Here is a 72,089-nt window from a genome sequence, read left to right as displayed (position 1 = left end):
ATGATGTCCCATGGAAATCATACTTCTTTCACCTCCTCCAATTATTCTCCCTAACCCACAAGTTCCTGAAAAGTTTAAGGTCACTCAAGCCCTATTGGCAAGCAAAGGTCTATGTGTGATCACATCTTGGAGATGTAGTCACATATTGACAAGCCGGGAGAGTTGGGTGTCAAAGTCTAGAGGAAGCTGATTATCAATCACTTTCTAAGTCACATAGTGAGTTCCTTTGGGACTCCTATGAAACAGACTATGACAAGACCCTTAATGATCTTATCTATTTGCTAAGATCAACCTCCTAAAACTTTATGGACATTGACAACGATGACATTGGATATCCAGTAAAGCTCTCTCTTCCCAATGGAAAGGGATCGGCCATAGTCAACTCGGTTGACCAAATGGTAAAGAGAAAGGCTAAGTCTGAGATAGTCCCATTATCAAGGGTCCATCGCCAAAGAAAGGGGCATTGGTTGTGAAGCTGCCAAATTTACCTAAGGATGTTAAAGTCAATAAGTTTTATTCTACTTCAGGTAAAGTCCACTATCTAACTCTGCTAAGTTTCTATTCTGAGATTCTTGATACATGATGTGACTGGGTCACATGTTTATGTTTTAAGAATCAAAGGAAAGGTGAAGAAACTTATAGAAAGAATATGTTGAATCTGATGGCATAGATGGATTTCTATCGCATAGTTTGAAGATCGGATTCTTGAGCTACTTCTTAAGAGTTATGATATATTGCTTAGGAATAAATAACAACAAAGTTTTCATGTTCTTTTGCATTGTAAGGATAGTTTTTCCGCAAAGTTTTAAAATAAAAGGTAAATCTTTTGATTTTATTTATTTTAAAATATCCTTACAATGGCATTTGTGAAAAACTGTGTTGCTTATAAGATTCCATTAAGAGCAAGAATGGAAATATGAATTTGATTCTTTCATTTGTGGTAGTGTCTAAATTTACCAAATAAGGAAAGATTCTCATCACCTAAGTTTCAGTTGGATAGAAACTTGGAATCTTGCAAGTTGTATAGCATGATGAATAAGAACTTTCAAGCATTGGAAAAATTAAGACTAAGTACTTGTTCACATGGATGTGTGAGTCAAGTAAAGGATCGAGTACACATTCTTGTGCACTGATGAAGCCCACCACAAATAATCGTTAAGACTATTCGTCATTATTTACTAAAATTCAGTAAAGATGGTTATACTTACAAGCTTAAGTGTAATTCTGAGACATTGGAAAAGGTTTCAATGTATGGCAGAGCGAATAAGAAGAATCAACTTAGGCAGAAAGATAAAAGTTTCTCAAATCTGAAAAGATGGGAGAGTACTTTAGTATCATGTTATATAATCATCTTAATGATTAAGAGACCTTATCACAATTCATCCTCTAAGTGCATTCTGGTAGCTAAGAAGAGGAGCTATGAATTGTTGAAGTGGTTAAATCAAGAAGATGATTTATACTTCGTTCCAAAAACAATTCTTAGAGTTATACTCTAAGATTGTAACTTGAGTGACATGTCTTAAAGAAGGTTTAAAACACTTGTCAAATGTAAGAGTAAAAGTTTTCTACTCTTGTACATTTGAAATTGGTAAGTTGTGATGTTTTAGATAAAACAAAGACCAACTAAGGCCAATTGTGTGAAGTGTTTGTCCTGATTAGAATCCACACTATCTCTTGAATATCTGACAAGAAAGTCGTATGTGTCAAGAGGACAGTGGGAGTCTTAAAGGTCTTGAAAGTCTCAAGAACTAATCAAGAATAAAACCTGAAGTTCTTCACTAGCACACGACTTGAGGTTTATAACCTATCGTGTCGACTTGTCTGTGCCTATTCAAGTTGGCTTTGCATAGGAGTTCCGAGAGTTCTCAATTGGTTGCACAGCTACTTGGAAGCAATGGCAGGCCCTTGAGCTGCCAAATGGCAAGAATTTAAGATTGCACAAGTTTAATCCATATAAGTTTGAATTTGTCATTATCCTTGTCTTGTGACTATGGTTTTGACAATTCACATGGATAGGAACTCATACACCATAAAATCTAAGTGTCATAAGGTTTCTCTCCGATTCATGAAAATGATGGTGAGGAAACACTTTCACTAAGTAGATTTTAGCTAGATAGCAATTGTGATATTTGCATTCTCAAAGTCGTTAGTGGAGCGTGTGTGGTTAACCGGCACACTAACATGGACTTGTGAGAAGCGGTAAAGGTCTAAACAATCGAGGCTATGATTACGGCATCCCTTTTCATAGTTCTTAAAATTGTTTAGACACACCTGTGAGCTATCTAAGATAAGATGTATGATATTGATAAAGTTTTATCAAAGCAATCTAGTATCAGAAATCTGAACTTTGGTAAGAAAGTCAATAAAGTATTGATTTCTAGAAGTCCAGCTGATTTCTGATTACATGTCAAAGCTAGTGGGAGCATAAGTGTTATGCTAATAATCATCGTGTTAGTGGGAGCATGATAATTATGATAAAGGTTGCAAGTTAGCAATGTTAATTATAGAAAACAAAAGTTTCAATTCGTGAGGCTGCAGGGGTTGAAAAAGTTGTTTTGCTATAATTAAGGGAGAGAAAATTATACTTCATTTCGATTCTAAAAGCTTAGATTGAGATTTTAATCGTATTTAGTCAAGGATATATATATATATATGAATTTCATGTTGGAATGGCTCAACATAAGGAAATTCTATATATGGGTCCATTATTTGCGTTCTAAAATTCGATTATGATTACGGCATCCCTTTTCATAATCTGAATTATGAGAACTTGGCAAATAGAAATGGAAATGTTATAGCAAAAGACTGGTTTAGTCTTTATGTGAGACATCATGACTCGTGTCCCATATGCTTCGGATATAGGATCGATTTCATGTGTTATATTCATCCTTTCTAAAATTTTCCAAATGCCTGGGGCATTAAGAAGGGAAAAGGTCTAGAACTGGATATGACTAAAAGGATTAAGCAATTGTCGAGGACAATCTAAGGTTTACCAAAGATTGGTTGCTCAAGGACAGTTGGAAGTATAGTGTTAATTATGGAAGGACCATATTGACATAATCTGTAAGGAGGCAACTCTTGTTCAGAAGTGATAGTCAAAATGGAATATGGAAATGTTTCAAAGTTGGAAATTATTCAATATGTGTAAGATTAGGAAACTTAACGCAAGAAGGATGTTTCTAAGGAGTTGATCTCCTTGGAATGCTTTGTAATGTTTGTTGTCAAGTCCTTGTGACTCTGTGCATAATCATTACAGGAGGATCAATGCATATAAGTTTAGAATCTAACAGATTTCAGTAAATGGCATGAATTTGGAATTCTTGCATTTGCAGTAAGGATTTGGGACTGTGAAAGAGGATCATTGGAGTTATGTTCAATTGATCTAATTCACAAAGTGAAGATCATAGACAAACATAGTATGCATACTTGGTGTATGGCATGACTAGTGTTTAGAAAACATAGTGTACATGCTTGGAGCATGGGACAACTATTGTTTTAAATTCAAGAATAAAGTTGATAGCTGAAACAGTATACAATGAATAATGTGTAATCATATGGTGATAAATAAAAGGTGTTTTATTTATGTTCATAGGTTTTGATACCATATTAGATTCTATTATATGATTCAACAAGTAGTAGAACAAGCCATATGAGTAGTAGTCATAAATCAGAAATCGGGAAACAAGCCATAAATCGGAAATCGCATTCAGTAACTCGGTGTTATAAAACGTGCCTTTGTGTATGATTCAACAAGTAGTAGAACAAGCCATATGAGTCGAAGTTTATCCATTCCTTTTACCTTCGGGATAAAAGCGATATCTGTGGGCCCCTCGATGATTTGATGATGACAAATGGAAGTGCTCGGCCGAGCCAGGACTGATTTGATTTGTTAAATTAGTCAGTCGTCATAAATCGGAAATCGGGAAACAACAAATGGATAGAGAGAATGATTATAATCCATGTCTCAGTCCATATGATATCTAGAATGGAGGAATATATGATCCCTTATCTAATGGACAAGTCATTGACAAAGGTCAGAGTTCATCTACAAGGTCAGAGTTCGACAGCGGCTTTTGAGAGCTACGATTGCCAGTTGGTTTCTGAAGTCATACGCAATAATAGTTTTAGACTTATCCAAGTGGGAGACTGTTGGATTAGTGTCTAAGTCCATAACTATAATTGGTATGTACTTGACCCGACTCGGCATGGTCCATTTGGGTTGCATGGCATCGGAACATTTGGATAGACCGTTTATGAGGAAAAGACATTTTGTGACATATTAATATATTATAAGTTCTAATATATTAATATGAAATCATGTTATTTAATTAGTATTAATCAAGAATTAATTTGGACTTAATTTAGTGATCAAAAAGAGACTAATTAAATATATGGGGAATGATTGTGTAAATCATTCATTCTTATATATGTGGGCTTATGATCCAAGATTCCTTTATGTTGGGTTTAACCCATGTGGTGATGCATGGATACTCCATGGAGGTTAAAACCCATGGAGCATAAGGAATGGGTAAAGTCATGAGTTACATGGTGTAACCCTAATAGCCACACTATATAAGAACCCCTTTAGTTCAAGAAATTGGCACTAGTGATACATATTTTGAGGGCTAGCCGATTTGAACATGTATGTCTTCTTCTCATGGTTATTCCAAGAGTTCATGATGTTGTGTGAACCATTTGAGGTGTCACACTTGGGGCACTAGGCTCTCAAGCTTCATGGAGTCAAGCAACAACAACAAGGTATGTATTCTATCTATTTTATTATCCTAGTATCAATGTTTTGGTATGCTAGTTAGGATAATACCTTGGATAATCATATTTGCATGTATAATAGAGAAAACATAGATCCAAGGTATTTAGGGTTGCATGTACACTTAGGAGTGTTAGAATGCTCAAAACCCATCAATAAGGCAGTGGTCTCCTTGGACGATATTCAGGTCGATTAGCGCTTGAACTATGCTAAGAGGACGGTAGCTATTTTGGAGAGAAAGATGAAGATTTTGCGCAACAAGGAGATACCTTTCGTAAAGGTATAATGACAGCATCGGAGAGGCTCCGAGTGGACTTGGGATTCGGAGGCGAAGATGCGAGAGCCTTATCATGAGTTATTTATCACGACAGACTTCAAGGGCGAAGTCTAGACCAAGTGGGGGAGAATTGAAACATCAAGATGTGAGCTACATCTAAATTTAACCCTTTGATTCTATTATGTTGCATTTTGGTCCCAAGTTCAAGATATCTATGCAAAAAGGGCCTTAATGGCATTGTTGTAAGTTTAGGCCTTTGGAATATGCCATGCGTACGTGGTGTAAATTGGGCGAACTAGGGTGCGTCCTAGTACATTGGGTGTACATCAGTATATGTTGCGCATACTTGCCAGATGAGGAAACCCTAGTTTTTTGGGTTTGTCTGGTATTTAAGCACTCTTATGGCCTCATTTCCTTCACCTTATCTGCCTCCACTCTCTCATTTGTGTTTGTAACCCTAATCTCCCCTTGAGGTGTAACATCCCAAGTTAGAATCAAGTGTTCAGGGGGTAAAGTGTAAGTTGGAAAAGAGGGACTCGACGAGTAGGAGCTGCAAGTCGTCGAGTCTAAGCGTGTGTCGGGCACATGTTAAGTGATCGGACTCGCCGAGTCGGAGGCTGGACTCGACGAGTCTGTGCTGGAATGAGAAACCCTAATTCCTAGGGTTTGTACCCTATTTAAAGAATAATATGCCTTCATTTCAGCCTCTATCTTCCCTGAGTGTTCCAGAGAAACCCTAAATCGTGAGAGACTCCATTGTTGAGAAGATTGAAGCTTGGAAGAAGAAATTGGTGAAGAGAAGTTGGAGGAATTTGAGGATAGCATCAAGAGAGCTTGTGGATCTGAAGTCTACGTCAGTTTAGACTCATCTCTAAGGTAAGAGGACATTACCTTAAGCTACTCCCTTGTTATTTCATGAATGATGGTTGATTTGGGATCCATTAGCTTGTTGGGAGCTATCTCGAGTTTGAGGCTTAGATCTGAAGTTGCTACTTCAGATCTAGACTTGTAATGGCCATTAAGTTCATAAAGTTCCTGTCTAAGAGTCATTGGTGAAGCCCTTTGTCTTTAACCCTAGCCCTAGAAGTGTTTTGGGCTTATATCTCCATGCTTTCACGTAAAGTTTGCAACTTTATGTGAGGGTTAGGCTGTAGAGGAGTGGATCTATGGATTGGAGACCCTGCATGGCTTGAAAAGCCTCTGTTTGGAATGAGAACTGAAGAGACTCGGCGAGTCACATGGGTGCACTCGACGAGTTGTCTGAATATGTGCATGGACTCGACGAGTTGGAAGAACAACTCGGCGAGTCTGTTGAAGATTACCTGGGACTCGGCGAGTCTATGCTTGGACTCGGTTAGTCTGGTCGTGGAACCCTAGCCTTTTCTGGTTGAGCTGTGAATCGGTGAGTCGAGGGATGACTCGGTGAGTTGAGCAAGAAGGGACTCAGAGCTTGTTGGACTCGACGAGTCTTGGGGCGACTCGGCGAGTTGAGTCGTGGCATGGGAGTTTCTGAGCATAGGAACTCAACGAGTCGACGGGTCGACTCGGCGAGTTGGGTCAACCAGGAAGGTTGACTTTGACTGAGGACTTTGACTTAGACCAAGGGTTGACCAGTTTGACTTCCAAGGGTATTTTGGTAATTATTGGTGTTTATTGGTTTTGGTTATTTGGTAGTGATCAGTGGTGGAGTTCGTGCTGGTGGTCGGAGCAGCGTGGTCTTATTTCTTCAAGTCGGCAGTTGCAGGTGAGTTATCCTCACTATATCGACAGGGTCTACGACACCAAGGCCGACCCTTTATCGGATGGAAATGGGTAGTTGTTGTTATGTTATTGCTTTGCTATGTCTGCATCCTGGTAGTTAGGATGGTATGTGTTAGAGACCTGGTTAAGGTCGGTACCCGGGATATAGGGTAATGTTATGCTGGTGACTGGTTAGGTCGGAATCCTGGTTAGGATATTGATATGCTATGTGATCTGTTAGACTGTTTGTCTGGTTGAGGATTGTTATATGATTATATGTTTATGTGCACATGGTTGTTGGACTGGGGTTGGGTTGAGGCGGGTGCTGCTTTGTGCTGTAGGCCAACATACCCAGGGCGGACCGGATATTCCGAAGGCCCAGCGAGCGGTCCGGATAGGCTGAAGGCCCCAAGAGGGCGGACCAGACGTGCTGAGGCTCGGAGAGTGGACCACGCCGACCGAAGGCCCGATGTGGGCGGACCAGTCATACTGTAGACTCAGAGAGTGGACCAGGTGGATTGAAGGCCCGGTGCGGGCGGACCAATCACACTGTAGACTCGATGTACATGGCTAGACTCGGAGGGTGGACCAGGTGGGCTGAAGGCCCGGTGCGGGCGGACCAGTCACACAGTAGACCCGATGTGCGTGGCTGTTCTATTTGTGATATGTTATGAGTATGTTTATGTGTGGTTGGTATTTTGGGGGTAACTCACGAAGCTTTCGGGCTTACAGTTGTAGTGTTATGTTTCAGGTACTTCAGGAGATCGTGGCAAGGCGAAGGCGTGATCGTACCACTCCTCATGTTTTATGATATGGTTCTGGGGATACTCTGATGTTTAAATACTTTTGAAAACGAGATGTATGAACTTAATGGTTTTGAAATGAATTAAAATGTTTTAATTTGGCTTAAATTTTTATGGACGTTACAAGTTGGTATCAGAGCCTTGGTTTGAGTGAATTGGAGGAACATTCGTGTGAATCCAGTCTCAAATCAAGGAGGGATTTTCAAAATGGTTTTCAAAAGGTTTTTAAAATAAGTAAAGGAGGATGCAGAGGGTACAATCAGCCAGAGCCAGTAAGTAGACCCCAAAATACCATACAAGTTATTTGATTATGTGATATGTTAGAATAGCATGCTAGTGCTAGGCTAGGGAATTTCAAGAATTGCATGATAGAATTGCCTGATTATGTGATGCCCACTAGCCTAGGGTTTCCTTATATGAGATATTCAGCTTTCCTCTAGGAGTGAGGATTGAGTGGTGTGTATATGGTTAGAGTGTTGTGGTGATACTTGAGACAAATATGGGTAGGTGTGGAAGGTAGTATGTGCCCGTACTACTGAAAGCACAGGACCCATACGCGTATCAAGGAAGTCACAACTCTCTAGGGTATCGGTTATGAGATAGTTCCTCGGGTGGATATGTGATGTGTCTAAGGGTCTCGTTGGTGTATTGCAGTATGGCGATTACGAGGCGTGTCGTGACTGGATCCGGATCGGGATCAGGACAGGGTGAGCAGGAGGCCCCAGTGGCACCTGAGATTATCGGCCAGGAGGGGCCAATGTTGACAGAGGATCGGGTCAGGGAGATCATCCGCGAGGAGGTGGTCGAGATTGTCCGGGGTCAGATCCCGGAGTTGTTTGGGACTATTAAGTCCGCTATGAGAGAGTACTTCGATGATCGTTCTGCAGCTCTTACTGAGACGGGTGCTGCGGCAGCTACAGCGGCTGTAGCAGCGGCAGGGGGAGGATCCGGTCGAGGTTTTCAGTATCGGGACTTCGATAATACGAAGCCCCCTACTTTCGATGGAGTTCAGGATCCGATCATTGCTATGAGATGGTTGTCAGACGTGGAGGGTTGTTTCTTCACGTGTTCATGCCCTGCGGATCAGAGGGTGAGGTGTGCTCTGAACCTTTTGAGGCTCGGGGCGAAGGATTGGTGGAGGTTGACTACGGGATCTTATTCTGATGCGCAGCGGGCTGCGGTTACTTGGGATCAGTTCCGGGAGATGTTCAGTACTCGTTATGTTCCGCAGGTTGAGAGAGAGAGGTTGGCTCAGGAGTTTCTGGAGCTGAAGCAGGATTTAGAGTCGGTGACGTAGATCACCAGGATGTTTACTGAGAGGGCGATGTTTTGCCCGGAGTTCGCGTCGGAGCAGGCTCAGATGTCCCGGTATCTGAGTATGCTCAAGAGGGATATTAGACAGTTTGTGTCTATGCAGAGGTGTGATACCTTGTTGGAGTTGCAGGAGGCCGCCAGGCGGCGTGAGTTGGAGATAGAGTTGCAGTTGCGAGAGCAGAGGCAGGCCCTGGTGCAGTCCCAGCCGGCGTCAAAATGATTCAAAACCGTTGACTCCAGGATTGGGGGTCAGAGCAGCCACACTTGTGAGAAGTGTGGGAAGGGTCATACCGGAGTTTGTAGGTCCGGTGGTGCGTGGCGTAAGTACGGGAGAGAGGGGCATTATGCGAGGGATTGCCGACAGTCAGCCTCGGTTCAGGGTATGAGGATTTGCTATCATTGCCATCAGGTTGGACACTTGAGGGCCAACTGTCCACAGCTTGTTGCAAGACCGGTGCAGGCTCCAGCACCGGCCACTTTGAGGATTAATGGCGGAGACCAGGGTGGAGCGGAGCCTCCGAGGGCTCAAGGACGTGCATTCCAGCTTACAGCAGAGGAGGTCAGGGCAGAGCCAGATGCAGCTGCGGGTATGTTTCCATCTTGTTGTCTTGTTATTTGTGTGGCATTGTAAATCTGTCTGCATTGTTCCGCATGTTCGCAGTATGATTGAGGATCTTAGTAGTTAAGAGTTGTACTTGGTTAGCGTCCAGGAGGATTATGATCGGAAGACAAGTTATGTGATCTCGCTGCTAGGAATAGCGACGACGATATGAGGAGGGTTCAGTTGAGATTCGAACTTCCTTGGAGTTCGGGTGTGCGATGACGGAAGGGTTATTCGGTGAAGGTTACTTACTCCCGAGGGAGTTAGTTCATGGATAAGAGGGAATGAATAGAGTAAGGGCGATTGAGCTATGCCGGTTTTGAGCATCGGTGGTTAGTAGTCGATGCACTAAGTGGGGGTGAATTGGAAAATTCTCCGGTGGAACAACATGCATCCAAGGATGGTTAGCTGTTGGATTTCAGCGTTGTGTTAGCCGAGAATGTGGAGATAGACACGTGGGGCAGGGAACAAACAGACCATGGTTTTCAGAGAAGGTGATTGATTGTTGAGAGGCCTGGGATCAGGCCGGGGTAAAAGATTCATAGAACGGATGTGGAGTTCGGAACCCCTAGAGGGATAGAACAGACTACGTGGGAGAGATTCCCGGGAGGAATAGATCAGTGTGATGTGCGACTGCCTTTGAGCGGTCCGGATAGACTGAAGGCCGTTGGGCGTACCAGTCAGGCCGAAGGCTCGGGGAACGGTCCAGACAGGCTGAAGGCCCGGGAGGGCGGTCCAGACAGGCTGAAGGTTCTGAGAGTGGTCCAGATAGGCTGAAGGCCTGGTAAGGCGGTCCAGTCATACTGAAGACTCTGGGTGTGTTAGGAGATCGGTATGTGGAGAATAAGTGAATATGTCGTCGTGCAATAGTAATCGATATGGTCTGGCCCCAAGTATTGATCATGATGATGGAGTAGGCCGAAGGTTCAGGGAACGGTCCAGATAGGCTGAAGGCCCAGGAGGGCGGTCCAGACATGCTGAAGGTTCTGAGAGTGGTCCAGATAGGCTGAAGGCCTGGAAGGGCGGTCCAGTCATGTTGAAGACTCTGTATGTGTTAGTGGATCGGTAGAGTGGAGTTTAGCTTAGTGGAACTTATAGGTGCGGTTATGGTTGTGGAGTAGACTTCCTGGAAAGGAAAGGTATGTAGCTCCGGAAGGAGTGTGGGTCCTCTGAGAGGGAGGCGGCAGAGTAAAAGGATGATCATAAGTGCTTTGGTTACTGGTAGTAAGCACTGGGATTGTATCAGATATACGGGAGCACATACGGGTTGGATGCCCGTTGAGGTTGTGGCAATGTTGGATGATGCGCAGGCATGTTTTCAGTCTCCTCGGAAGAGGAGGAGGAAAGTGGTTCCAGATTGGAGATTGGGACAGAGGAAGGTGAGACAGCAGGTTGACAGACTCGGGAGTAGTCTGGACCGGAGCTGAGGACTGTATAAGAATATTACAGTCAGAGGTCAAGGACCTAGAGATCGTGATAGGGATGTGCGAGTGGGTTGCACTCCGTCGTGTCGAACCGAAGGGTTCGAGGGTGACGCAAGGTCAAGGTCCTTGGTTCCGAGTATGGTTGTAGGCTTGAGTTGTGTATGAGGAGGTAGTTCAATATGGGGTATTCCGTCATGAGGATGACCGGACCCTATGATTGATTGGACCTGGTGTGTTGGTATTCCAGGTCGAGGCTGTTTAGGCCAGGTACGAGTGGTTACGTGATATGGTTGGTTGATGGGTTATGAGAGCTGAAGGATGCGGCATCCTGTCAGAGCGTAAGGGATAGAACCCGAGGGTGGAACATGATTCGTTCCAGGTTGCAGTTACCAGGGTTATTGCCAATTTTTGGGCGGAGGAAGATGGATTAGTGTCTTGGCAGGAGCTTAGTGGGAGTATTATCTAGAATTGTGTGCTGCAGCAGGCTTCGAGGACGAAGCCTAATTTAAGTGGGGGAGAATTGTAACATCCCAAGTTAGAATCAAGTGTTCAGGGGGTAAAGTGTAAGTTGGAAAAGAGGGACTCGGCGAGTAGGAGCTGCAACTCGTCGAGTCTAGGCGTGTGTCGGGCACATGTTAAGTGACCGAACTTGTCGAGTCGGAGGCTGGACTCGACGAGTCCGTGCTGGAATGAGAAACCCTAATTCCTAGGGTTTTCACCCTATTTAAAGAATAATATGCCTTCATTTCAGCCTCTATCTTCCCTGAGTGTTCCAGAGAAACCCTAAATCGTGAGAGACTCCATTGTTGAGAAGATTGAAGCTTGGAAGAAGAAATTGGTGAAGAGAAGTTGGAGGAATTTGAGGATAGCATCAAGAGAGTTTGTGGATCTGAAGTCTACGTCAGTTTAGACTCATCTCTAAGGTAAGAGGACATTACCTTAAGCTACTCCCTTGTTATTTCATGAATGATGGTTGATTTGGGATCCATTAGCTTGTTGGGAGCTATCTCGAGTTTGAGGCTTAGATCTGAAGTTGCTACTTCAGAACTAGACTTGTAATGGCCATTAAGTTCATAAAGTTCCTGTCTAAGAGTCATTGGTGAAGCCCTTTGTCTTTAACCCTATCCCTAGAAGTGTTTTGGGCTTATATCTCCTTGCCTTCACGTAAAGTTTGCAACTTTATGTGAGGGTTAGGCTGTAGAGGAATGGATCTATGGATTAGAGATCCTGCATGGCTTGAAAAGCCTCTGTTTGGAATGAGAACTGAAGAGACTTGGCGAGTCAAATGGGTGCACTTGACGAGTTGTCTGAATATGTGCATGGACTCGACGAGTTGGAAGAACAACTCGGCGAGTCTGTTGAAGATTGCCTGGGACTCGGCGAGTCTATGCTTGGACTCGGCGATTCTGGTCGTGGAACCCTAGCCTTTTCTGGTTGAGCTGTGAATCGGTGAGTCGAGGGATGACTCGGTGAGTTGAGCAAGAAGGGACTCAGAGCTTGTTGGACTCGACGATTCTTGGGGCGACTCGGCGAGTTGAGTCGTGGCATGGGACTTTCTGAGCATAGGAACTCGACGAGTCGACGGGTCGACTCGGTGAGTAGGATCAACCAGGAAGGTTGACTTTGACTGAGGACTTTGACTTGGACCAAGGGTTGACCAGTTTGACTTCGAAGGGTATTTTGGTAATTATTGGTTTTGGTTATTTGGTAATGATCAGTGGTGGAGTTCGTGCTGGTGGTCGGAGCAGCGTGGTCTTATTTCTTCAAGTCGGCAGTTGCAGGTGAGTTATCCTCACTATATCGACAGGGTCTACGGCACCAAGGCCGGCCCTTTATCGGATGGAAATGGGTAGTTGTTGTTATGTTATTGCTTTGCTATGTCTGCATCCTGGTAGTTAGGATGGTATGTGTTAGAGATCTCGTTAAGGTCGGTACCCGGGATATAGGGTAATGTTATGCTGGTGACCGGTTAGGTCGGAATCCTGGTTAGGATATTGATATGCTATGTGATCAGTTAGACTGTTTGTCTGGTTGAGGATTGTTATATGATTATATGTTTATGTGCACATGGTTGTTGGACTGGGGTTGGGTTGAGGCGGGTCCTGCTTTGTGCTGTAGGCCAACATACCTAGGGCGGACCGGATATTCCGAAGGCCCAACGAGCGGTCCGGATAGGCTGAAGGCCCTAAGAGGGCGGACCATACATGCTGAGGCTCAGAGAGTGGACCAGGCCGACTGAGGGCCCGGTGTGGGCGGACCAGTCATACTGTAGACTTAGAGAGTGGACCAGGTGGATTGAAGGCCCGGTGCGGGCGGACCAATCACACTGTAGACTCGATGTACATGGCTAGATTCGGAGGGTGGACCAGGTGGACTGAAGGCCCGGTGCGGGCTGACCAGTCACACAGTAGACCCGATGTGCGTGGATGTTCTATTTGTGATATGTTATGAGTATGTTTATGTGTGGTTGGTATTTTGGGGGTAACTCACTAAGCTTTCGGGCTTACAGTTGTAGTGTTATGTTTCAGGTACTTCAGGAGATCGTGGCAAGGCGAAGGCGTGATCGTACCGCTCCACATGTTTTATGATATGGTTCTGGGGATACTCTGATGTTTAAATACTTTTGAAAACGAGATGTATGAACTTAATGGTTTTGAAATGAATTAAAATGTTTTAATTTGGCTCAAATTTTTATGGACGTTGCATGAGGAGCCATTTCTAAACTTGTGTGTGTGTTTTGTTGCTTTTGAAGAAGAAGGAAGGAAGAGAAGACCACCTTCAAGGAGTGGAGCTTTCTAGATCCAAGATCACACCACCTTTTGGAACCATTTTGAGGTATCAAGTTCTAAACTTGGTGTAGTTTCTTGTAGATCTTGTTTTGGGTTAGTTTTGGGTTCTTTTGTCCCAAATGTGGTTTTTCATGAACAAAGCATGTTCTTGACCCATTAAGTTGTCCTTTCAGACCCTTCGGAGGGTCTTGAGTCATATAAATGGGTTTCAAATGGTTGGTTTTGTTCCATGCATCTTCTAGAATGTTTTAATGGATTAAGAATTTGAGATAAGCACTTCATGGGCATGTAAATTTGTAACATCCATAAAATTCATGCCAATTTAAACTTTTGAAACATTTCAAAAACCATTAAACATTACAAAACTTGTTTTCAAAATAGTATAATATCAGAGTATCCCAGAAACATAGTCATAAAAGTGAGGAGTTGTACGATCACGCCTTTGCCTTCCCGCGATCATCTGATGTACCTAAAACAAAAACTAAAACTGTAAGCCCAAATCTTAGTGAGTTCCCCCAAAATACCGATACACAGAAAATAGCACATATACAAATAACAGCATGTAATTGGTCCATAGTTTTACGGACTGGATTACCCCTGGGTACACAGTGTGAGTCTGGCTTTCCTTTCGGGCCCACAACTCACATCTAGATTGCCACTGAGCCCACAGTACGAGTCTAGTATGCCCTACCCAGCCCACAACTCGTATCTGGAATGCTCCCAAGCCCACAGTACGAGTCTGGCATGCCCTGCCCGACCCTCAGCTCGTATCTAGAATGCTCATGAGTCCTCAGTATGAGTATGGCATGCCCTACCCGGCCCTCATCTCATATCTGGAATACTCTAGGGTTTGTTGGCTACCACACGAAGCAGTACAACCTCAACCCATCCCACATAATATGTTGACATATAACATAACTAATGCACATACATATAATCAGGTAATAACACAGGTAGTCCTACAGATCTACCAACGGGCATAGTAACTAGCATGTGTAACTAACTCATACTCCACATAATACAAATGCTAGGATATCATATCCAATGGGCCGGCATTGGTGCCTTCGACCCCTTAGTGTAGTGAGGATAACTCACCTCACAGCTTTCGAACTGAAGTGATAAGCTCAAATTCTTGAACCACCACCACGAACTCCACCCCCTATATTTACCATAAGACCATTTCCATAAATTTCCAATTTACCAAAATACCTCCAGAAGTCAACTAGTTAACCCTTGGTCAAAGTCTAGGTCAACGGTCAAGGTCAACAGTCCATGTTGACCCGGCTCGTCGAGTGCAGCTCACTGACTCGTCGAGTTCTTCCAGAACTCGAGAAGTCGTGAAACCCCCAGTTGACTCATTGAGTTTCCCTACAACTCGCCGAGTTCATGCATGTCCAAATGTCGGGAAAACCCTAGCTGACTCGTCGAGTCATCTCGTTGACTCGCCTAGTTCATGCAGAACCTTCAAGGTTTATCTTCATCGGACTTGTTGAGTCCCTTCAGTTCTTCTCTATTCAGATTATTTTAAGCCACCCCAAAGCTCCATATTGCAGATCTAAGCTCCTAAGGCATACTTCTTATGTAAAGTTGCAACTTTATGTACATGCAAGGCGATAATGACCCAAATCAAGCTAAAGAAGAGGTTCTAGGTAAGGAAAAAGGCATTGCCTTACTAAAGGCTGAAACTTTATGATTATAAGGGCCAAGATGAGCCTAGATTTGAAGTTTCAACTTCAGATCATGGTTCAACAGCCGAAATGGAACACCAACATGCTAAAAATGGGCCCAAATCTCCATATAGAAAGATCTAGATAAAAAAAGATCAAGGTAACGACTTGTTACCTTCAAGTGATGCTAAACTGGGGTAGACTTCAGATCAACAACCGCTCATTGCGTCAAACTTCTTGATCTTCAAGCTCCTTGCACCAAAACCTTCCTTCTAAGCTTATCAACACAAAATGGAGAGAAAACATGATTTAGGGTTTCTGAGCTCAAAGGGCGGTGAGGGGAGGCCAAGGGAGGCGAATGATCCTTTAAATAGGGTGTAAAACCCCGGAATTAGGGTTTCATCCTCTAGCTCCAACTCGTCGAGTCGTGTCCTCCGACTCGTCGAGTTGATCACTTAAGTTACGTGGCCAAATAAGTTCCTACTCGACGAGTCAGGGCATCCAACTCGTCGAGTCGACCTTTCAAAGTGAGAAAAATAAAGCTGAAAAGTTAATACCTGAGAGTCGGGGAGTTACAATTATCCCCCACTTGAACTAGACTTCATCCTCGAAGTTCACTGCGGTGAACAACTCCGGATAATGCTCCCGCATCTCACCCTCCGGCTCCCATGTCCACTCAGACCCTCTTCGGTGCTCCCATTATACCTTACCAAAGGTACTTCCTTGTTCCGTAGAACCTTCACTTTCCTCTCTAGTACGGCCACTGGTCTCTTTATGTAATTCATGCGCTCGTCGACATGTATGTCCCCCAAGGACACTACTACTGCCTCATCTAATACGCACTTTCACAACTGTGACACATGGAAAGTGTTGTGGATCTGACTAAGCTTCTACGATAGCTCTAGTCTATATGTCACATTTCCAACCCTGTCAATGATCCTGAACGGTCCGATGTATCGGGGACCCAATTTCCCCCTCTTCCTGAAGCGGATCACACCCTTCCAAGGCGAGACCTTCAGGAGTCCCATGTCACCGACCTGAAACTCTAACTCTAATCGGTGCCGGTCGGCGTAGCTCTTCTATCTACTCAGTGCGGTCTGCAATCGCTGTCTAATCTGCTGAATCTTCTCGGTAGTTTGCAAAACTACCTCTATCCGCCTCATCACTCTGTGACCAACCTCTCCCCAATAGACCGGGGTGCGACATCTCCGCCCGTACAACAGCTCAAAAGTTGGGGCGCCAATACTTGAATGATAGCTGTTGTTGTAGGCGAACACTGCAAGGGGTATGTGGGAATCCCAGCTCCCACCGAAGTTGATGACACAAGCCCTCAACATGTCCTCGAGGGTATGTATAGTCCGCTCACTATGGCCGTCGGTCTGCGGATGATAAGTTGTACTAAAGTGCAGCCGCGTGCCCAGCTCCTTGTGGAACTTCAGCCAGAAGCGGGAGGTGAATCTAACATATCGGTCGGAAACAATAGAGTCTAGAACTACGTGGCGAGCAACGATCTTGCGGACATACACGTCGGCCAACTTCTCGACCGATGAGCTCTCCCGTATGGTCAGGAAATGGTCACTCTTGGTCAATCGATCCACGATGACCCATATAGCATCAAATCTCTTCACCGTCGTCGACAACTTGGTAATGAAGTCCATCGTGATCTGTTCCCATTTCCACATGGGAATCTCTAGAGACTACAGCTTGTCATGCTGCCTCTGATGCTCGGTCTTGACCATCCTGCAGGTCAAGAACCTCTCGATGTACCAAATGATTTCTCGCTTCATGCACAGCCACCGGTAGCTCAAACTCAAATCCTGGTACATCTTAGTGGCTCCCGAGTGAATAAAGAAGTGAGACTTATGAGCCTCCTCCATAACCGTCTTCCTGACCTCACCAGACATCGGAACCCATACCCGACCGCATCGGGTCAAAAATCCTCGACTATCCTGCATAAATCGGGTGTTCTCGCCCCTGATCCTCTCCCGTTTCCAGCTCTCTGGTCGCATGCCTTCAGCCTGAGCCTCTCTGATCAAACTCACGAGTGCAGAATCTACCAATATCCTCATACATGTCGCTGGTGTGGAAGACCCAGCTGACTTGCGGCTCAGAGCATCCGCCACCACATTCGCTTTACCTGGGTGGTAAAGGATCTCACGGTCGTAGTCCTTGACTACATCTAGCCACCCTCGCTTATACACTGAATAGTGATAGGTGGGTTGTATTCTTCCTTAGCCTCTATGCTCGAACTTGGTCTGTTGGACGAGTGGTATTTCGGAAAGGTCTGTTGAACATACGGCGACAAGGCTTCGGAGGGAAAAGTACTCTTCGCACGAGTACTTCGGGGTTTAGAATACGAGGGACAAAGCTGAGGTCTAGGTCGGACTGTCGTTACGAATGATGAAAGTTTCGTGAATTTGACGGTCGTGGCGTTGGAAACATATGAACTTAGTATGGTGAGGACCACGCCAACTCATGAAGAATGATAGAAACGGACTCTTTACTGAACAAACTTTGGCCGATTTGAAAGAAACGTCTGTTATACGATGATATACTCCTAGTGTGCTCGACAATGTACTCTTTGTAAACGTTCTAGTGCTTTCTGATTTCCCCTTGATGTTAACACTTCTACGTATCGTACCGCGATGAGCGAGTACATACTGTGAAAGTGCTTTGATAACTAGTGTCGATACTTTATACTACGATCCTCCTTGGTGCCACTACGATCGCCTGGAATATACGAGTTATGAATAACTAAGATGTATTAGACAATCGACTGAGTAACTCTGCCTCAAATCCACAACCAAACAAGGAACAGGAATTAAGGCGGAATCACTCACTCTAATTCTGCAAAATATTAGCTATGCACAACCTTGATGTACATACTAAGCCATCATAGCTTCTCTGAATGGATCTTTTAGTTCTTCTGAATACTGTGACTTGTTCCGATAAGTGAGTTATTTTAATTAATTTTAAGTGTTTTCCCCAAGTTTTAATCTTATATAAATATAAATTAATTTTTAAAGTAATTCTTATTTTATTTTGAAACCGTACCGATGCTCGTTGGCGACTTCGGGGTTGACTCTCCTGCGGTGATCATCAGAATTCGTCCATCCGCTCCTGAGTTCTTTGTTATCGGGCAGTCCCTCCTATAGTGTTCTGTCTCACCACAGCCATAGCAGGCTTGGTTTTCTTCAACTCCGGGGACTTGGGAGATCGGTTGAGTCGGTGCCCTGCAGAAACGGACTGTGTGTCCCTTTCTGTGGCAGTTCAGACACTGCATTTCCCGACATATGCCAATGTGGTGATAGTTGCACTTTCCACACTTCGGGAGGGTTACAACATATCGACTGGCAGGTGCTGGAGTACCAGGTGTTGTGGTGGCGTACATAGTACCCGTTTGTTCTCTTCTTCTTCCTCTTGTTCCCCGACATGTGTTTATAGTCCTCTCCGTTTGATGGATCGGGAACGGGGACTTCCATGCCATGGCATAGTGTTGGCAGGTCGCTAAACCTGTCAGTGTTGGCTATTATGTCTGAGCCGACCATAGTGAGCTCCCATAGTTCTTGTTCCAGCTTTTGAACTTCGCCCCCCGGGCAGTATTCTTCCAGCATTAACTCTTTTAGGTTCTCCCAACCCATTGATTTAGCCACTAATAGGGTCAGTGGCTTAACATGGCTATTCCACCATGTCAGGGCTCTGTCAGAGAAGGTGCAGGCAGCAAACTTCACTTTGCTCTCTTCTGGGCACGAACAGATTGCGAAGACCGAATCTGTTTTCTCGAACCATCGCATCAAAGCGATGACTCCACCATTTACATTAAAGGAATTAGGTTTGCAATTCAGGAAATCCTTGTACGAACACTCCCTTGGGTGTTCGTGAGTAACTTCGAGGTTGGTTAAGTGGGTACCGCTACCAAATCTGAAGGTACCACTTTCGCCGAAATGAGCTAGAGCAGTTGCCACTGCGGAGGATATCGCTGCTTGGAGAGCAGAAGGATCGAACTGTGGCGTTGGAGTTGGAGTTATCAGAGTAGTGCGTCTGCTTGATCTGCGAGGAGGCATATTTGCTAAAAGAATACAAAGACGAGATGGAATAAGTCTATAGCAGTGGATATAAGCCGAAAGCTGAAAGACAAGGTTATCCTAGTTCTGAGTGTATCGGGTCCTGACTTCCACAGGGTTTTGGAAACAATTCATAAAAGAGTCTATACCAAGAAAAAACTTTATGAATTAGAAATGGCTATCCTCGAATGAATATCTGTGACCTGAATAATTGTTACCATTTGTATGAAACAAAATAATCCTAACACATAATGTGATCAGTGTTTCCACTAACTCATTAAGTTAAACAATATTATTATTTATTAGTGAGACGCATAAGACGTTTTGGTTACTTCGGCTGATTCTTCTTTGAAAACTTCTCCTGAACCTGATCTTGTTCCTCTCTGACTCTTCTGTTGTCTACTATGAGGAAGTGGTTACATCTATCTGGGTTTGTCGTGCGAGAATGGAAGTGTCTAAAGAATCTATGAGATTTAAGTGAAACATTATGGGGTGATCCTTACAGGGTCCTCCTATAATTGCACAATATATACAAGTTGTATATAATTTAAGATTAAATAGACCTTCGAATAAGTGATCCTAATCCAAGACCACAACTAAACAAGGAACAGGTAGTGAAGCATAGATCACAAATTCTAAATCTATAAAATCTCAATTATATAAAACCTTGGGAGTATGCATTTCAAGATTATAGACCTATCCGTAAGGGTCTTTTAAGTTATCACATAAGTTATTTATATAGTGCCTAAAATACTCCTATAGTATTTTAATGTAATGTACTTGGTATGTTTTAAACTTGTTATCGTGTTATAGTATCATAAAATACTCCCATAGTATCTTATCATTATGTACTGATCTAGAAATCCCTTGACTAGCGTTAGGTAAGTTTTAAGACTGTTGCAACACCACATCACTCCCAAACACATTTCGGTCACATCTCGAATGAATATAGTTGATCAGGCTATATTGATCCTAGCTATGATTACATAACTGTCCAGGTTTGACCACAGTGTTCAACCTTTAAATACTTATGTTATGTTCTTCTTGTGATACTTGTTCTAGTATGTATATATGTATAAGCACGTATGTATACTTTTATAAGGTATCGTTATATATTTAAAATATATTATTATGCAGGGCACTTCGGCCCCATTGTATTTATAGTTGTATATCTTTTATCGGTTGATATACTTAGTTCACTATAAATAATGCTCTGATACCAATCTGTCACACCCCAAAACCGGAACGGCGGAAACGTTCGGGGGTGGAGGACGTCATGTTTAGTATCACAAGTCATGCATCATAGTAATCAAAGTAATAAACAACCATTTCATTTGAAAGAAAGTGTTTAGAAAGTATGTGGTTCACATAACATAGAATACAAAGTAAATAACAAAAAGACATGAAGCTATTATGCTCCATCTTCTGAATCCCAGTGCGCGTACCTGTCTACTAGTCTCCTGATAATACAAGTTATTTTGAAAGTGTAGATCAACATTTAAGCTGGTGAGTTCATAAGATTTTAGTGATGTAATGTAAGTTGTAAGAAAGTTGTAGTAAGTTGTAAGTTTTTAGAAAAGTTCGCCTGTTCCTCCAGAAAATCCTATATTTCCTGCTTTGATGAAAGATAAGTAAAAATGACTCTACAATCCTTTCTATGAGTACTAAATGGATACAAGTTATATAAAACCTAGAGTAAACAAACAATCGGTTGTATGTATCCACCCTAAGCCCACAACAAAACAAGGAACAGGAAATGAGGCGGAAGGCACACATCCCATTGGTTGTTAGATCTTCATTGTATATAACCCTGGTGTATTTACTTGGTACTCACGAAGTTAACTGTAATAGTTCCTTTATATTTGATGAAAACATTGTTTAAGAAAATCCTTATTTCTTTTAGTAAAAATGCTAACCAAAATGGTTCCTTCTATAATCACTTAGTTTATACTAGCTATATATAATCTAATATCGAATAGATAGTTAATTGTGTGAATCTGCCCTAAGCCCACAACCAAACAAGGAACAACAAATGAGGCGGAAAGCACACATCCAACTACCTATCGGGTATTAATTATATATAACCCTGATGTATAAACTAAGGTATTATAGAATTAACCACCTAAGGTCCTTTAAGTTATCCTGGTTTAATAAATGGATTAAACCGTTTGCTGGTAAGTTTCTAGTTTTGTATACCCAATGTTCTATTTGAAAAGTATGTTTTGTACTAGAAAACGGTGCATTGAATTAGTGTCCTATGCCCTGACCCATACATGGTACCCCTTATGATTACTTGGTGTATACGGAACATATATATAGCTAAGATCGGATAGATAGTAGGTTGGGTGATCTGCTCTAAGCCCACAACCAAACAAGGAATAGGAAATGAAGCGGAAAGCACACATTCTACTACCTGTCGGATCCGATTAACATATATTCCTGATGTATAAACTAAGGAATCATAAAGTTAGCATTATAGGCCCCTTTCTATTGAATGTACTAGACTCGACTGTTCTGTTTGTCGTTTGTAAAATGTAAGTTTTCCTTAGTTTATAACTATCTTAACTCGAAAATAGTTTGCATTAACTTTCAAGTGGAACTGTCACAATATGAAAGTAATGGGAAAATGTAAGTACACAGTTATCTTTTGAATTGACATCCTGAAGTACTGATTACCTTAAAACATGTTTGTTTTATTAAGGTCATAATTTGATGAGTAGTACCCATACTATACGCTCTCTCTGCAAGAGATTCTGGGGACCAAATGCGACTTCCACAAACAAATTGCTAGGCCGTGTAAATTCACATTAAAGTTATATGATCATGTATACCCAATTTACTATCACCTTTTGTTTAGAACAATGAGTTAGTGATTATTGGTATAATTAGATCTTGTATTGTTCTTCTGCTATAGCATTTAGTATGTTCTTTCTGTTATAGTGTATAGTATGTCTCTCTGTTGTATTGTATCTTCCTCCTTGTTTCTCTTTATAGTATGTTCTCTATGTTATCGTGTATTGTATCTACCTCCATGTTTCTCTTTATAGTATGTTCTAGTATCTAGTATGAACTGAACCCATAAACTATACCTATTATAGTTTACTAGTATGTTTACTTGAACTGTTACTGAAAAGACTCATTTATCTACTAAGTTATGATTGTACTTTAAAAACGGAGTTTTGTAAACAATAAAGTAACATAACTTAAAAAGAGTTTTTGAAATGTTTTGATCACTTATAAAAACATAAGCAATCCTTTTAAATATGTTTATAACAAACATTTACACAATTAACATTGTGTTCAACTTGTATTCCCCCCCCCCCTAAAAGCATTTAAAACAGTTTAAAAGATTGATTATAGGGGTATGAACTTACCTTATGTGGGTGATTCAAACGAATATGCGCGTAAGGATGAGAAGTTCCACGAATGAAGTCCCGAGACACCAAAGAGTCCTAAATGACATATAATGGCATATATTGGCATGAATATAGTGTTTAAAAGCAACTATATGCAAGGAAACACCTTTAGGGACTAGCAAACACTTGGACCAAGTGTTAGAATCACATGTGATTCATCTAAGGGGAGTGTACGGCCACAATGAGTAGTGTGCGGCCATAGGTGTACGGCCATGGAGTGTATGGTCGTACACTCATGGTAAAAAGTCCACAAATGTGAGTTTGAATGATAGGGAAGCTTGTGGGACTATTGCTCATCAAGTGTTGAAGCTAGATTTGTATTTTGGAGGCCCTTTAGGGGTGTTTTGAGGGGTGTACAGCCCCGTACTCCTTATGTTCTTGAGTTTTGGACAATTTTAAGGTGTTAATCAAGTGTTCCTAACATGAACTAAGCATGGGGAAGGAGTACTTACGATTTGGAGGCTTGAAAAGGGTTCACAATCACCAAGAACAAGTGTGTGTTCTTGGTGTTCTTGGTGAAATGGATGAAGATTTGAAGATCTATTCAAAAGATGATTTCCATGGATGAAATCAAAGGGTGTTACTAGTCTAAGAAGAATAACAACAAATCAAAATGGAAGAAAGGCTTACATTCTTGAAGATCGGGGTGAAAAGCTTGATGATAGTTGAGAGAAAAATCGAGTTCTTGACTTGGAAACTGAAGAAATGGCTTAGGGATGAAGGGATATCACTCTTATGGAGGGGGGTGTACGGCCAACATGGGTGTACGGACGCACACACATGTGTACAGCCGTACACTCATGTGTACGGCCGTACACTCCCTCTAATGGAGTGTTCGGATCGATTTCAATGCGAAGAACTTATGCAACTAAATCCTATACCCAATGCTTGAATGTACTGAGCTTAGAACCCTTAAACAGATTCTAAACAATGCTAACTAATAACAGGAACGGATCTGACACTCGGTTGAGTTGAATGGTTGAACTTACAAGGCAAAGATTTTCGGGTTGTCACACCTTACTTGTCCTCAAGTAAGACAAGACTAAAATGAACTCGGAATGAACTATCCTAAGAAAACTAAAAAAGAATGGATAGAACCGCGGAACCCGATCACCGTTAGTCAACATGGTCAGAATTGATCTTGCTATTATCTCATTACTTTTTCATCCGATAACAATGGGACCATAAACCACAGCTAGGATAACTCCTCTAGGTGAGTAAGGAGGGATGGTCAGTCGCATCCCCAATGGAACATGCATACAATGAAGAACATATATAGTAGGGAGAAAGCAGCTGGATGGGCTCGCGTGGAGCTCTTCTTTAAGTGCACACTCTTATCACGAAAGTTGCGTGATCTCACATCTGTCGGCCACTCTCAAGTGTGATTAGGTTTTATCGTTCGGGCACCGTTGTAGGAATCAGTTCACTTAGTGTTGGCTCAAATCTCCCATAGTATCCGACTCAAAAGTCTCTTTAACATCACAAATTTGTGAAAAGAAACAAATCGATCTATATACAATAAGACAAATCTATATAAATGAATATCAAACGCCGGGTGACCAAAATGTAGGAAAATTTGTTCAATAATTGAACCGGTCACCTATATAAGATTATTGTAGCTTGAATTTTTTTTCAACTTGAAGGTAATGCACTAACATATCGATTTTCTTTTCAAGAAAACTTTTTGACTCGAAATTTGGTTCCCAAAAGTATGTAAGTGGAACCGAAAGGGTAATAGTAATAATCTGAATGGTCTAGGTGTGAAAATGACCATGTGTGGAGTGCAAATATGCAAGCTCCTTTTTGAACTTGTGATTTTTCAAAAATAATGAAAATGTCCAAATCTGGACTAAAAGACTCTCTAAAATCCTAAGAAAATCGCAAAAAAAAAAAATTGGTGATGTAAAGAGACCGGATATGGATTCTACTCGGGGACAAGCACTAGTGCTTCATCCTAACGGTTCAAACATGATCAAGTGTGATCCTCTCGGCGGTATGGACCGCAAGGCTAATAACATCCATTTCTATAGTATATCCTACATTTGTTAGTATTACATGCATAATTCTTCATGAAACTACCTGGCCATGATCACTTACCCCTTTAAGCTTCCAGCATCTGATCCCAAGTATGAAATCCCAAGCTGCAGCTAGTGGTCCGGATTCGATGGGTGAGATAGCAACAAGATCCTGGACCAATAATGATATAATAACTATGAACCTGTTCCATGGTATCCAAGGGGGTGAGAATAAACAGATAACAAAAATGCATGAATGCTAATTTCCTAAGCTAAATGTTATGCAAAAAATAGAAAGTAGAAAAGAAGAAAATAAAATCTTTTTGGAATTAAAAAAATAATAATAATAAATGCAAATTAGCTTAAAACTAAAATTAAATGCAACCTAACTAAAAAATGCATGAAAAAATAAAAGGGAATACCCCACCCCAAGCTTAAGAACAAGCATTGTCCTCAATGCTTAAGGTAAGGGCAGAAATAACCTAATTTGGTGGATTGGGAGAAGGATAAGGGTTTGTAGAGGAGGAAAAATGGTGAATAATGGAGGTGGTCTCGCGGGATTACGACTGGTAGATCTCCCGTAAATCTAGTTTTTGTGTGGAGCGCGGGCGGGGCGCGGGCTACGTAGAGGCCACATATATTTTCCTTATTGTTCCCTCGAGTGAACAGAAGAGCCATAACTATTTTTGGTATGAGGCACACGGGCCGCGGGCTGGCCGCACGGAGGCTGCGGGACCTGAAGCTTGAAAATGGCAAAGAATCAAAAATATGTGCGGGCCGCGTGGAACCCACATGCTGGCCGCATGAGCTGAACACACAAAAAAATCTTTTTGTAGGATCTGCGCTGGCAAGGCGCGGGCCGCACAAAGTGTTACGCGGGCCGCGTGGAACCCGCACAACTTCCTGCACTTCAAAATTTGAGAATTTTCTAAAAACTTGATTTTTAGCCAAAATTATTCCCGTAAAGCCCGGTTTCAAAAACACAACAAAAGTTTGGACCAAATGTGAGAATAAAGCTTGAAATTTTTCAAAAATGAACACTTTCAAAACAAAAAAAAACATTTTCAAAATCATTTTATTCGGTTTATAAAAGACGAAAGCACAATGCTTCTCAAAAATGCCCTTCTTTAACGTCTTTGGCGTGACGCCTCCAAACTTCACTTTAACACTTTGGGGCGTCCAAATGGACGAGATATTGGACTTCTAACTCAAAACCTTCATAGAATGGCTTCAACCGATGTCCATTAACCTTTAAAACTCGCCCCGTGTCAACATTTTTTTAATTTCCACACCTCCTTTGGGACTCTTTTCTTGTATTTGACTTTCTTTTTACGGGAGAACCATACTGGACTTAGACCTTAGATAATAGCAATCATCCAACCATATTCTTTCTTGTACTTGTTCAGTAAGGTGACTAACTCTTCCCTCTTTGAAATGGTGGCCGAGTTGGTGATTGGTTGGGCGTCTTCCTTCTCGGGATACATATCATTTAAAGGGTCCGACAAATTTATCCTTTTTGGCTCTTGTGGTTGGTCTACCACTGGAGTTAGTTTCTCAATGGTAGTGGGTGGCTCAAAATCTCTTTTGTTAACACCCAACACTTCCTCTACAGTTTCATTGACATATTTCTCAATTTCTTCTTCCTCCTTGATAGCCTCTTCCACTTCTACTCCTTCTTCCTCTTCTTCATATAACACTCTTGGGCCATCAAAACTTTTCTCATCTTTCAAAGGAATGGCACATATGTTATGCCATGGGCTATCTTCAGATGGTAGTTTGTCTCGAGATTCCATTATACTTACTGATTGAGCAATTTGTGTTATTTGTTCCTCTAAGCTTTTGAGGCTAGCTTGGGTTGTTTCTTGGAAAATATGGGTAGATGTGGCAATGATTTTCATAATCTCCTCTAAGGACATGCTTGGCGTTTCAAGTTGTTGAGGAGGTGGAGGATATGGATGTTGGAATTATGGAGTTGGGTGGTATTGGTTATTTCCCCAAGCTTGGTTGTTGTCCCACCATTGAACATGTTGAGGCTGATCATAACTCCATTGGTTTGACAAGTAGTAGCTTCCCTTCTCTTGCACTTCTTCCAATCTTCCTTGTAAATATGGACACATGTTGGAAGGATGTCCATTTTGGGCGAAAAAATCACAAATAAGAGGCATGGGTTGCATACTTTGGTCACTTTCCATCATCATAACTAACTGAGCTAGCTCAGAAAGTTTATCTTCAATGCAAGGAGTGTTCATTTATGAACCATACTTTTTTCAATTTTTGAGTTTTAAACTAGAGTACATTCACAATGAGATCTAGGCATAGAGAAACAAACTGATTAAATATAAACCCATCCCCCGCAACGGCGCCAAAATTTGGTGGTTGTCGAGGCCAACAAAAATAAATAACCCTAAATCTTTTACACTAAAATAGTGTATAGTGGTAAAGGGGTCGATCAACGGAGATTGGTTCAATTTATAATTCTATGGAAAATCTCTTTGCAAAAGTACTTGTAAAATGACAATAAAATAAAAATGGGGGTTTTGATCTTTTTGAAATACTTAAATTAAAACTAGAATTAAACTAGAACTTAAATGAACAATTTCGCAAAAATAAGAATTTGATGTGAAACCAATAAGAGAAAGATGGTTGACTTAAGGTTTCCTCACTTTGACTTTTGATGCACATATCATTAGAATCCAATGGTGCAATACTTGTTTTAAATCCTTAATTTGGCTATAGCAATCCAAGAAGCTTGAGCTTACCTAGACTTTTCTTAATTGTTAAAATGGTTAGAGAAGCTCATAACAATTTCCTTAATCAAAGTCACAATTTTCATTAAGCACGTAATTAGTGAAAGTCAACTAGCATTAAGAACCAAAAAGTCACCAAATCCAAGAGGAGTCAAAAACTTCCACTACCATGTTGGAGAAAATGTTTTTCTGATTGTGTGAAGTAAAACCAACAGAAAATTCACTTGTTGCTTGCTAATTTGGAGATCATTTACTTAATCAAGAAATTAGCCAACTAATCACCACAAACACATTTAAACTCATCAATAAAAACATATAAGTAGTGACAAGATGTTAAAACTCAAAACATTCTCATAAAGATTCAAACACAAGTTCATGGAATCTTCAACATTCAACAATTAGTCAAAGGATTTCACCAAAGTCAACCAATATTTGTTTAGCCAAGCATGGCTAAACTCAAGAAAACAAAGTTAGATAAGATTGTACCAAACATTTGACAAGAATCAAGAGATGAAAAGATGAAGTTCTTCAAGGTTTTTGGTCTTCAAAGTGCTCCAAAACTCCAGAGAGATTGTGTCAAAATCGGATGTTCAAGATTAGACTAAAGAGGCACACCAACCTTCCCAATATAGAGCTCCAAATAAAATCCTGAATTTTCCCCTGCAGAAATCCACGCGGGCCGCATGGAAATCTTACGCGGGTCGCATGACTATGACGGAGTTTTGGGCTTATTCAAGTCTTGGGCCCCCACAGCTATTGCATTGGCCCAGTTTGAGTCTGATCAGCTTCTAGCCTATTTTTTCTTCACGTTCTCTTCAATTTGAGCCCAATTTGACTTTTCCAAATCCTCCAAAGCTCTCGTAATCTCCCGATCATCAATCTCTGCACACTCGAAAATTCTCCTGCATCTTGCAAATTTAAAGTTTAATTCTTCCAAGCCTTCAAGTAATTGACAAGCCCACTTCATGCATCATCTCCATAGCCATCAAGCCCAAAATCCTCGTTGTCCTCTGTTGGGTTTTGAGCATTCTAACACTCCTATTGTGTACATGCAATCCTATAAACCTTGGATCTATGTTTTCTCTATTATACATGCAAATATTAAATATTCCAACGTTTCATCCTAACTAGCATATTATGAAGCACCTATACTACAAAGTTCTAGTTATATGACATACCTTTTGATGTAGCTTGATGTCTTCAAGCTTTAAGAGCTTAGCCCCAATAGTGTGGAAGCCTCAAGTGGAATCACAAATCACCAAAACACCTTGGAAAACCTTTAAAGAATATGGATACTTGGCTCACACTATGAAATCGGTTACTGCCCTCTTTAGTGTATCCACACTAGCCACTAGCATAATTTCATGAACCATAAGACCCTTTATATAGTATGGAGGATTAGGGTTAAACCCTAATACCCATGACCTTTCATTTCCTAGGAACCATGGGTTAAAGCTCCATGGACTATCCATGAAGACTTAGCCCAACCTAAATGAACTTGGCCCACTACACACACACACACACACACACACACACACACATATATATATATATATATATATATATATATATATATATATATATATATATCTAAGAGTCCATATTTAATTAGTTCTTTTTGATCACTTAATTAATTATAAATTAATTCTTGATCAATACTAATTAAATAATATGATTATATATTAATATATTAGAACTTATAATATATTAATATAAATCATAAATATACTATTCTCAAAAGACTATCCATATAAATTGTATCGGTGAAGTGCAACCCAAATGGACCATGCCGGGTCGGGTCAAGTACATCCCAAATATAGTTATGGACTTAGACATTAATCCAACACTCTCCCACTTGGATAAGTCTAAAACTATTATTGAGTATGACTTCAAAAACCAACTGGCAATCGTAGCTCTTAAAGCCGTTGTCGAACTCTGATCTTGTCAATGAACTCTGACCTTTGTCAATGACTTGTCCATTAGATAAGGGATCATATATTCCTCCATTCTAGATATCATATGGACTGAGACATGGATTATCAATCATTCTCTCTGTCCATTTGTTGTTTCCCGATTTCCGATTTATGATGACTGACTGATTGAACAAATCAAATCAGTCCTGGCTTGGCCAAGCACTCACATGTGTCATCACTAAATCATCGAGGGGCCCACATATATCGCTTTTATCCCGAAGGTAAAAGGAATGGATAAACTTCGACTCATATGGCTTGTTCTACTACTTGTTGAATCATACACAAAGGCATGTTTTATAACATCGAGTTACCAAATGCGTTTTCGTGCAATCAATGTACAACCAACTCATAGTAACAACTCATATCTCTAGGTTTGAAGAATATAAGATATTATCATCTCATGATCACTCGTGATAAAATCCATGAAGTGATTCAAATGAGCGCGGGTTGAATCCAGTACTCAGAACTTATGAGCACTCATGAGTGTTGTAGCACAACTTTGTACACCAACTTGGACCTCTACAAGCCAACCCATGACAGTCTTGATTCATATCTACTTCCAACATATGACCGACTGTGGATGGTTTGAATAACTTAGTCATTCCGGAAGAATAACCTAGTTATTATGGAAGTCAAAACATGCAAAGTGAAACACAAGAATAAATGAATCAAATATGGTATCAAACCCTATGAATATAAATAGACCACTTTTATTTATCACCATACTGATTACTCATTATTCATTGTTTCGGTTTTATCAACTTTATACCTGAATTAAAAACACTAGTTGTCCCATGCTCCAAGCATGTACACTATGTTTTTCTAAACGATAGCTTTGCCATACACCAAGTATGCACTCTATGTTTATCTATGATCCTTACTTTGTGAACTAGATCGATTGAACATAATTTCAATGATTCTCTTTTCACACTTCCAAATCCTTGTCGTAAATGTAAGAATTCCTAACATTTATCGAAATCTGTTTAGATTTTAAACTTATATGCACTGTTCATCTTGTAATGATTATGCACAAAGCCACAAAGGCTTGGCAACAATCATTACAGAGTATTCCAATGGAGAGAAATTCCATGGAAACGATGTCTCAAATTCAAAGCGCATTGCTTTGAACATGCTTCTTGCATTAAGTTTCTTTAACCTTACACAGATTGCTTCCACCTATGAAGACAACTCTATATTCCCATTTTGACTACCACTTCTGAACAAGAGTTGCCTCTTTTCAGACTATGTCAATATGGTCCTTCCAATATTAACAGTATACTTCCAACTGTCCTTGAGCAACCAATCTTTGGTAAACCTTAGATTGTCCTCGACAATTGCTTAATCACTTTAGTCATATCCAATTCTAGACATTTTCCTCCTTAATGCCGCAAGGCATTTGGAAAATTCATAAAGGATAAATATTATAGCACATGTAATCGATCTTGTACCCAAAGCAAATGGGACATGATTCATGATGTCTCACATAAAGACATGATTCTAGACCAGTCTTTTGCTACAATATTTTTATTTGCCATGTTTCCAAAATTTGACTACGAAGAGGGATGCCGTAATCATAATCGAATTTTGAGAACACAATATATAGAGTTTTTCCTTATGTTGAACCAATTCAACATGAAATTCATATATATATTCTTGACTAAAGATGATTAAAATCTCAATCTAAGATTAAAATCCCACTCTAAGCCTTTTAGAATTGACATGAAGTATAATTTCCTCTCCCTTAATTATAGCAAAACAACTTTTTCAACCCCTGCAACCTCACGAATTGAAACTTTTGTTTTCTATAATTAGCATTGCTAATATGCAATACTTATCATAATTATCATGCTCCCACTAACATGATGATTATTAGCATAACACTTATGCTCCCACTAGCTTTGACATGTATCCAGAAAACAGCTAGACCTCTAGAAGTCAATACTTTATTGACATTCTTACTAAAGTTCAGATTTCTGATACTAGATTGCTTTGATAAGGCTTTATCAAAATTATACACCTTATCTTAGATAGCTCACAGGTGTGTCTAAACAATTTCAGAACTATGAAAAGGGATGCCGTAATCATAGTCTCAATTGTTTAGACCTTTGCCATTTCTCATAAGTCCATGTCAGTGTGTCGGTTAACCACGCACGCTCCACTAACGACTTTGAGAACTGCAAATATCACAATTTCTATCTACTTAAAATCTACTTAGTGAAAGAATTTCCTCACCATCAATTTCATGAATCGGAGAGAAACCTTATGACACTTAGATTTTATGGTGTATGTGTTCTTATCCATGTGAATTTGTCAAACCATAATCACAAGACTAGGTTAGTGAAAAATCCTAACTCATATGGATTGAACTTGTGCAATCTTAACCTCTTGCCACCTAGCAGCACAAGGGCCTACCATTGCTTCCTAGTAGTTATACAAACAATTGAGAACATGTAGAACTCAAATATATATAGCCAACTTAACTGGAATGGGCACAGAAATGTCAACACGATAGGTTATAAACCTCTAGTTGTGTGCTAGTGATGAAATACAGATGTTATTTTTGATTACTTCTTGAAACCCTTTCAGGATCTTTTAGACTCCCACTGTCTCCTTGACCTATAATACTTTCTTTCCAAATATTCAAGAGATAGTGTGGATTTTAATCAAGACAAACACTTAACACAATTGGCCTAAGTTGGTCTCTGTTTTATCCAAAAACATCACAACTTACCAAATTCAAATGTACAAGAGTAGAAAACCTTTTACTCTTACATTTCACTAGTGTTAATAAACCTTCTTTAAGATGTATCACTCAAGTTACATTTGTGGTGGGCTTGATCAGTGCACAAGAATGTGTACTCGATCCCTTAGTCATTTACTTGACTCACACATCCATGTGAACAAGTAATTAGTCTTAATTTTCCAATGCTTGAAAGTTCTCATTCATCATACTATACAACTTGCATGATTCGAAGTTTCTATCCAACTGAAACTTGGGTGATGAGAATCTTTCCTTATTTGGAAAATTTAGACACTACCACAAATGAAAGAATCAAATTCATATTTCCACTCTTGCTATTAATGGAATCATATAAGCAACAATTTTTTTTTCCTTTTCACAAATGACATTGTAAGGATATTTTAAAATAAATAAAAACAATTTTTTTTCTTTTATTTTAAAAACTTTGCGGAAAAACTATCCTTACAGTGCAAAAGCACATGAAAAACTTTGTTGTTATCTATTCCTAAGCAATATATCATAACTCCTAAGCAACAGCTCAAAATTCTGATGACAGAACCATGCGATCGACATCCATCTTCGCGATCAGAATCAGCATATACTTTCTTTAAGTTTCTTCACTTTTCTTTGATTCTTAAAACATCAACATGTGACCCAGTCACATCATGTAACAAGAATCTCAAAATAGAAACTTAACAGAGTTAGATAGTGGACTTTACCTGAAGTAGAGTCAATCTTCTTGACTTGATCAACCTTATGATCTTTCAGGTAAATAGGCTGCTTCGCAATCAATGCCCCTTCCTTTGGCAAGAGAAACATAGGGACTCTTTGGGAATGGTACATGGGACTATCACAGACTTAGCATTTCTCTTTACCATTTGGTCAACCTAGTTAACTATGGTCAATCCCTTTCCTTGGGAAGAGAAGGCTCTTCTAGATATCCAATGTTACCATTGTCAATGTCCATGGTAGTTTGGGAAGTTGATCTACTAATCAAATTTGCTCTCCTAGTGCTCCAAATTATTTCTGATTAAGCAGCACCAAGCAAATAGATAAGATCATTAAGGGTCATGTCATAGTCTATTTCATAGTAGTCCCAAAGGAATTCACTATGTGACTTAGAAAGTGATTGAACCACGAACTTTCTCAAGAGTTTGACACCCAACTCTCCCGGCTTGTGAATATGTGACTTCATCTCCAAGATGCGATCACACATAGACCTTGCTTGCCAATAGGTCTTGAGTGACCTTGAACTTGTGGGTTAGGGAGAATAATTGGAGGAGGTGGAGGAAGTGAAGTTCCAAGAGATTTAGGAGGATCATAGATGTCTGAAACAGACATCTTTTTGGGAGATATTCAAGATAGTTGATCTAAAGTCCTTAATATAACACCCAATATGAAATATTAAGGCTAGGACCCAACAAACTATTTTATAACTTGGAAGAGGGATGTCTTAATCCAAGCTATAAAATATTTGAAGGTAGGTGAATGACGATTCACCAATTTCCACCAAGATAAACGAAATGTATTATTAGGTTTTAATTGGTTTTGAAACTCCTAGATTCTTTTGAGATTCATTGAACTTTTCAAAGGCATGTTTCAATCTCGAGTGTGCCCTTCAGGTTTTGTGACTGGGATGCCGAGGATCACAAAACAAGGTGTGAATAACCATGCAAATATACTTGGTACCCTTAATATTTATCCCTCAATCGATGTGCCGGTTAACCACACACGCTCCACCGATACTATGATAAACATTAAGTTACCCTTTGCCTACCTTGTTAAATCAAGCTAGTGTGCCGGTTAACCACACACGCTCCACTAACTGACTTAAGCAAAGTGCAAAGTGTAATTTCATGGGTTAGCACCAAATTCACATTTTCCTAAGTAACTAAGATTGGGTATTATTAAGAGTTTAGTTACTTAGTATTTATCATTAATACTTTTAATGAAGGGAGAATTATAGTCCTTGTCCTACCCGTTCGGCTAACGACCCTCCACCGGTCAAGGAAGCGGTGGGTGAGAGTGGGCACCCATTAAACTGCCATTTTATAGGCAGTAACCTTATACCCCCCTTATAGACCGGCTTCGTGAATGAGGCCTACTAATGGTAAGACAAATTTACTCTTATACATATATATAAATATTATTAACTTATAATATTATAAAGTATAAGGGTTGAATTTTAACTTTTAAAATTCTAAAGGCTTAATTTGGAATTAAAGGATTCATAAGTGAAAACTTTACAAATTCCGAAACTTGAGGGCAAGTTTTTGAAACTATTCAAAACTTTTCATTTCATAACTTATGAGTTTAATGGTTCATTAAAATGAAGACTCTTCATTTTTTATCTAACCTCTTATTCCTTAATAACACTTTTAAAGAAGTGACCCTCAAAATTCCATAACTTGAGGACAAGTTATGGAGTCATAATACTATTTAATGAAAAAGACTCTTCATTTTTTTGTGTAACCTATGACACTTTTATGAGTTTTAAGATTCATAAATGTGACCTTTTATGTAACTTGAGGACAAGTTACAAAAACACATTTTATGAACTACCTCTAGATTAATTAGGATTGAAAACAACTAAAACACAATTTTTTTTTCCATTAATCTAAACTAACTCATAAATCAAGGAAACATAAACACTTTTGGTAATCCATAACTTATGGAGTTAAATGCTTGTTTTATGATGAAACTTTTCATGTTCCATAACTTAAGAATAAGTTATGGAATTCTTTAAAACATTAACACCAAATTTTGTAACTCCATAAAAACTTTGAATCAATTTTTTTAAAACCTTTTCATATCCATAACTTATGGAGGTTTCAAAACACTTAAGATCACAACTTAAAAAAAAAAACTTTTGGGCTCCAAAATTTTATGACAAAATTTGTAACTCCTTAAAACATTTAGATCAAACTTTTAAAACTAATAAAATAATCATATCATTTTATCTTTTACTAAATTTGACCTAATTCAACTCATATAGCAAATGATTCAAATTTTACAAATAATTAGTTTTTCGAAAAACAAGTAATTATCTTAAAATTTGACAAACTTCATGTTTTTTTTTCTTTTTTTTTCAACTTTAAAAATCAAACATTTGCATGAATATAACAGAAAACAACCCATGACTCTGATACCACTGTTGGGTTTTGAGCATTCTAACACTCCTATGGTGTACATGCAACCCTATAAACCTTGGATCTATGATTTCTCTATTATACATGCAAATATTAAATATTCCAAGGTTTCATCCTAACTAGCATATTATGAAGCACCTATACTACAAAGTTCTAGTTAGATGACATACCTTTTGATGTAGCTTGATGTCTTCAAGCTTTAAGAGCTTAGCCCCAATAGTGTGGAAGCCTCAAGTGGAATCACAAATCACCAAAACACCTTGGAAAACCTTTAGAGAATATGGATACTTGGCTCACACTATGAAATCGGTTATTGCCCTCTTTAGTGTATCCACACTAGCCACTAGCATAATTTCATGAACCATAAGACCCTTTATATAGTGTGGAGGATTAGGGTTAAACCCTAATACACATGACCTTTCATTTCCTAGGATCCATGGGTTAAAGCTCCATGGACTATCCATGAAGACTTAGCCCAACCTAAATGAACTTGGCCCACTACACATATATATCTAAGAGTCCATATTTAATTCGTTCCTTTTGATCACTTAATTAATTATAAATTAATTCTTGATCAATACTAATTAAATAATATGATTATATATTAATATATTAGAACTTATAATATATTAATATAAATCATAAATATACTATTCTCAAAAGACTATCCATATAAATTGTGTCGGTGAAATGCAACCCAAATAGACCATGCCGGGTCGGGTCAAGTACATACCAAATATAGTTATGCACTTAGACATTAATCCAACATCCTCCAAGTCTAATTGCTTTCCAAAAGATCCCGCTCCGCTAGTCTCCTTAAAATCTGCAATTATACTTACGAAACTAGAAAGTACCCGAAAGCGGTCATAAAATAACAAAAAGGAAAATATGCATGGAAATTAACTAAAATGCGAATGAAATATGCTAAAATAAACTATAAAAAGAAGTAAATAAAATGAAACTATCAGTAATCAATGCACATCCGGTGTGAGCCATCCTTCTTCCTGACAAAGAGAATCGGTGCTCCCCATGGAGAACTGGTCGGCCGAATGAACTGCTTGCCCAACAGTTCTTGTAGCTGTGATGACAACTCGTGCATCTCCGGTGGTGCCAACCGGTACGACGCCTTGGCGATCGGGGCCGCACTTGGCACTAGGTCGATCCTAAACTCAACCTGCCTCTCCGGAGGTAGTCCTGGTAACTCCTCCAGGAACACGTCAGCAAACTCCCTGACCACTGGAACCTCTAAAACTGAAATTTGATCCCTGACCCGCGTATCCACCACATACGCGAGATAAACCGCACACCCGTGCTGAATGTACTGCCGAGCCGAGGCAGCTGAACAAAAACCTGATCCCGATCTGGTACCCTCGCCATAGACAATCAACTCTCCCCCACTTGGGGTTCGAACCCCTACCCGCTGACCCTCGCAATCGATCATAGCACCAAATCGACTAAGCTAGTCCATACCCACAATCACAAATACATCCCCCATGGGGATCGGAATCAAGTCGATCGGGAAAGACACCTCGAAGATCTCCAACTCACATCCCCGATAGACAAAAAAAGCAGAAACCCCGTGTTCATTGGTGATAGAGACTCGCAACAGACACTCTAGCTCTCCTACTGGCATGCTGAACTCCCTACTAAATGATTGAGATATAAACGACCGACTCGCCCCCGAGTCAAATAAAACTAATGCATGTAAGGAGTTCACTAAAAACATACCTAATCACAGGTACAAATAGATAAGCATAAAATATATATAATCAATAAGATAAGGGAAAGAAACATACTAGCAACCACATCTGGTGCTACCCTGGCCTCCTCTGCTGTGAGCTGGAAGGCGCGTCCCTGAGCCCTCGGAGGCTCTGCTCTACCCTGTCTCCCATCTGTAATCCTCATAGTAGTTGGCGCGGGAGCCTGCGCCGTCTTGGCAGCAAGTAACAGACAGTTGTCCTTCAAGTGGCCAACCTGATCACAGTGATAACATAACCTCATACTCGGAACCGAGGCGGGTTGGCGACAATCCTACACATAATGTCCCTCCTTGACACACGTGTGGCACTTGCTACCCCCTCAACAAACCCCAGAATGACCATTGTCGTACTTTCCACAAGTGCGGCTCTGTTGACCACCGGTCCTTGAATCAGCGGCTTAGACCGCTTCGGCGTCGGCTGTGATTGTGTCGGGGCCTGCCGCTACTCCCTCAACTGCAGCTCGATCTCCAACTCACGCCGCCTAGCAGCCTCCTGCAACTCCAGTAAGGTATCACATCGCTGGGTAGACACAAACTGACAAATGTCAGTCTTGAGCATGCTTAGATAAGGTGTCATCTGAGCCTGTTCAGAAGCAAACTCCAGGCAGAACATCACCCACTTTGTGAACATGCGGGTGATCTCTGTCACCGACTCACCATCCTGTCTCAACCCCAAAAACTCATGAGCTAGCCATTCCCGCTCAACTCGTGGAATGTAACGAGCGTGGAACATATCCCTGAACTACTCCCAAGTAACTGCAGCTCTCTGATCATCCGAGTATGACCCAGTCGTCAACCTCCACCAGTCCTTGGCCCCGAACATCAGCAGGTTCAGGGCACATCTGACCTTCTGTGCTTTCAGTAGTACGGGCCAATACTACCTTCCACACCTACCCATATTTGTCTTAAGTATCATCACAACGCCCTAACAATATACATATGCATGGTGGTCGCTTAATCCTCACTCCTATAGGAAAGCTAACTGTCTCATAAATGACCTACCAGCCTCACACAATCCACCCATGAAACTTACACCAACCCTGCAGCACTCGTGTATGCTAACCATACATAACGATGGACCCTATACACATTTGAATACTCATTCCTACTCTAAGCTCACAACCAAACAATGAATAGGAAATAAAGCTAAACCAAATATTCTCAGGCTATAAGATCTTAATTATGTATAGCCGTGATGCATACACTAAGCAACTACAATAATTATGTCAATCTCATATAAGGAAAACCCTAGGCTATCAGGCATCATACAATCAGGAAATTCTATCATGCAATTCCTGAAGATCCCTAGCCTAGTACTGGCATGTTGTTCTAAAATATCACAATATCTCAATATCACATAACTGTATGGTATTTTGGGGTCTACTTACTGGCTCCGGCTGATCGTACACCCTGCATCCTCCTTTATTTATTTTGAAAGCCTTTTAGAAAAAATCCTTTTGAAAAAATCCTTTCCTTGATTTGAGACTGGATTCACACGAGTTTTCCTCCAATTCACTCAAACCAAGGCTCTGATACCACCTTGTAGCATCCATAAAATTCATGCCAAATTTAAACTTTTGAAAATTTTCAAAAACCATTAAACATTACAAAACTTGTTTCAAAATAGTATAATATCAGAGTATCCCAGAAACATAGTCATAAAAGTGAGGAGTTGTACGATCACGCCTTGCCTTCCCGCGATCATCTGATGTACCTGAAACAAAAACTGAAACTGTAAGCCCAAAGCTTAGTGAATTCCCCCAAAATACAGATACACAACAAATAGCACATATACAAATAACAGCATGCAATGGGTCCACAGCTTTACAGACTGAATTACCCCTTGGCCCACAGTGTGAGTCTGGCTTGCCTTCCGGGCCCACAGCCCACATATGGATTGCCACCGAGCCCATATTACGAGTGTGGTATGCCTTACCCCGGCCCACAACTTGTATCTGGAATGCTCTCGAGCCCACAATACGAGTCTGGCATGCCCTACCCGACCTTCAGCTCGTATCTTTAATGCTCCTGAGTCCTCAGTATGAGTCTGGCATGCCCTGCCCGGCCCTCATCTCATATCTGGAATACTCTAGGGTTTGTTGGCTACCGTACGGAGCAGTACAACCTCAACCCATCCCACATAATATGTTGACATATAACATAACTAATGCACATACATATAATCAGGTAATAACACAGGTAGTCCTACGAATCTACCAACGGGCATAGTAACTGGCATGCATAACTAACTCATACTCCACATAATACAAATGCTAGGATATCATATCCAATGGGCCGGCATTGGTGCCTTCGACCCCTTAGTATAATGAGGAGAACTCACCTCGCAACTGTCGAACTGAAGTGATAAGCTCAAACTCTCAAACCACTGCCACGAACTCCACCACCTATATTTACCATAAGACCATTTCTATAAATTTTTAATTTACCAAAATACCCCTAGAAGTCAACTAGTCAACCATTAGTCAAAGTCTAGGTCAACGATCAAGGTCAACAGTCCATGTTGACCCGACAAGTCGAGTGCAGCTCACTGACTCGTCAAGTCCTTCCAGAACTCGAGAAGTCGTGAAAACCCCCAGTTGACTCATCGAGTTTCCCTGCAACTTGCCGAGTTCATGCATGTCCAAATGTCAGGAAAACCCTAGCTGACTCATCGAGTCGTCCCGTTGACTCGCCGATTTCATGCAAGACCTTCAAGGTTTATATTCATCGGACTCGCCGAGTTGACCATGCAACTCGCCGAGTCCCTTCAATCCTTTCTCCATTCAGATGATTTTAAGCCACCCCAAAGCTCCATATTGCAGATCTAAGCTCCTAAGGCATGTTGGGTTTTGAACATTCTAACACTCCTATGGTGTACATGCAACCCTATAAACCTTGGATCTATGTTTTCTATATTATACATGCAAATATTAACTATTCCAAGGTTTCATCCTAACTAGCATATTATGAAGCACCTATACTACAAAGTTCTAGTTAGATGACATACCTTTTGATGTAGCTTGATGTCTTCAAGCTTTAAGAGCTTAGCCCCAATAGTGTGGAAGCCTCAAATGGAATCACAAATCACCAAAACACCTTGGAAGAACTTGAGAATATATGTATGCACACTAAAATCGGCCCACTCTTATTTTCACACACTTGTATCAATTTTGTGAGCCAAGGACCCCTTTATATATTATGGAGGATTAGGGTTACATCCATGTAAACCCTAATACCCATGACCTTTCATTTACATAGGATCCATGGGTTAAAAGCTCCATGGACCATCCATGAAAGCTTAGCCCAACCTAAATGAACTTGGCCATTCCATATATATATAAGAGTCCATATTTAATTAGTTCTTTTTGATCACTTAATTAATTCTAAATTAATTCTTGATCAATACTAATTAAATAATATGATTCCATATTAATATATTATAATTTATAATATATTAATATAAATCATAAATATACTATTCTCAAAAGACTATCCATATAAATTATGCCGGTGAAGTGCATCCCAAATGGACCATGCCGGGTCGGGTCAAGTACATACCAAATATAGTTATGGACTTAGACATTAATCCAACAGTCTCCCACTTAGATAAGTCTAAAACTATTATTGAGTATGACTTCAAAATCTAACTGCAATCGTAGCTCTTAAAGTCGCTGTCGAACTCTGACCTTGTCAATGACTTGTCCATTAGATAAGGGATCATATATTCCTCCATTCTAGATATCATATGGACTGAGACATGGATTATAATCATTCGCTCTATCCATTTGTTGCTTCCCGATTTTCGATTTATGATGACTGACTGATTGAACAAATCAAATCAGTCCTGGCTTGGCCAAGCACTCACATGTGTCATCGCTAAATCATCGAGGGGCCCACATATATCGCTTTTATCCCGAAGGTAAAAGGAATGGATAAACTTCGACTCATATGGCTTGTTCTACTACTTGTTGAATCATACACAAAGGCACGCTTTATAACATCGAGTTACCAATGCATTTTCATGCAATCAATGTATAATCAACTCATAGTAACAACTCATATCTCTAGGTTTGAAGAATATAAGATATTATCGTCTCATGATCACTCGTGATAAAATCCATGAAGTGATTCAAATGAGCGTGGGTTGAATCCAATAATCAGAACTTATGAGCACTCATGAGTGTTGTAGCACCACTTTGTCCAACATCTTAGACCTCTACAAGCCAACCCATGACAGTCTTGATTCATATCTACTTCCAACATATGACCGACTGTGGATAGTTTGAATAACTTAGTCATTCAGGAAGAATGACCTAGTTTATTCTGGAAGTCAAAACATGCAAAATGAAACACACGAATAAATGAATCAAATATGGTATCAAACCCTATGAATATAAATAGACCACTTTTATTTATCACCATACTGATTACACATTATTTCATTATTTCGGTTTTATCAACTTTATACCTGAATTAAAAACACTAGTTGTCCCATGCTCCAAGCATGTACACTATGTTTTTTCTTAAACAATAGCTTTGCCATGCACCAAGTATGCACTCTATGTTTGTCTATGATCCATACTTTGTGAAATAAACCAATTGAACATAATTTCAATGATTCTAATTTCACACTCCCAAATCCTTATCGAAAAATGTGAGAATTTCAAATTCCTATCATTTATCGAAATCTGTTTAGATTTTAAACTTATATGCACTGACCCTCCTGTAATGAATATATACAAAGTCACAAAGACTTGTCAACAGTCATTATAAGATATTCCAATGGAGATTAACTCCATGGAAACTAAGTCTCATATTCAAAGTACATTGTTTTGGACATGCTTCTTGCATTAAGTTTTCTAATCTTACATAGACAACTTCCACCTATGGAGACAACTCCATATTCTCAATTTGACTATCACTTCTGAATAAGAGATGCCTCTTTTCAGAATATGTCAATATGGTCCTTCCAAAATTAGCACTATACTTCCAACTATCCCTGAGCAACCAATCTTTGGTAAACCTCACATTGTCCTCGACAATTGCTTAATCATTTTAGTCATATCCAATTCTAGACCTTTTCCCTTCTTAATGCCTCTGGGCATTTGGAAAAATTTAGAAATGACAAATATTATAGCACATGCAATCGATCCTGTACCCAAAGCAAATGGTACACGATTCATGATGTCTCACATAAAGACATGATTCTAGACCAGTCTTTTGCTACAATATTTTTATTTGCCATGTTTTCAAAATTTGACTATGAAGAGGGATGCCATAATCATAATCGAATTTTGAGAACGCAATATATAGAATTTCCTTAAGTTGAACCAATCCAACATGAAATTCATATATATATTCTTGACTAAAGATGATTAAGGTCTCAATCTAAGCCTTTAGAACTGAAATAAAGTATATCCTCTCCCTTAATTATAGCAAAACAACTTTTTCAATCCCTGCAGCCTCACGAATTGAAACTTTTGTTTTCTATAATTAACATTGCTAACTTGCAACACTAACAATAATTATCATGCTCCCACTAACATGATGATTATTAGCATAACACTTATGCTCCCACTAGCTTTGACATGTACTCAGAAATCAGCTGGACTTCTTGAAATCAATACTTTATTGACTTTCTTACCAAAGTTCAGATTTCTGATACGAGATGCTTTGATAAAACTTTATCAAAATCATACACCTTTCCTTTGATAAAACTTGTAAGTATAACCATATTTACTAAACTTTAGTAAATCAACTAGTCTTAACGAGCTTTGTGGTGGACATGACCAGTGCACAAGAATGTGTACTCGATCCCTTTAGTCCTTCACTTGACTCACACATCCATGTGAACAAGTAATTAGTCTTGATTTTCCAATGCTTGAAAGTTCTCATTCATCATACTATTCAACTTGCATGATTCCAAGTTTTGGTCCAATTGAAACTTGGGTGATGAGGAACTTTCCTGATTTGGTAAATTTAGACACTACCACAAATGAAAGAATCAAATCCATTTTCCAATATTGCTGTGAGTGGAATCATATAAGCAACTATTTTCCACAAATGCCATTGTAAGGATACTTCAAATAAATAAAATTAAACAATTTTCTTTTATTTTAAAACTTTGTGGAAAAACTTATCCTTACAATCCACATGGAAAATTGTTGTTATCTATTCCTTAGCAATATATCATAACTTCTTAAACAACTGCTCAAAATTCTGATACGATCGAAATCCACCTTCGCGATCAGAATCAGCATATACTTCCTTTAAGATTTCTCTCTATTCTTTGATTCTTAAAACGTCAACATGTGACCCAGTCACATCATGTAATGAGGATCTCAGAATAGAACTTAACAAAGTTAGATAATGGGCTCTACCTGATGTAGAGTCAAACTTATTGACTTTAACATCCTTAGGTAAATTTGGCAGCTTTGCAATCAACGCCCCTTCCTTTGGCAAAATAAACATATGGACCCTTTGGTAATGGGACTATCTCAGACTTAGCCTTTCTCTTTACCATTTGGTCAACCAGGTTGACTATGGCCAATCCCTTTCCATTGGGAAGAGAATGCTTTTTCTGGATTTCCAGTGTCACCATTGTCACTGTCCATAAAGTTTTTTTGGAAGTTGATCTTCTAATCAAATTTGCTTTATTATCGTTCCAAATCATTGCTGATTCAGCAGCACCAAGCAAATAGATATGATCATTAAGGTTCATAAAATAGTCTGTTTCATATTAGTCCCAAAGGAACTCACTATGTGACTTAGAAAGTGATTGAACATCCAACTTTCTCAAGACTTTGACACCCAACTCTCCCGGCTTGTCAATATGTGACTTCATCTCTAAGATGTGATCACACATAGACCTTGCTTGCCATTAGGGCTTGAGTGACCTTGAACTTGTGGGTTAGGGAGAATAATTGGAGGAGGTGGAGGAAGAGAAGTATGACTTCCATGAGCCAAACTCGGGAAGTCATATTCATTAGGAAAGCTTGGTTTGGGAAGATCATTGTTCTCTAAACCAGACATCAACAATGGGAGAAATTCACGTAAAGTTGATTTAAGTCCTTAATATAACACCCAATATGATATATTAAGGCTAGGACCCAACAAACTATTTTATAACTTGGAAGAGGGATGCCGTAATCCAAGCTATAAAATATTTGAAGGTAGGTGAATGACGATTCACCAATTTCCACCAAGATAAACGAAATGTATTATTAGGTTTTAATTGGTTTTGAAACTCCTAGATTCTTTTAAGATTCATTGAACTTTTCAATGGCATGTTTCAATCTCGAGTGTGCCCTTCAGGTTTTGTGACTGGGATGCCGAGGATCACAAAACAAGGTGTGAAGTAACCATGCAAATATACTTGGTACCCTTAATATTTACCCCTCAATCGATGTGCCGGTTAACCACACACGCTCCAACGATACTATGATAAACATTAAGTTACCCTTTGCCTACCTTGTTAAGTCCAGGTTAGTGTGCCGGTTAACCACACACGCTCCACTAACAGCTTAAACAAAGTGCAAAGTGTAATTTCATGGATTAGCACCTTATTCACATTTTCCTAAGTAACTAAGATTGGGAATTTATAAGTGTTTAGTTACTTAGTATTTATCATTATACTTATAATGAAGGGAGAATTATAGTCCTTGTCCTACCTGTTCGGCTAACGACCCTCCACCGGTCAAGGAAGCGGTGAGTGAGAGTGGACACCCATTAAACTGCCATTTTATAGGCAGTAACCTTATACCCCCCTTATAGACCGGCTTCGTGAATGAGGCTTACTAATGGTAAGACGACTTGCTCTTATACATATAATATATTAAACTTTTAATATTATAATAGTATAAGGGTGTATTTTAGACATTTAAAATACTTGGTGGTTTAATCTATTAATTAAACTATACTCTTAATTTAATTAAATTTAAACCATGTCATTATGGAATTATTAATTCTCTTTTAATTAAACACTTTAATTATCTATTAATAAAGTCCATAAGAGTTAATTGAATTATTCAATAAAAACATCATAATTCAAATTATTAAATTCAAAATTAAAACCATTTAATTAATTGTTTAAGTTATGAACCCAAGAGTTTTGGAATTCAATTCTTTTTTTTTTATCATAAAAAAACTTTTTTCAAATTTCAAAACTTGAGGGCAAGTTTTGTAACTCTTGAAAACTTTTGGATTCCATAACTTATGGAGTTAAATAATTGTTTTATGATGAAACTTTTCATGTTCCATAACTTAAGAACAAGTTATGGAATTCTTTAAAACATTAAGACCAAGTTTTGTAACTCCATAAAAAACTTTGAATCAATTTTTTTTAAAAACCTTTTCATATCCATAACTTATGGAGGTTTCAAAAAACTCTTTAGATCAAACTTTTAAAACTAATAAAATAATCATATCATTTTATCTTTTACTAAATTTGACCTAATTCAACTCATATAGCAAATGATTCAAATTTTACAAATAATTAGTTTTTCACAAAAACAAGTAATTATCTTAAAATTTGACAAACGTCATGTTTTTTTTTCTTTTTTTTTCCAACTTTGAAAATAAAACATTTGCATCAATATAACAGAAAACAACCAGGCTCTGATACCACTGTTGGGTTTTGAGCATTCTAACACTCCTATGGTGTACATGCAACCCTATAAACCTTGGATCTATGTTTTCTCTATTATACATGCAAATATTAACTATTCCAAGGTTTCATCCTAATTAGCATATTATGAAGCACCTATACTACAAAGTTCTAGTTAGATGACATACCTTTTGATGTAGCTTGATGTCTTCAAGTTTTAAGAGCTTAGCCCCAATAGTGTGGAAGCCTCAAATGGAATCACAAATCACCAAAACACCTTGGAAGAACTTGAGAGAATATGTATGTACACTAAAATCGGCCCACTCTTATTTTCACACACTTGTATCAATTTTGTGAGCCAAGGACCCCTTTATATATTATGGAGGATTAGGGTTACATCCATGTAAACCCTAATACCCATGACCTTTCATTTACATAGGATCCATGGGTTAAAAGCTCCATGGACCATCCATGAAAGCTTAGCCCAACCTAAATGAACTTGGCCCATTCCATATATATAAGAGTCCATATTTAATTAGTTCTTTTTGATCACTTAATTAATTCTAAATTAATTCTTGATCAATACTAATTAAATAATATGATTCCATATTAATATATTAGAACTTATAATATATTAATATAAATCATAAATATACTATTCTCAAAAGACTATCCATATAAATTGTGCCGGTGAAGTGCAACCCAAATGGACCATGCCGGGTCGGGTCAAGTACATACCAAATATAGTTATGGACTTAGACATTAATCCAACAAGGCATACTTCTTACGTAAAGTTGCAGCTTTATGTATATGCAAGACGATAATGACCCAAATCAAGATATAGAAGAGGTTCTAGGTAAGGAAAAATTCATTGCCTTGCTAAAGGTCGAAACTTTATGATTATAAGGGCCAAGATGAGCCTAGATCTGAAGTTGCAACTTCATATCATGGTTCAACACCCGAAATGGAACACCAACATGCTAAAAATGGCCCTAAATCTCCATATAGAAATATCTAGATAAAAAGAGATCAAGGTAATGACTTGTTACCGTCAAGTGATGCTAAACTGGAGTAGACTTCAGATCTACAACCGCTCCTTGCCTCAAACTTCTTGATCTTCAAGCTCTTTGCACCAAAACCTTCCTTTCAAGCTTATCAACACACAAAATGAAGAGAAAACACGATTTAGGGTTTCTGAGCTCAAAGGGACGGTGAGGGGAAGCTAAGGGAGGCTAATGATCCTTTAAATAGGGTGTAAAACCCCATAAATTAGGGTTTCATCCTCCAGCTCCAACTCGTCGAGTCATGTCCTCTGACTCATCGAGTTGGTCACTTAAGTTACGCGGCCAAATCAGTTCCTACTCGACGAGTCAGGGCATCTAACTCATCGAGTCGACCTTTCAAAGTGAAAAAATAAAGCTGAAAAGTTAATACCTGAGAGTCGGGGTGTTACAAAAGTCATAAAGTTGGAAACTTTATGACTCTAGACTGTGTTTTAGCCTTGGATCTGAATAATATACGTAAGTGCTCAGGCCATTAAACTCTTATTGGAATTTTTGGACCTGCGACGGTACGCCCCGCATACTCGAAGTACGCCCAACGTACGACGTCAACCACCCAGATAGTGGTCAACCCGCAAGTCTTCGTGTATGTACAGCATGCCTCCAGAGTACGCCCCGCATACGCATCCTAAGCTGACTCGGTTGGGTTGGCTCGGCTGGGTTGACTCAGTTGACTTAGTTGGTTTGACCAGCTGACTTTGACTTTTACCAAGTTTGACCTTAAGGGTATTTTGGGAATTCTAATTGAGATTGGTTATTTGGTTGGAATAGGAGGCGATTGGAGCTGAGATTCGGATTTGAGACCTCATCAGCTTCTATTCAAGTTGCAAGGTGAGTTTTCCTCACTATACTTATGGGTCGAATGTAACAAGGTCGACCATTTGGATTGATATCTTGGTTTACCGTATGTTGCTATGTTGTAGTGATCTGTTAGATCTATATCTTGGTATATAGGATGTTAGCATGTGGTAGTGATCTGTAGATCTGCATGTTTGTCTAATGATTGGTTATATTTTTATCTGTTATGTATATGTCGACATGTTATGTGTGGTTGGGTTGAGGCGGTTTGGCTTTGTGTTGAAGGCCAAGATACACGGGGCAATCCGGATAAACTGTAGGCCCTACGAGGCGGTCCAATCAGGCCGAAGGCCCGACGAGCGGTCCAGATAGGATATAGGCCCTGCGAGGCGATCCAGTCATGCCGAAGGCTCGGGAGCGGTCCAGATAGGATGAAGGCCCTGTAAGGCGATCCAGTTTGGCTGAAGGCTCATTTATGCATGCTGTTGTTTGTTATTATGTGTATGTGGTGGTACTTTGGGGGATCTCACTAAGCATTGGCTTACAATTTTGGGTTATGTTTCAGGTACTTCGGATGATCGTGGGAAGGAGAAAACATAACCGTACACATCCTCATGTTTTTGACTTATGATTTTGGGAGACTCTCATGTCGAACATATTTTGAAAACTATGATTGTAAATAATTTGTGATTTTTGTTGGTTTTAAAAAGTTTAAATTTATCATGATTTTTTATGGATGCTACAATATTCTTCTTTTTTTTCTCACTTGTGCAGAATTAGTCAACATAAGACCCATTCTCAATAGAGAACGACTTCAACCAAGCTTAAGACCCAGGAATACCAAGTCAAACAACATGCAAATACTTGTTCAAGGAGGATCCTGAAAATATCAGACTTCTTGTTACTTATATTAGACTATACATAACACACCTGTAAATTGCACATTACACACATGAAAAACTCTACTATTTCACTTATACTCGTATTATCTTCATTTTCACTATAAACCTACTTTGATACTAATAAACATAACAAGGCAGGTGATCATTATCACCTCCGAAGGTTTTATGTCGGAGATCCTAGCAAGGATCAAGGGCATTCCTTGTAAACTCGATTGTGTCATTTATACTTCATTAGCATATTCATTTTGATCACAACACCACAGCCTCTCATACAATTTGGTTGATTTTTAACCAAAGCAGTAGTTAGCCAAATCTATTCAGATAGTTTGCATTTGTAGGTTTCTTGAAGAGACACACACACACACACACACAGAGAGAGAGAGATTAATCGTTGGAAAGGGGTGGTGGGGTATATACACTAAAGTCCTAATATTTTCAACGATTTATATACTAAAATAAATAAATAAAAAGTAAAAAAGAAATGAAAAAGGCAAATTTGACATTTCAAGTCTTTGAGGATCAAAACCACAAAAAATTCTTTGTTTGGACCTTTCATTCAATTTGAAATTTTTTTTGGGATATACACACTACAGTCCTAATATTCTCAACGATTTGAGAATAAAGTCCTAAAATAATTTTTTTACAGTAAAGTACTAACTACCGACAGTTTTTGACATGTTTATCCTTTTTGCCAGTTAGCCGGTAATTAAGGCTTTGCTTTCAATAAAATAAAGTTTGGGACTTTCTTGTTAAATCGTTGAAAATATTGGGACTTTAGTGTATATATCTCTTATTTTGTTAGAAATTTAATAGTATGATAGTCTTTAAGCAAAAGAGTTATTGGAATCTAATGATAAGGAGAAATATCCTCCTAAATCTTCCCCTATATAAAAGTGATTCTGAATATATTCTATATTGATATAATTGCTTGTGTATATTTGTTTGTTATTTAGTTTCCTAAGTTTAGTGCAATCTCCTTAACTGCAAATATCCTCTGTAATATGTGTGTAATATACGTTGGGATGTTTTTGACTATTTAAAGTCATCTCCCCTGTTAATGAAATAATCATCTTACTCTCAACCCTTTCATGGTATCATAGCTTTATTGATCCTCCTCTATACTCTCAAACACTTTTCATCAACCAGACCAACAACAATGATGCTACCATTCCCAACAGCAACGAACCTACAAAACCCTTCACCATAATAAACTTCAACAACACAATCAAGCTCACTCCAAGCCATTACATTCCATGGAAATCTCAAACTCAAGCAACCCTAATTGGCTAGGATCTATACAAATTTGTAGATGGTACTCATCCACCACCCTCCCCTAAAATCACAACCAATTCTACTACAACTGAAAACCCAGCTTATTTAACATGGGTGCGCCAAGATAAACTCATTTTTGGTGCTCTTCTTGGAACTCTCTCTCAGCCACTGTTGTACCTCTTGTATCCCACTCCTCAACTTCTGCTGAAATTTGGGGCATCCTTGCATCAACAAATGCCAACCCATCTCATCGTCATCTCTTTCAAATCAAAAACAATCTCAATCGACTCACAAAACTCTCCACCCAAAGTATCACTGAGTACATGCAATCCATCAAAACCCTCACCGACCAACTCTCTATCATGGGGAAACCCATGGACCATGAAGACATTATCTCCAAAGTTTTAAGAGGTCTAGACTATGAAGCATACAGATCAGTCATTGATGCTACTAATGGGCGAGATACAACCATCTCCTTTGAAGAACTTCATGAAAAACTCATCCCACATGAACTTACCCTTAACCAAAACAACATCACTCCTTACCCCGCTTCTGTCCATGCTGCCTAAAAACCCACAATCCACGCAATCATAACCAGCCTCGCACACCATATACACCTGGACTTCTTCCAACTCCTACAAATATGTCAAACCGGGCTTCAAAACCCTTCCTTGGAAAGTGTCAGTTTTGTCGCATCCCAGGTCATGTTGGCTCACAATGTCACACCTTCAAATGCACTTATCCTTAAGTTGTTTTCCCTAATGCACCTATACCATCAGGTCGACCTCATGCTCCTCAAGCACATGTTTCCACAGTTACTACACCACTCTCGTCATCGTGGCTTCTCGATAGTGGTGTCACTCATCATATTACCAATGATCTGCCAAACCTATCATTTTATGCACCATATGATGGATCTGATGAACTAATCATTGGGGATGGATATGCTATTCCTATTTCTCACATCGGTTCCTTGTCTATCTCTACTTCAACTCACACCTTTATATTCAAAATTGTTTTATATGTTCCATCTATCTCTCGAAACATTCTCTGTATCTCACAATTCTGTCATGATAACTCTACATCTTTTGAATTCTTACCCTCTACTTTCCTTATTAAGGAACTTTCAATGGGGTAAACTCTTCTCACGGGACAACCTAAAGGCGGAGTTTATGACTGGAAAACGCCTTCTCCAACACTTTTCTCAAGCTATGCAAAATCATGTCGTGACTGGCATCATCGCCTTGGTCACCCATCTATCACTATTATCAAGCATCCCAGATCACAATGTCCATTAAAAGATTTCTGCTTACCTCAATCAAGTTGTAATTCTTGCAATATTAATAAAATCCATAAGCTACCATTTTCTCAATCAACTCTAGTCATACATTCACCTTTAGAATTAATATTTTTTGATGTGTGGACATCTACAGTCCAGTCTTATGACAACTTTAAATACTATGTCATCTTTGTTTATCACTACACTAAATACATATGGTTTTACCCTTTACAACGAAAATCTGATACACAATCAATATTTCTTCGCTTCAAAGCATTAGTAGAAAAAATATTCAATAAACTCATACTCCAATTGTTTTCGGATAATGGTGGAGAATACATAAAACTCGACTCCACTCTTCAGTCCACTGGAATATCTCATCTCACCTCCCCACCACACACACCATAACATAATGTTTATGCAGAACGCCAACACCGTCACATTGTAGAAACAGGCCTTACACTTCTCTCACATGCCTATATTCCAACCACCCATTGGCCTCATGCTTTTGCCACAACTACATACCTTATAAACCGCCTTCCTACACTTACACTACAATATCAATCTCCATATCTCAAACTCTTCCAAAATCCTCCTAACTACTCCAAAGTAAGAATTTTTGGATGTCTATGTTATCCATGGTTACGTCCTTACCGTCACCATAAAATGGAGCCAAGGTCTACTCCTTGCATTTTTGTTGGTTATTCATCATCTCAAAGTGCATATTATTGTTTAGATCCAACCAAAAACAAAGTGTATGTATCACGCCATGTAAAATTCATTGAAAATGAATTTCCTTTTTCTTCCTTATCCAAATCCAATGCAATAACAACCTCCCCCACAGACTCTTGGTGCACCATGCCTCTTCCCTTTACTCCTCCTCTTCCAAATCAACCTTTACCCACCATTGATTCTCCTGTTAATTCCTCCTCTAGCTACACATCTCCTACCCCCTCAACACTTACCCCTCCCATATCAGCCCATGTGTCACCTTCCACAACATCATCTAACCAATCACCATTCCCTCCTCTTCCTCCACCTTCTCGCACCATCATCACACGACTACAAAACAATATTACCAAACCTAACCCAAAGTATTCTCTCACTGCAAAACAAACATCCTCTATCATCCCCACAGAACCCATCAATGCCACACAAGCGCTCAAAAATCCGATTTGGCATACATCCATGCATGCTGAATTTGATGCTCTAACTTCCAATAAAACATTACATCATGTTCCCCCTCACACATCTCAAAACCTTATCGGTTGTAAACGGATATTTCAGACCAAATACACACCTGATGGTTCTGTTGAACGTCACAAAGCCCGCCTTGTTGCCAGGGATTTTACCAACGCCCTGGCATCGACTAATCTGATACTTTTAGCCCCGTTGTAAAGCCGACTACAGTTCGAACCATACTATCCCTTACCACTAGCCAGTCGTGGTCATTATGATAACTCAACATTAATAATGCATTCCTTCAAGGTGCTCTCTCTGAGATCGTTTATATGGCTCAACCTACTGGATTCAAGGACAAAGATCATCTTGACTATTTTTGCAAGTTATCCAAGGCCATCTATGGCCTCAAACAGGCACCACGGGCATGGTACAATGAACTCAAAAACTACTTACTCATGTATGGATTCTGCAACTCATTAGCTGACCCTTCCCTCTTCATTTATAGTCATGGCTCAACACTTATTTATCTTCTTGTCTATGTTGATGACATCATTGTCACCGGTCCTTCAGTTTCTCACCTTAATAGTTTCATTTCCAATCTTTCTAAACGCTTCTCTCTAAAAGACTTGGGTTCCCTTTCCTACTTCCTTGGTGTTGAGGTTATTCCTAACAAACATGGTCTTTTACTAAACCAAACCAAATACATTAACGACATCCTCATCCGCCACAACATGTTTGATTCAAAACACGTTCCCACTCTCATGGCTGTCTATCCTTAACTTTCCCAAGAAATGAGGTCCAATCTCCAAAACCCCACTGAATATCGTGCATTGGTTGGTAACCTTCAATACCTCTCTCTTACATGTCCCGATGTCGCATATGTTGTCAACAAACTCTCTCGGTACCTTCATCAACCCACCGATGTTCACTGGACTGCACTAAAACGTTTACTTCGCTATCTCAATGATACCTCATCTCATGGTATCCAACTTCATCGAAATTCTCCCCTTACTTTACATGATTTTACTGATGCTGATTGGGCACGTGACATAGATAATTCCCTCTCCACTACTGGAAACATCGAGTAATTAGGTTGTAATCCTATCTCCTGGAGTTCCAAGAAAAAATGAGCTATTGCTCGATCCTCTACTGAAGCCGAGTTCCGAGCTGTAGCCTCAACCATAGTTGAAATTCTCTGGTTACGTTCTCTTCTCACTGAACATGGTCTATCTAAGAACACTTGTCCAACCATCTACTGTGACAATCTCGGTGCAACACACTACTCAGCAAATCCCATTTTCCACTCTCGTATGAAGCACCTTGCCCTGGCGTTCCATTTTGTGTGTGAGCAAATTCAACTTGGCACACTTCGGGTACAACACATTTCAGGTGATGATCAACTAGCTAATGCCTTGACAAAACCTCTTCCCAAACATCGATTCAGCTCTCTGGTTTCCAAGATTGGCCTTACCCATAGGTCGTTCATCTTGTGGGGGCATGATAAGGAGAAATATCCTCCTAAATCTTCCCCTGTATAAAGTGATTCTGCATATATTTTATATTGATATAATTGCTTGTGTATATCTGTTTGTTATTTAGTTTCCTAAGTTTAGTGGAATCTCCTTAATTGCAAATATCCTCTGTAATATGTGTGTAATATACGTTGGGATGTTTTTGGCTATTAAAAGTCATCTCCCCTGTTAATGAAATAATCATCTTACTCTTAACCCTTTCATCTAACCAATCTACTTTAGTCAGCTAGACCATATTGAAATCTTCAACATTTGCTTCTTGTTAAACAGTTTTTTTAGTCTCAACAAACCGACATTGAAAAAAATGAAGATAATCAAGAAAAAAAGAAAGAATCAGGGTTGTGTTGGCTTTTTGCAATCCTAAAAATGGGGAACTAAGAAACCGGAAAAGACGAAACTGTATTTATTACCCTTTCTCCACATTCACACCCTTTTCGCTAGGCGTATGTTGTTTGTGTTTGTTTAATCTATCCCCTCTTTTCGGTTCAAGATTTGGCAGCGAACCAAGAAGAAATTTTTACAAACCTTCTCTCTCTCTCTCTCTCTCTCTCTCTCTCTTGCATATGTTTCCCCTAATCGTGATTCGTGATTGTAGCATGGTAAAGATGATGATGGTAAGAAAAACAGTGGTGTTGCAACAAAAATCACAACTAAAAGTTCTTGGGATAGAAATTGGGTCTCACAAGGCTAATAAAATTATTTGTTTCTAAGAAAACCAAGACAATACACTAAAGTCCAAATATATTCAACGATGAAAAGAAAGTCTTAAACTTTTTTTTTATAGTAAAGTCCTAGTTCACGATTTGACAAGAGTCCTAAAGTTTATTTTTTTACAGTAAAGCCCTAATTACCGGCTAACCAACAAAAAATGGTAAGTGTGTCAAAAATTGTCGGTAGTTAGGACTTTACTGTCAAAAAATAAAGTTTAAGACTTTCTTGTCAAATTTTTGAAAATATTAGGATATTAGTATATATATCCGAAATTTTTTAGACTTTGTACACAGTTTTTGGAAAACCACAGGACCAATTTTGTAGTTTTGTTAAAAAAAATTCACGTCTATTCAGTTTTTTGTTGTTTTCTTGAATAAATATGAAGCCGTTGTAACTATTTTCTCAAAGGGAAAATCTTTTCATTTGTTGCTATATTATTGATAAGAAAAGCCCACTTATAGAAAAATTAGCCCACATCGGTTAATTGACTTTGTTTGAGCCCCTACCACTTTTTTAAATAACAATTATTTTATATATATACAAATAATAAAATGAGTTGGACATGAGAATTAGGAGGGCGCATCCATCCATGTCTATTTTACAACGACCACCTCACCATATATATATATATATATATATATATATATATATATATATATATATATATATATATATATATATATATATATATATATATATTATTTAAGTGGTTATTAGATATGACCATATGAATCAATACCCACACCAAAATACCCCATTTGTTTATAAAAAAAAAGGTTTGTTAATCGACCCTTCATCAAGGGTTCAACTTTCAAGAGAGTACGCAGCTATTGTTATTCATCGAAGTGGTTAAATTTGTTTTTCGGCAAAACTGTTACAACGATTTCAGTTATTTAATTAAGTAGGTCAATTTTATTTTTTATTGCATATTTTATTTATTGTAATTTGTAATTAATAATTTAATTATGGTTTTATAATTTGGTTTGTTATAATTATAAATTTATAGGATAAATTATGATCAAGAAAAGAGCTATCGATTCTTTTTTCAAACGAACAGAGGATGTGCGTGATCTACAATTGCATCCTGTTAGTGATAATATTGAAGAAGGTGTTCAAAATACACACCCACAACCTGATTGGAATAGTAACACTGAAGAGCCCAATAATATTGAACATGAAAAAAATAATATGTCAGATTCTTTGATTCGTGATCTAGGAGAACGACCTTCAATCTTAAGCTATCCAAGTAACCAGCATGATGAGATTATACGATTATATATTAAACTTGGACCATACCAATTACAAAAAGCAAAGTATCCATTCAGTCCTAGTGGTCCAAGAGGATCTATGCGCAGTTTTCAACAAGCTTGGTTCAAGAATTTTTGGTGGTTAGAATACTCTGAGAAAAAGATGTTGCATTTTGCTTCCCTTGCTTCCTTTTCAATAAAAAAACCTATTGAAAAATTCGGGTCAGATACATTTACCATATCAGGGTTTAATAAATGCAAAAAAAGGTAAATTGTGGTAAAGACTGTGCTTTCATTGTACATGAAGGTAAGACTCCAGCCTCAGCGCATAATTTTTCTATTAGGTGCTATAAAGATCTAAAAAACCAATTATGTCATATAGAGAATGTGATAGAGAAGCAAACGACTCAACAAGTTATGGGCAATAGACTACGCCCTAAAGTTTCTATTGAAGCCATTAAATGGCTCACATTTCAAGGATGTCCTTTAAGAGGTCATGATGAACGAGCTAACTCAAGAAATCAAGGGAATTTTCTTGAATTAATAAAGTTCATTGCTTCTTATAACAAGACTGTTGCTGATGTTGTGTTAGAAAATTCTCCTCAAAATGCAAAGTACACATCACTAGATATCCAAAAAGAAATTTTACATGTTTTAGCTATAAATGTACAAAAAGCAATTCGTGATGAAATCGGGATGTCAAAATTTTGTTTAATAGTTGATGAGTCTCAAGATGAATCTAAGAAAGAGCAAATGACTATTGTCGTGAGATTTGTTGACCAAGATGGGCATGTCAAAGAAAGATTTTTGGACTTAATTCATGTTAAAGATACAACTTCATTGACCTTGAAAAATGAGATATTATGTTCTTTATCTTATCATAAACTTAGTGTTCAAGATATTTGGGGTCAATGATATGATGGGGCTAGTAACATGCGTGGAGAATGGAATGGGTTGCAAGCTTTATTATTAAAGGAATGTCCATACACTTATTATATACATTGTTTTGCACATCAACTACAATTGGCTCTAGTAGCAGCGTCTAAAGATGTGACTGAGGTACATAACTTCTTTAAAACCTTAAACTTTGTAGTTAATGTCATATCTTCTTCTTCCAACCGTAATGATCAATTGCAAGATGCTCAAATTCATGAAATTTCTCATTTAACTGGGGTTGAAGAAATTGAGAGTGGAAAAGGGATAAATCAAATACAAACATTTCAGAGGCCTGGAGATACTAGGTGGAGCTCTCATTTCAAATCAATATGCATTTTGATGAGATTGTTTGGTCCATCTTGTGTAGTATTGAATGACATTGCTATAAAAGGTTCTACATCTTCTCAAAGAGGCGATGCGGCATATGCACTTACACATGCCTTATCATTCGATTTTGTCATTGTTATGCACATGATGAAAGAAATAATGGGGATAATTGACAAGCTTTGCCAAACTTTACAACAAAAATCTATTGATTTGTTAATGCTCTATCATTGGTTTCTACAACAAAAATATTGATTCAAAAGTTGAGAGATGAAGGTTGGCAATCGCTTTTGGACCAAGTGGTTTCTTTTTGTGAGAAAAATTGCATTCTTGTCCCTAACATGAATGAAACTTATAGATATGTAATTCGCCAACGTCGTGAAAAAGACAATATACCCACAGAGCATCACTATCGAGTTGAAGTATTCATTGCTGCTATTGATAGTCAGTTGCAAGAGTTGAACTCTCGATTTAATGAGTCTGCAACAGAGCTTCTCTGTCTCAACGTTATGCTAGATCCAAGAAAATCCTTAAATATTGAGGATATATGTAAATTGGCAACATCATATTATCCTATGGACTTTACGGAGCACGAAAGGAATTTGTTGAAACTTCAGTTACAACATTATGAACTAGATGTGCAAAATCACCTAGAACTGAAAAATTCTTCTACAATTTCTGAGTTGTGTAGAGGCCTACATGAAACAGGAAATCAGGTACTTATCCTTTGCTTGATAGATTGATTTGTCTTGTATTGACTCTCCATGTTTCTGTTGTTTCTACTGTGACATCTGAAAGAACATTTTCAACAATGAAAATTTTGAAAACACGACTTCGAAATACCATAAATGATGATTTTCTTAAAAGTTGTTTTCTTGTTAACATCGAGAGAGAAATTGTCGATACATTTCCTACGGATGATATTATAGATGATTTCTATTCCATTAAACAAAGACGAGCATAACTGAAAGTGTATAAGGTACTATTTCTTATGTTTATATATTTTTTAATTTTGTAAAATGAACCATATGTATCTATGTTATAATTACTTATTTTAATACTTGCAGGTTAATGGATGAATATGAGTAGATGCTTTTAGTTAGTTGAAAACGTTTGAAGATTCAGGCTAATGGAGACAAATTTTTAATTCTTTGTCATTTTTTTTAAAAAAAATTAGACCTATTACTTTATGCGGGTATAACATTATATTTTAATATATTATTACGATGTGAGCCCCCCTTAATCTTAAATCCTGGCTCCATCCCTAGGTGTTGTTAAGATATTAAGTTATATTTTTGTTTCGATTTCTACAAATTTCCCCTGTATACATATGACTTGTGATGTCTTGAAAGTACATTGTTGTAAAATTAGTATAAATCTTATGATTCTTAAGAGTGGGGATAATCGTCTTGAAATTGCATTGCTGTAAAATGAGTAAAAATAGTATGATTCTTAACAGATGGTATAAAGGTTTTGAAAGTACATTACTGTAAAGAGCCACACTGTGTGCCTTGCTTTTTATTGAAATGACTTCAACATGCAACCAAACTAAAACTTGTGTTGGATATGTTATTTTGTATATATATGTCATTTTGCAGATGTTAAATTATAAAATTTTGGATATGTTAAGTTATAAAATTTTGCATATTTTAAGTTATCAAATTTTGCATTTATAGTTTATATATTGTCTTTGTTCTTTTATTTGATTATGTGACTTGCTAATCTTTGACTTTGGCTTTTGCAGTGCTTAAACCTTCAACAACTTGACTTTGGCTTTCACATCAAGAATGTTGTTCTCAACAGATGGCGCACTTAGTATAATTGTTTACTTCAATGCTGAAGAAGTAATTGAGGAATATGTGGTTGATGAAGAGGTTGGAGTTGAGGAACAAGTGGGGGAAGTCTTGAAAAATCATGTCACCTTAATTTAGGATATGTATTTTAAATTAGTATTTATGTTTGATATATATATATATATATATATATATATATATATATATATATATTGAATATTTTGTATCTACTTTATGGCATCGTAATTATATCAGGTTATAAAAACAAGAATATAAGGGGAGGACCAAATTTCTTGTTTTCTTTTTACTTTTTAGTTAAGGTTTATCATAATTATAGGACATCAAAATAATGACCAAAACTGTGATAAAAAAAATGTGACCAAAAGTGTGACACAGAGACTGTGGGTTTTGCAGCAACTGATTGTTGGTTTATGTTTAAAAAAATGTGACCAAAAGTCTGAATCAATTATGAATGAAAAAATGATAGCAGCAACTAGTTTTACATGAAAAAAAATAACAGTTGGTGCAGTTATAACCAAAATGACAAATATGCCCTTTTGTCCCTATTGTTGAATTGTGGGTTTTGCTGCATTTATAAGGAAACTGCCCCTGTTTGTTGGTTTTTGCTATAATTATGACCAAACTATCCCTGTTTGTTGGTTCTGTTGCATTTATGACCAAACTACCCCTATACATTTTTGCACTTGTAAGAAAATTTAAACCATTTTTTAGCATTAAACAAGAACTAACAACATACTTTTATACATCCTAGTAACTTCCTTTTCTTGCTTATTGTTTAAAAGTGTGTTGCTATTCAAGATTTAAAGTATATTTCTATTTCTTGATGCATCCCTTTATACCAAATTGCCCAACAACCATTTTATCAAGATTGAAAGTACATTGCTATTTCTTGATGCATCCCTTCTTTCTATTTTACATCAATTACAACAATCTACTTTCATAACCTGTTATAAAGCAGCCATTTTTATCAAAAAGAAAAATCATTTTTTATGTATTATTTTCCCATTAACCATTTTGCCCCTGATGTTGTTGAATATTAGAAAGAAATATACAGTTTTGAATTTTGATGCTTATGGACCATTTTACCCATGTATTATTACTCAATGATGTTGCCTTGAATCTGTACAATCATTTCAGATAAACTTGCCCAAATCTACTTTCATAACCTGTTATAAAGCAGTTATTTTTATAAAAAAAAAACATTTTTATGTATTATTTGCCATTTAACCATTTTGCCCTGATGTTGAATATTATTAAGAAATATATAGGGGGTGTTTGGCTAATCTTATTTATGGCTTATTTTCCAAGCTTATTTTTTATAAGACTAGTGGGTGTGGGCAACTAGTTAAAGAGTGTTATCACACCCAAAAATTGTCACCTCACATACCATGTCATTTTGGTGTTATAACACCAAATGGAGGAAATGGACAACTAGTGATAACATCTTTAACTTTCCATGTCATCATTTCTTTTTTAATTTTTTTTTCGGTTTTTCAATTTAATTTGTTTTTGATTGTTTTTTTTTCATTATATTTTTTTTAATCACATTAGATTAATAACAAAAAAAGCATGCAATTTAATTAACTCCTAGATTAACCATAACATTAAAATTTAAAAAAAACATTACACACACAAAAAAAACACGATGAAGAAAAAAAAACAAACGTCCTAAAAAACTAAAATCGATCAACTAGTCATCCAAATATTGTCTTTCATTTTCTCCGTCATCTTCCGGAGCACTAGCGCTTCTCGTGGTCCCATATTTGCTTCACTGGTCTGGGGAATGGCTAAATCCTTCGTCATCTGATCTTTCTCAGCTTGCTTACGAAGAAACTCCAAGTGCTCACGTTGCACATCAACCTTCTGTTGGGCAATCAGATTGTGTTTGTCGAAATTTGCTTTCATTTCCGCAAACTCTTGTGTCCTTCTATCAATTTCTTCTGCGTGACGTTGAGCACGTTTCGCTTTGTCTCGTCCGACCGGTCGACGTGGGGGAGGGGGGGGATATCTCTTCGATGTCGTCGGGGATATCATCAGTGTCTATGTTGAGGTCGACGTTTGTTCGCACGTCGGAAATGTCAAACGAACTAGAATTGTGGGACCTCTTTGATTGTGCCTCCCCCGATGTCAGCTGTGATGTAACGCCCGTAGATCCGGGCTAGTCAATTTAGAGATAATAGGGTCGAAAATGACTTTTCGACAAAAGATTATTTAGAATAAATAATCTTAACCAAGTGGTAGTATATGTTCCAAGGGTTCCGTACATATAAAGAACGCCGAAATCCGAGTTATAACGAAGAAGTTATGACCCGTCGAAGTTTCGCGACGGAACCGGCACGGCACCAGGAGACGTAAATAGTGAATTTACGGTAAAAGACTTTTTAGCCTTAGTAATCTAAACAGAAGTTGTAGTATACATTAAACCGAGAACATACAAAAAAAGAACCCCCAAATCTGACTTCGTATGAGGAAGTTATGAATTTTCTAAGATTTGGCATAGCAGTGCACGGCCCGAAACTCGAATTTTAGTTCGAGCGGTTTTTGGCCTACGCGACCTAAATGAGAGTTGAAGATCTCATTAATAGGAACTCAACGATAAAAAGACAGACGAAAACGGAGTCCGTATGAACGAGTTACGAATTATTCGCGGTCATTTAACAGTCTAATCTCCTCGTACTGTTAAATTTAAGATCGGTCGAGAATTAGCCGATGGAGTTTAAACGAAAGTTGCAGATCTTGTTTTTAACTACGCGTGGAAAAAAAGAACGTCGAAAACGGAACTCGTGTGCGAAAGTTACGGGGTTTAGAAGTCGGCAGGGTGCTGCTGCAAAAGGGGTGACGTGGCTGATTATGGGCCAAGGCTTTCTCCCCAAGGCAAGCCACCAGAAGGTGACATGTGGCATGGACTCGACGAGTAGGAGGACCTACTCGATGAGTAGAGCTGTTTTCCAGCCTATAAATAGAGGTGTCGGGTTCCCTCATTCTTCACACCTTTCCAAACCATTCTTTCTCTCTCTAGACTCTCTCTAGCCCCCAAACCCCCCAAAAAGCCTAGGGAACCTCCCTAGCACCCGAATGATGCCCTGAGGCTCCCAGAGTCCCGAGAAAAGAGCCTTTCGGCTCAGAAACACTGCTCCAGCGAAGCCCGGTTTTGAGAAAAACCCGCTGTAAGTGAGCTAAACCTAACCTATCTTTAGTATAGCTTATGTTTTAATATAGTAATGTTATTAGGACCTTATAATAAGTACTTGGGCTATTATTATGGGTTATATAAGTATCGTTTAACGCTTATATAATAGTAATAATAGCTAGACTATTAATTAGTCTCGGTGGATATTAGACTAAATTCTAGTGGTAATGATACTAGGTTTTGTCCGAGGAAAATTGTGTTAAGAGTAATGAAGTGTTGTCCGAGTACCGAGTCACCACCTAATCAGGTGAGTGCATAGTTACTTCCATCTTACACATAGATATGAAGTATTGAATATAAATTACGTGCTATGTGTGAATCTTATCTGTATACTTGCTATATATGTTGGATGAACAATTCTATACATGCTTTAAATGATTTAAACTGTATATATATATATATTTTTATCTACAAAATATGTTGGGTAAACATGGGTAGATGAAATATGATTCGGATGATGAGGTGGGAGGTAAAATAGACCATGAGGTGAGGGTGATAGGTGGACGATGTGAGAAACCTTTTACCCAAATGCTGGCCCCGTTATCTAGCAGAGTATAGATGACAACCATAGACTATTCTAGACAGTCCAGTGGAACACTAGCAGGCTCACAACCTGTAGGTGTTGTGAACGATGTGTTCACCGGTGTACTCTAAAAACCCATTGACATGTATTGCGAGTGGATTTCTCGGAAACGATACTGTTGATAAACGAAATAGCCCTGACAGCTATGGATTTAGTGCCTGTTGAGTAAACCCCGGCGACTATGGAGTTAGCGCCTGTTGAGCAAACCTTGGTAACAATGGATTTAGTGCCCGTTGAGAAAACCCTATCGTGCCGATTCCTTAGGATAATCCTTAGGAATAAATGAACGAGGAATAGTTGATTCTTAGGGTAGAATAAAGAAGATAATGGGGATGGGTAATTGGGTTGATTGTTTAATTGTTTAAACATAATAATTATATTATTGTGGGTTGAAAACCCTATGTACTCACCAGGTTTCCCAACCTGACCCACTCAGTTTATTGACCCACTCAGTTTATTTGTATCATAGGTGTCGATATGAAGTTACATTGCACTGAGAGATTTAAAAGGGATGTAGATCACTAGTGTAAATAAATGTAAGTTCTGTTTATGCTTATGTTCCTGTATTGACGATGACATCCCAAGGTTTTACAATGAATAAAAATACATTTCTTCGGAAATGCTTTGATAATGTATTTATCATGTTTTTTTGGGAACAAATTCCGCAACATTTTTATTAAAAGAAGTACTTTGATTTTTATAAAGCATAAACAAAATCGGTCTTTTCTGACCTTGAAAATGGGGATGTCACAGTTGATATCAGAGCATTAGTTTAAGCGAACTAGGAATAAGGATTTATTTCTAGACTTAAATTTAGAATGCTAAGCAATGATTGTGAGGAGTGTGTCTAATATATTTTAGGTAGTAAACCTAAATAGACACAAGCACTAGTTAATTTAGGGAAAATGCCTAACATGCTTTTATGTGCTAAATGATTTATGATGCTAAATATATGTTCGGATCTATGGTCTATTTCCGACCGGATCTGAAAATTTTATGTGTTCAGATTTCTAAACATTTAATTACGATATTAGAACTGACATGTAACTTTTCGGAGTAATAGGGGAATTTATACGTCTATTGTAAATAAAACTTTCCTATCTTAAATTCTCGCCTCGGTACACCGAATGTCTGCTTTGATGTACAAAACGTCATGGTGAAGACAGACTAGGAAATATCTGAGGAAGATGACAACCTGAGCCAAAGAATGTGATGGGTCATGCATCGGTCGTTGCGCCTGCACCCGAACCTATCACAATGACAGAAGTTCAGGAAGTGATGCGAACCATGATAGACTGATAAAATAGAGGAAATAATAAGGCTTACGATAGTGAATGATACCTATCGAAAGATATCGTAAGAGTGATATCTTGCCTTTAGAACGTGTCTAAGAAATAATATGTCTAGTACGGGAGAAGTACACTTTCGATTAGCAGAAAGAAAGATTTTTGGTATAATCCGTGAAGTTATCCCATCGTCTGACATTTCCATCACCAACCAAGTTGAAGCAGAATTGATGATTGAAGATATGTGTGGAAGAAGTCCTAGTAGAGTCTAGGGAAAATTATATGATTGTTTGGACACATCTGTATGTGTTAAAATTGTTTTTTGTGATGATGACTTGGAGAACTGCGAGACAATACTTGGTACGAGTATGAGTAGGTGTGAAAGGCAGTAGATGCATATACTACCGGAAGCACAAGACTCACGCTTGGATCAGGGAAAGTCACAAGGTTACCAAGAAGCTAGTAATTGATTTCGTTTTATTTAAGTATGTCGTTACCATCGTTTCGGTAATGAATAAGAAGATGATTGTTATTCTGACCCTAGTGGTCATAACGAATTGAGTCCGACTACAATGAGTATGACACGTGGTTCAGAGAACCAAGTTCGATGTAGCATCCGACTTAAGCTGGAAGATTTAAAATAAAAGATAATCAAAGCGATCAGTAGAGGTATCGCGAAAAATTGCTTGTAGCTAGAAATGCTACCTTTTAAGATGTGATTATATCACATTAGAACATGAAGGAAGGTATAGTCCGTTCCGAAATTTGACTCTAAAAGACCTGAGTCTAAGCGTTGCAACATACGATGATAGGTCATTACAATATGACACATCGGTCCATGGTAGTAATCCTAATATTGTTAAGAAGAAGAAGCAGTCTCCAGTAAGGATCGAGATTGTGACTTGAAGGTCATAATTTGGAGTCCAACGTGAGATAGGGAGCAGGTGCAAAATCAAGCACCGCCTGCAGTCAGGAAGTCTTAGAGTTAGATACTCGTTCGAAGAAACATAAAAGTTACGGTTAATACTTAGGATGAAGAGATAACATATGGAGTCATCATGTGAGCCCTGTTTTGTTGATTATTCCGGGACGTAATCATTATAAGGGGGAGATAATTGTAACGCCCGTAGATCCGGGCTAGTCAATTTAGAGATAATAGGGTCGAAAATGACTTTTCGACAAAAGATTATTTAGAATAAATAATCTTAACCATGTGGTAGTATATGTTCCAAGGGTTCCGTACATATAAAGAACGCCGAAATCCGAGTTATAACGAAGAAGTTATGACCCGTCGAAGTTTCACGACGGAACCGGCACGGCACCGGGAGACGTAAATAGTGAATTTACGGTAGAAGACTTTTTAGCCTTAGTAATCTAAACAGAAGTTGTAGTATACATTAAACCGAGAACATACAAAAAAAAGAACGCCCAAATCTGACTTCGTATGAGGAAGTTATGAATTTTCTAAGATTTGGCATAGCAGTGCACGGCCCGAAACTCGAATTTTAGTTCGAGCGGTTTTTGGCCTACGCGACCTAAATGAGAGTTGAAGATCTCATTAATAGGAACTCAACGATAAAAAGACAGACGAAAACGGAGTCCGTATGAACGAGTTACGAATTCTTCGCGATCATTTAATAGTCTAATCTCCTCGTACTGTTAAATTTAAGATCGGTCGAGAATTAGCCGATGGAGTCTAAATGAAAGTTGTAGATCTTGTTTTTACCTACGCGTGGAAAAAAAGAACGTCGAAAACGGAGCTCGTATACGAAAGTTACGCGGTTTAGAAGTCGGCAAGGTGCTGCTGCAAAAGGGGTGACGTGGCTGATTATGGGCCAAGGCTTTCTCCCCAAGGCAAGCCACCAGAAGGTGACATGTGGCATGGACTCGACGAGTAGGAGGACCTACTCGATGAGTAGAGCTGTTTTCCAGCCTATAAATAGAGGTGTCGGGTTCCCTCATTCTTCACACCTTTCCAAACCATTCTTTCTCTCTCTAGCCCCCAAACCCCCCAAAAAGCCTAGGGAACCTCCCTAGCACCCGAATGATGCCCCGAGGCTCCTAGAGTCCCTAGAAAAGAGCCTTTCAGCTCAGAAACACTGCTCCAGCGAAGCCTGGTTTTGAGAAAAACCCGATGTAAGTGAGCTAAACCTAACCTATCTTTAGTATAGCTTATGTTTTAATATAGTAATGTTATTAGGACCTTATAATAAGTACTTGGGCTATTATTATGGGTTATATAAGTATCGTTTAATGCTTATATAATAGTAATAATATCTAGACTATTAATTAGTCTCAGTGGATATTAGACTAAACTCTAGTGGTAATGATACTAGGTTTTGTCCGAGGAAATTGTGTTAAGAGTAATGAAGTGATGTCCGAGTACCGAGTCACCACCTAATCAGGTGAGTGCATAGTTACTTTTATCTTACACATAGATATGAAGTATTTAATATAAATTACGTGCTATGTGTGAATCTTATCTGTATACTTGCTATCTATGCTGGATGAACAATTCTATACATGTTTTAAATGATTTAAACTGTATATATATATATATATATATATATATATATATATATATATATATTTATCTACAAAATATGTTGGGTAAACATGGGTAGATGAAATATGAGTCGGATGATGAGGTGGGAGGTGAAATAGACCATGAGGTGAGGGTAATAGATGGACGATGTGAGAAGCCTTTTACCCAAATGTTGGCCCCGTCATCTAGCAGAGTATGGATGACAACCACAGACTATTCTAGACAGTCCAGTGGAACACTAGCAGGCTCACAATCTGTAGGTGTTGTGAACGATGTGTTCACCGGTGTACTCTAAAAACCCATTGACATGTATTGCGAGTGGATTTCTCGGAAACGATACTGTTGATAAACGAAATAGCCCTGGCAGCTATGGATTTAGTGCCTGTTGAGTAAACCCCGGCGACTATGGAGTTAGCGCCTGTTGAGCAAACCTTGGTAACAATGGATTTAGTGCCCGTTGAGAAAACCCTGACAACGATGGATTTCGTGTCGATTCCTTAGGATAATCCTTAGGAATAAATGAACGAGGAATAGTTGATTCTTAGGGTAGAATAAAGAAGATAATGGGGATGGTAATTGGGCTGATTGTTTAATTGTTTAAACATAATAATTATATTATTCTGGGTTGAAAACCCTATGTACTCACCAGGTTTCCCAACCTGACCCACTAAGTTTATTTGTATCACAGGTGTCGATATGAAGTTACATTGCACTGAGAGATTTAAAAGGGATGTAGATCACTAGTGTAAATAAATGTAAATTCTGTTTATGCTTATGTTCCTGTATTGACGATGACATCCCAAGGTTTTAAAATGAATAAAAATACATTTCTTCGGAAATGCTTTGATAATGTATTTATCATGTTTTTCTGGGAACAAATTCCGCAACATTTTTATTAAAAGAAGTACTCTGATTTTTATAAAGCATAAACAAAATCGGTCTTTTCTGGCCTTGAAAATGGGGATGTCACATGTGACAACCCGAATTTTTTTTTTTTTTTGCTTTATAAGTCAAGCTAATCAACCTTAAGTCAGACTCACTCCTGCTATCATTTGGCACTGTTTGGAGTCTGTTTGAGTGTTTTAAGCCTAGTACACTTAAGGAGTGAGTGTTAGATTGTACCTGCTAGAGAAACTGTGCAATATTCGAGCCTTAATCCTCATCAAAAGGAGTTCACGGCCACAACACTTGATTTTACGGCCATAAACTCAAGGTGGGCCGTAAACTCCCTCCATATAGGCTCATATCCTTCAACTTTCTTCATTCTTTCACTTTCAAACTCAAGAGCTTCCAATTCTCTCTCACGTATCATCGAGTTCATCATCTTAGATCATCAAAAACGTAAGTGTTCTAACCTTTGATTAGTAGTTATCCTTCATTATCTAGTATTATTCCATGATTTCATCCATGAAATCATTCCATTTTGTTAGATTACCAAGAACACCAAGAACACACACTAGTGTTTTTGGACCAAAATCAACTCTTCAAGCTTCAATATCGTGAGTACTCTTCCCCTAACTAAGTTGTATGCTAGAAACACTTGGTCTACACTTTGAAAACATCAAGAATGCAAGACTAAAAGGAGTTTACGGCCAAGCAATCTCCCTTGGCCGTAAACCCCTATAAAGGTTCCATTTGAGCCTTAAACTCTTCCTAAGGCTTAGATTCGAGACTAGAACACTCCCATGTGCTTAGTAAGACCTTGAAACATCACCAAACTCATCATTTAGAGAGTTTACGGCCCAAGAGTAAACACCCTTGGCCGTAAACTCCAATTATGGTCAAGTCTTGGACCTTAAACACATCTAGACCTTTGCTAACCTTTGGGACACTTAAGCCTTTGAAACTCCTTGCCTTTAAGACCCAATAAGACACCACTTGGAAAGTTTACGGCCATAGGGTTTATGGTATGGCCGTAAACACCTCAACACCCTCCTATAAGTTGGTCTTTCCCATCCTTGTGTAGAGCAATAGTCCCTCAAGTTTCCCTAGCCTTCAAACACACACTTATGCATGTTTGACCATGAGTTTACGGCCGTAAACTCCCTTGGCCGTAAACACCAAACCATGGCCTTAAACACCCTTTAGATGAATCACATGTGATTCCAACACTTGATCAAAGTGTTTCCAAGTCCCGGAAGGTGTTTCCTTTCATGTAGTTGCTTATTAACACTATATTCATGCCAATACATCTCATTATATGTCATTTAGGACTTGTTGTGTCTCGGGACTTCACTCATGGAACTTCTCATCCTTACGCACACATTCATTTGAATCACCCACCTAAGGTGAGTTCATACCCCTATAATCAATCTTTTAATTCATTTTAAATGATTTTAGGGGGGGGGGGGGGGAATACAAGTTGAACACAATGACAATTATGTAATTATTTGTTATAAATATCTTTCAAAAGATTGCTTATGTCTTTTATAAGTGATCAAACCATTTCAAAAACACTATTAAAGTTATGTTATTTATTGATTTATAAAACTCTGTTTTTTAATAGAATCATCATAACTTGGTAGCTAAACAAGTCTTATTTCAAGGAAATAACAATTCAAATAAACATACTAGTAAACTATAATTAGTATAGTTTAGGGGTCCAGTTCATTCTATAACAAGTATAGAGAGTCCATACTATAACAAGTACAAAGGGTTATTCTATAACAAGTACAGAGAGTCCAATCTATAACTAGTACAGAGAGTCTATACTATAACAAGTACAAATGGTCATTATATAACAAGTACAGAGAGTCCATACTATAACAAGTACAAAGGGTCATTCTATAACAAGTACAGAGAGTTCATTCTATAACTAGTGTAGAGAAGAACATACTATAACCATAACAGTGGAAACATTCTACGGAACAAAGCAATACGTTATACCGAGTTTCAATAATAACGGTACAAATTCAACGTACCAGGGTTAGCAAACTTGATGTATGACACCTACGTTATACCGAGTTTCAATGATAACGGTACAAATTCAACGTACCAGGGTTAGCAAACTTGAAGTATGACACCTACAGTTTACTGAGTTGTTGCTGATAAAGGTACAAATACAACGTACTAGGGTTAGTGAACATGAGTATGATACATGAATTATTTATAAAGGTACATCTACAAAGTACCGGACAATAATAAATAAAACACATGAATATATACAAAACTCACAGTAGTTTCGAGTAAGGCGTTAAGAGTACTGGATTTCATTACTTCTAGTAATTTTCCAAATATTAGAACAACGCCTCATACCTTATTCATAACATGAACATTCAGATAGAAGGTGACTTATGATGCTAAATTTATGATTTCTCGGTAGATACATCAAGGATATATATTAATTGAGTTCAACAGATAGTAGAATGTGTGTTTTTCGCTTCATTTCCTGTTCCTTGTTTGGTTGTGGGCTTAGAGCAGATGCACCCAGTCTACTATTTACTCAAACTTAACTATAAATATATATATATATATATATATATATATATATATATTCTATATACACCAAGAAATCATAAGTAGTACCGGGTATAGGTCAAGTCATAGTATACAAATTCAATACATCGTTTTCTAGTACAAAAACATACTTTCAGATAGAACATTGAGTAAACTAAACTAGAAATTTAACAATGAAAGGTTTAATCCATTTTATTAAACCAGTACAAATTAAAGGACCTTAAGTGGTTAATTTTGTAATACCTTAGTTTACACATCAGGGTTATATATATTTAACTATCTGCTTGATATTAGACTATATATAACAAGTATAATCTAAGTGACTGTAGAAAGAACTATTGTGGTTACCATTTTTATTCATAAAGAAATGAGGGTTTTCTTACAAGATGTTTTCATTAAAATAAAGGAACTATTACTATTAACTCCGTGAATACCAAAGGAATGCATAAGAGTTATATTCAGTAAAGATCCAACAAACAATGGAATGTGTAACTTCCACCTCATTCCATGTTCCTTGTTTGGTTGTGGGTTTAGGGCAGATTCCCACAATCGATTATTTGTTTGATCTGTATTCAATATAACTTATATTCATTTAGTATTCATAGAAAGGATTGTAGAGTCATTTATACTTATCTTTTAATACATCAGAAGATATAGAATCTTCTGAGGAACAGGCGAACTTTTCTAAACAAAACTTACTACAACTTACTATAACTTTCTACAACATTCTACAAACTTACTTACTACTCACTTACTATATCACTAAAATCTTATGAACTCGCCAGCTTAAATGCTGATCTATGCTTTCAAAATAACTTGTATTCTAAGGAAAATAGTAGACAGGTTCGCACGCTGGAATACAGAAGATGGAGCATAGAAGCTTCATGTTTTGTTTTTACAATTACTTTTGTAATCTATCTTTTGTGAATCAAATACTTTGTAAACACTTTATTTCTAATGAAATGGTTGTTTATTACTTTGATTACTATGATGCATGACTTGTGATACTAAACATGACGTCCTCCACCCCCGAACGTTTCCGCCGTTCCGGTTTGGGGGTGTGACAGATTGGTATCAGAGCATTGTTTATAGTGAACTAAGTATATCAACCTATAAAAGATATACAACTATAAATACAATGGGGCCGAAGTGCTCTAGATAATAATATATTTTAAAGGTATAGCAATACCTTATAAAAGTATACATACATGCTTATACATACTAGAACAAGTATCACAAGAAGAACAGAACAGGAGTATTTAAAGGTTGAACATTGCGGTCAAACCTGGACAGTTATGTAATCACATCTGGAATCAATATAGCCTGATCAACTATATTCATTTGAGATATGACCAACGTGTGTTTGGGAGTGATGTAGTGTTGCAACAGCCTTAAAACTTACCTAACTCTATTCAAGGGATTTCTAGATCAGAACATCAAGTTAAAATACTATAGGAGTATTTTATGATACTATAAGACAACAACAAGTATAAAACATATCAAGTTCAATACATTAAAATACTATAGGAGTATTTTGGCACTATAACCAACTTATGTGAGAACTTAAAAGATCCTTCTGGTAGGTCTATGATTCTAGAGTGATGCTTTCAAAGTTTTATATAATTGAGATTTTATAGACTTAGAATTTGTGATCTATGCTTCACTTCCTTTTCCTTGTATGGTTGTGGTTTTGGAGTAAGATCACTTATTCGAAGGGTCTATTTAATCTTAAATTATATACAACTTGTATACATTGCACAATTATAGGAGGACCTGGAAAGGATCACCCCATAATGTTACACTTAAACTCATAAGTTCTTTAGACATTCCTATTCTCTCACGACAAACCCAGAAAGATGTAACCACTTCCTCATAGCGATCAGCAGAAGAGTCAAGGAGGGACAAGAAACAGATTTATGAGAAGTTTTTCAGATAAGAATCAGCCAGAGAAACTAAAACATCCTATACATCACACTAATAAATAATAACCTTAATTGACTTAGTGAGTTAGTGAATACACCACTCACACTATGTGTTAAGATTATTACTTTCCCTGTAAACCTGTAACAGATATTCAGTTCATAGAAATTCATTCAAGGATAACCACTTCCGATTCATGA

At 38.4% G+C, this 72,089-nt stretch overlaps 3 protein-coding genes across 3 annotated transcripts; all 3 read left to right on the top strand.

Annotated features, from left to right (window-relative positions):
* Positions 1–55,602: 55,602 nt before the first annotated feature.
* On the top strand, positions 55,603–56,750 carry LOC145121800 (uncharacterized). Its single transcript, XM_079057500.1, has 2 exons — positions 55,603–56,102; positions 56,180–56,750. Exons 1-2 carry the CDS (start codon positions 55,603–55,605, stop codon positions 56,748–56,750), a joined length of 1,071 nt encoding a protein of 356 aa, XP_078913626.1.
* An 18-nt stretch (positions 56,751–56,768) lies between these two features.
* On the top strand, positions 56,769–57,350 carry LOC145121799 (uncharacterized). Its single transcript, XM_079057499.1, has one exon. The coding sequence runs from the start codon at positions 56,769–56,771 to the stop codon at positions 57,348–57,350; it is 582 nt and encodes a 193-aa protein (XP_078913625.1).
* An 86-nt stretch (positions 57,351–57,436) lies between these two features.
* On the top strand, positions 57,437–58,174 carry LOC145121796 (uncharacterized). The gene is made up of 2 exons (XM_079057498.1): positions 57,437–57,811; positions 58,163–58,174. Exons 1-2 carry the CDS (start codon positions 57,437–57,439, stop codon positions 58,172–58,174), a joined length of 387 nt encoding a protein of 128 aa, XP_078913624.1.
* Positions 58,175–72,089: the final 13,915 nt, after the last annotated feature.

This window comes from Lactuca virosa, chromosome 6 (assembly GCF_052849685.1).
Source record: "Lactuca virosa cultivar CGN04683 chromosome 6, Lactuca_virosa_CGN04683_v6, whole genome shotgun sequence".
NCBI classification, from domain to species: Eukaryota; Viridiplantae; Streptophyta; class Magnoliopsida; order Asterales; family Asteraceae; genus Lactuca; species Lactuca virosa.
This window is presented reverse-complemented; position numbering and strand designations above follow the sequence as displayed.

Bases quoted from the DNA above. Each gene is read 5' to 3' on its own strand.
- LOC145121796 (XM_079057498.1), top strand. From the start codon at position 57,437: ATGAATGAAACTTATAGATATGTAATTCGCCAACGTCGTGAAAAAGAC.
- LOC145121800 (XM_079057500.1), top strand. From the start codon at position 55,603: ATGATCAAGAAAAGAGCTATCGATTCTTTTTTCAAACGAACAGAGGAT. The intron at 56,103-56,179 runs GTAAATTGTGGT...TTTTTCTATTAG, and splicing joins TTTAATAAATGCAAAAAAAG to GTGCTATAAAGATCTAAAAA.
- LOC145121799 (XM_079057499.1), top strand. From the start codon at position 56,769: ATGCGTGGAGAATGGAATGGGTTGCAAGCTTTATTATTAAAGGAATGT.